Genomic DNA, 72,089 nt, shown 5'->3' on the forward strand with positions numbered 1-72,089 from the left:
TGCTCAAATAGTTTTTGAGCAAAATAGACACAATGTTGTCCAGTGTCCACTGAAATAAAAATATTTGGTAACTAATAGTGCCTCGTACTGTGCTGTGTATATCAGGAAACCTATTGTCACTTTATAGGGAAGACAAGCACATGTGAAAAAAAAAAGTTAATAAAATTCCCACGCAGTTTAAAAAACTACATGTCATAGTTTAGATGTTTGTCTTCTCCAAACCTCATGTTGAAATGTGATCCCCAGTGTTGGAGGCTGGGCCTAATAGGAGGTGCATGGGTCATGGGGCTGGATCCTTCATGATTAGATCAGTGTTTTCCTTGGGGAATATGAATGAGTTCTCACTTTTTTTCTTGAAAGCTGGTTGTTTAAAAAGCCTTGCACCCCAACCCCTCTCTTGCTTTCTCTCTTTCCTTGTGATTTCTGCACATAATGGCTCTGTTTCACCTTCTGCTGAGTGGAAACTCTCTGAGCCCCTCCACAGATATAGATGTTGGTGCCATGCTTTTTGTACAGCCTATAAAACTATGGGGCAAGTAAATACTTTTTTGATGAATTACCCAGCTTTAAGTATTTCTTTATAGCAACACAAAATGGATGAAGATACTGTGTGATCCTGCATGATTTCCATTTGGATTTTAAAGTAGCACTTCTAACCCCTATCCTCAGCTTTGTACAGAAAAATTTTCAAAATAAAAATGACACGAATTAGCATGATTCATGCAAGACAGCACAGCACAAAAGTGCAGACCTCTTTCATTCCAAAACTGTATTTACTTCCTAAACCACAACTTTCTGTTGCTACCTGGATTATTTCCTTCAGATAAGCAGCCCTAAATCTTTACCTATTCATTCATTCAGCATTCTTATAATAAGGAAGCTAATCATATTGTATATAGCTATATAATATTCTTTGCTGGACAAAGGTGTAAAAGTGCAGTAGAAAGGACAGGTACAAACTCTGTGTTCTGAGGTTTAGGATGCCAAGTGATCATAAAATGTATAGTGTACTGGATAAGAGTAGAAGTTTTAAAGTGATAAAATCCAAATTTGAGCTTTTTCCTTCATCCTTTACCAGTTTACTGATCTTAAAAATACATTTCTAAGTCTCATATTCCCACTCCAAAATGCCAACAATATTTCTCTTAAGGTTACTGTCAAGATTAAAATAGGATTAATGCAAATAAAGTTCTTATCTATCATCCTTGAAACAAGTAAACTCTAAATAAATCATTATTTTTATTGCAAACTTAATCTCACTAAGTTTTGTTCACTGGAAGTGCAATTAGAAAACATTGATTAGGCCGGGCACGGTGGCTCACGCCTGTAATCCCAGCACTTTGGGAGGCCGAGGCAGGCAGATCACGAGGTCAGGAGATCGAGACCATCCTGGCTAACACGGTGAAACCCCGTCTCTACTAAAAATACAAAAAATTAGCCGAGCATGGTGGCAGGCGCCTGTAGTCCAAGCTACTCAGGAGGCTGAGACAGGAGAATGGCGCGAACCCAGGAGGCGGAGCTTGCAGTGAGCTGAGATAGCACCACTGCACTCCAGCCTGGGCGACAGAACCAGACTCCATCTCCAAAAAAAAAAAAAAGAAAAGAAAAGAAAAGAAAATAAACGGAAAAAAGTAAAAGTAAACATTGATTAATATGTCCTACAACTATGTACCTTAGAAAAAAAAAGATAAATATCCATTTAAACTAAGAATCTTATTGAATAATAAAATGTTAACATCCAATTAGAAATAAAACTAAGTCATTGCTGGTATAATTTTGCTAACTTCCACACTCAATCTTTAAATTTGGTGCATACTGCAAATTTTTTGTATTATTCTCAACTGTCGATTAAAGTGACACTCATTGTTATTTCTAGTGTGAGTAGTCTGACAACCATTCATTTATTTTGAGACAGATTTCTGACGTTAATTCAAATAGGTCCAATTCTCCATTCAAATGTATGTCTTTATAAACTTATTTATTTGTTATGTGTGGCATACTGAAATATATATTGTACAGTAATTTTTCCCAGTAATTAAAGGTTGCATTTCTTTTCTCAATATACAACTCCTGCTGAAGTGGAACATAGTATATAACAGGTACAATGCTAGACATTGAATTATTTGATTTCAGGAGATTTATATTAATCCTTTAGCTAGTTGTATACTCCTATCAGAAAATTAATAATCCTTTTCAGCAGATGGCAATGGGAATCAAACAAAAATTGCTGTTTCTCATTATCTTTTCAAGGAATAACGTATTAATTCTAGCCACTGCCTGGCATCCCTGTATCATGTCCTCTTTAAAACTAACTTTAGTTAATGCGTTAGATACATTTTGAGTGGTTTAAAAGAAAGTTAGGGCCGGGCACGGTTGCTCGCGCCTGTGATCCCAGCACTTTGGGAGGCCGAGGCAGGCGGATCACAAAGTCAGGAGATCCAGACCATCCTGGCTAACACGGTGAAACCCTGTCTCTACTGAAAATACAAAAAATTAGCCGGGCATGGTGGCGCACGCCTGTAGTCCCAGCTACTCAGGAGGCTGAGGCTGGAGAACGGCGTGAACCCGGGAGGCGGAGCTTTCAGTGAGCTGAGATCTCGCCACTGCACTCCAGCCTGGGCGACAGAGCGAGACTCCGTCTCAAAAAACAAAAAACAAAAAAAAAAAAAAAAAGAAAGAAAGAAAGGTAGAAAGTGTGATTTAAATGTTTAGCTGATTACAGCAAAGAGAAAAGAAACGAAGAACAATGGTATCAAGCCATGGAATAGTGTCCTGTGACTATGAGTTAATTAATTTTGGTCTATTATTTGGCCAGTATTTTTCCAATATACTTACTCTATTAACAGTTCAATATTTGCATAAATTAAATGTTTTGAACGATAATAATCAGCTAATGATTATATTTTTGTTACTGTTCTAAAATTGTGATTTTTAGTTAGCTAGCAAGCTGAGTTTCTAAACATCCCAAATATAGCACTGAGGGGAATAAATAGCATATTCATCATAAATAAATACTTGACTTTTTTGGAATATTATTTTGTGCTTTGTATTGCACTGTGCACTTTACATGGATTATTTTATGTAATCATTATAATAGCATGAGATGAGTGTTGTTATTACCTTATTGTTATAATTATTTATTTTAATAAGAGCAGTTTTAGGTTCCAGGAAAAATAAAATGCAAAGTGCAAAGAGGGCTCACGTGTCTGTTACTCACTAATGCATACAGCCTCACCCAGTATCAACATATCACACCCGGTTGATACATTTGTCACAATTGATGAACCACCCTTAACATCATTCTTACACAAATTCATAGTATAAATTAGGGCTCACTTTTGATATTGTCTAACCTATAGGTTTTGATAAGTGTAAAAAATGCATCCACCGTTGTAGTATTCTGCAGAATACTTTTACTTCCCTAAAAATGCTCTGTGCTCCTCTTATTTCATCCCTCCCGTCCTCAACACTACTGGCAACCACTCATATTTTCACTGCATGCTTCTATCTTTTCCATAATACCATATGGTTGAAATCATATAGTATATAGTCTTTTAAAATTGGCTTCTTTTAGTTAGTAATAGACATTTATATTTTCTTTTTTTGACACTTAATAACTTTTTATTTATTTTTTTGAGATGGAGTTTCACTCTTGGTTTTTTGTTTTGTTTTGTTTTTGTTTTTGTTTTTGTTTTGAGATGGAGTTTCACCCAGTCTGGAGTGCAATGGCGTGATCTCGGCTCACTGCAACCTCTGCCTCCCAGATTCAAGCAATTCTCCTGCCTCAGCCTCCCAAGTAGCTGGGATTACAGGCATGTGCCACCAGGCCTGGCTAATTTTTTGTATTTTTAGCAAAGACAGGGCTTCACCATATCAATCAGGCTGTTCTTGAACCCCTGACCTCAGGTGATCCACCCACCTTGGCCTCCCAAAGTGCTGGTATTGTAGGCATGAGCCACCATGCCTGGCCGACAACTTATTTTTTAAAGCACTGAATAATATTCCATAGTCTAGATTACCATAGTTTATTTATCCATTCACCTGCTAAAGGTTGCTTCCAAGTTTGGACAATTATTAATAAAGCTGCTATTACAAGTTTTTGTGTGGACAAGTTTTCAGCTCATTTGAGTAAATACCAAGGCGCATGATTGCTGTATCATATGGTAAGTATATGTTTAGTTTTATAAGACCTCAACAACCTGTCTTCAAATTGGCTGTACCATTTTGCATTCCTACCAGCAATGAATGGGAGTCCCTGTTGCTCTACGTGCTAATCAACATTTAGTGTTGGCAGTGTTTCGGATTTTGGTTATCCTAGTAAGTGAGTAGGAATATCTCATTGTTGTTTCCATTTGCATTTCCCTGATGACATATGATGTTAAACATCTTTTTATATGCTTACTTGTCATCTGTATATATTATTTGATGAAGTGTCTGTTCAGGTCTTCTGCCCATTTTTCAATCAGGTTGTTTTCTGATTGTTGATAGTAAGAGTTCTTTGTATATTTTTTATGACAATCCTTCATCAGTGGTATCTTTTGAACTATTTTCTTTCAGTCTGCAGTTTGTCTTTTCATTTTCTTGGTGTTGTATTTCTCAGAGAAGAAGTTTTTAATTTTACTGACATCAGCTTATGTATCTCGTCACTGGTGTCTCATCTAAAAAGTCCCCATCATACCCAAGTTAATCTATGTTTTCTCCTATGTTATCTTCTAAGAGTTTTATAGTTTTGCATTTTACATTTAGATCTGTAATCCATTTTGAGTTACGTTTTGTGATGGATGTAATGTCTGCATATAGATACTTTTTTATGCAGATGTCTAGTTGTTCCAGCAGCATTTGTTGAAATGATTTTCTTTACTTCATTGTATTGCCTTTGCTCCTTTATTAAAAATGAGTTGACTATATTTATTATTATTATTACTTAAAATTGAAAATTGTCTTGAAAATTACATGAAGACAGACACAAACACACATTACCTATGTGTTCTGTTTCTCTATATCTCTAATCTGTCTGTTTATTAATTCATCTAGTAGATATTTATTTGTGTTTTTTTAAGGTTGTTAAATGGTTGTACTCTTCTCTTTAGTAAATTTCATTATTTCTTAATCTGGCATGTAAGATATCTTTTCATGTGGTAATAATATTTCCCACCTACTCTGCAAGTACCTTTCTGAACCTTTTCTACTATTTTTATTCCATCCAAATTGGATTTCTCACTATCATAAATCCAGCTCATCCTTTGTTTCTTTTAGCATTTTTATATTATTTTTCTTACAAATAATTCCTTTCTCTATCCCTTCTGCTATCAATATTCTATTTATTTTTTCTGAAGTTCTTTGTAACATACTAATTATATACTACAACTTGCTTCTTAATCTTTTGCTATTATCTTCATTTTCAAACAACTTTTCATTGATCTCAGTTTACAGATTTTACTCAATGATGTAATAATTTATTCCTCATTTGAAAGATAAAAATAGTAAGAATACATGATTTGCCAAAATAATCAGCGAATTCAGTGTCAGTTATGACATCTGTAAACTGAGGAATCTGCAAATTTTTGGTCTTCATTTATTTACCTATAAATATAAAATAATAATATGTTCTCAAATATTTTATGTTTCCTATGATATACCAATTAGATAAATTAATGTAAATATGATATAGGATCTGTAATTCATTGTATGACTGTCAGAAAATATCTGCTTTTGCTCCTGGTCTCTACCTTAAATTAAAAAAGCATAACTGAATGCATTATTTTGAAGTATGCTAGATGTATGTATCTATGTATGCATCTAAAAATTTATAAAAATTATGTTTTCATTAAAATCAAGTACAATATAATGTATGATGCATACGTTTTATAGTGCTATACTAGCTAAATAGTTGTGAAATAGTTGTGAAATGCTTAATGCTTAAAAAGTTACTCTTTTATTGGTTTACTATTTTAATTTAAATGTACCTGTACCAAAAATATACTACTGGCTCATGATTGCATCATGTTTAAAGGTTTTAAATCTTTATTTTCAATAGTAGATTTTCTAGGTGTATATAAATTAGTTTTGTACTGAAAATCAAGATCTTTTAGGAAAATTTACACAAATTCAATATTTTTGGGGAAATAAAAAGATTAAAATCTTCAAAGCTAGAATTCATAAAAATATAATTTATTAATAGAATATTTCTGGTACGTATCAATAGAACATCTCATGAAAACAAGCATGGCATAATGTTGAAAGTGAGAATAATCATATTTGAACTAGAATCATATTTTGTTATAATAATTTATTCAAAAAAATTAAACAAAGATGAAAACGCTTTTCTTTAAATTTAATTAAGATAAATTCAGGAATTCATAAAGATAACTCTAATATGTCTATTTACATGTGTTGAGTATATATCTGTAACCATAATTTAATAACATTTGATTTTTGTGAACTTATGGAATAGATATAATTGCCTTGGAATCATGGTTCATATACCTCACCCCACTCACAAATGTGTGTGTATTATATCCACTTTGATATAAGACAGATTATTTTATTATTATATAAAAATGGTTTTTAATAACAAAGGTAATTCTAAATATCTCTTTTTTCCTAATTATGTTCTTCTGAAATCATACAATGCAATAGATGTTGTGCACCTGATTTATTTTAGCTATCTAGTCCTTTTATTTTCATATAAATCGAGAATATAAGCAAAAGTCCATGTGCATACAAAGAAGAGCTGCATCTTCTTGGCATTTCTATGGTTAGTTTCAGCCTTTTATATTAAACAGTGGTTGAAATCACATTCTTGATGGGAAGTATCTTGGTAGGATGTTAAAAGGCTATATTGTGTTCTTATTTTATTTTTTAAAAATTAGTAGTTTAAACATTGAACAGTCTTTTTCCCTACTTAACATTATTTCAGGCATAAAGTTTCTTCATAGCATAGCTTACAGTAAGCCAAAACAGTAACCATAGCAAATGTTAAAGAATTGGGCTTAAATACTTTTAAGTAGCTACTTTTTTTTCAATTTAAGGTACGAGGTTCATTTCAAATCATGTGAAACATATAAACGATATTATTGCATAGATACCTGATTTAGTTTTCTTTTCTGAAAAGAAAAAACTGCAACTTCATTCAATACCACTGAAAGGACAAATTCCATTCTTATCATTTTAATTAAGCTACAACACTTAAGGAGGCTGGGCTTGTTTTATGTCCGAAATAGTTGTTCATTTCTGTACCTCTATAATAATTTGAGATAGGTTAAAGCAAATAAAGGACTGGGATTCAAGGCTTGGCTAAGTCATTTTATGAGACGTTATTATAAAATCTCTTGGTCACCATGGTTCGTTGAAAACCCAGGCATAGAGAATTTCATCTTTTATATACCATTCATAAATTGGATTTTTTTTAAGGTTTGGGGGTCTGATATCCTTTTATGTCAAATATATTTGTGGTAATTGTATTAGCAAGAAATTTGGAGAAGATATTACTGTCATTAGTAAAGATATAGCCAGTGGCCACGTGCAGTGGCTCACTCCTGTAATCCCAGCACTTTGGGAGGCAAAGACAAGAGGATACCTTGAGCTCAGGAGTTTGATATCAGCCTGGGCAATATGGTGAAACCCTATTTCTACAAAAATTAGAAAAATTAGCCTGGCAAGATGGCATGCACCTGTAGTCCCAGTACTCAGGAGGCTGAGGTAGGAGGATTGCTTGAGTCTGGAAGGCTGCAGTGAGCCATGTTTGCACCACTACAATTAGCCTGGACAACAGAGTGAGATCCTGTCTTAAAAGAATAAGTAAAGATATAACCACAGTGTTGACAACAGTAAATGTCAGTAAATATACCACTGCAAAAAACAATTTAAATAGTATTGCATGGCATATGCATAAACTTTCTAAGCATATGCCATGTGATAATATTTAGGTGAACACGTAAACAAATTTCGTATCTGTGGCACACTGTTTTAAGTGCATTCTTCAATTAACTCTTCATGAGATTGTTTCTTGCTGTTACTTCCTTTACTGAGACCTTGAACCCCTTAAAGTCATCCACGAGGTTTGTAATCAACATATTTCAAATTCCTCTTATTGTTGCTAATTTGACCTCCCATGAATCTAATGGCATCTTAGAAGAGTAATAGCATCTAGAAGAGTAAATCCTTTCCAGAAAGTTTTCAATTTACTTTGCCCAGAACCATCAGAAATATCACTATCTATAACATTACAAAATGTTTCTCTTAAAAGATAATACTTGAAATTCAAAATGACTCCTGGATCCATGAGCTGTTGAAGGGATGTTCTGTTAGCAGGCGTGAAAACATTAATTTTCGTATATATCTCCATTAGATTTCTTGGAGGAAAAGGTGCATTTTCAATGAACAATAATTCTATTTTCTGAGCAGTAGGGCTCAATAGTGGGCTTAAAATATTCAGTAAACAATACTGTACACAAACATGCTGTAATCTAGGCTTTGTTTTTCCATTTCTAGAGTACAGGCAAAGTAGACTTACCGTAATTATTAAAAACCTTAGGATTTTTGAACTGGTAAATGGGTATTGGCTTCAACACACCAGCTGCATTATCCCCTAACAAGAGATTCAGTCTGTCTTTTGAAGCTTTAAAGGCAGTATTGTCTTCTTCTCTCTTGCTATGAAAGTCCTAGATGGCACCTTCTTTCAATATAAGACTGTTTCATCTACATGGAAACTGTTATTTAGTGCAGCCACCTTCATCAATGATGTTAACTAGATCTTCTGAATAACCCACTGCAGCTTCTACATCAGCACTTGCTGCTTCACTTTGCACTTTTATGTTATAGAGGCAGCTTCTCTCTTTAAACCTCATAAGTCAACCTCTGCTAACTTCCAACTTTACTTTTGCAACTTTCTCACCTCCCTCATCCTTCACATAACTAAAGAGAGTTAGGGTCTTGTTCTGAATTAGGCTTTTATTTAAGTGAGTGTTGTGGCCAGTTTGCTCTTCAATCCAGGCCACTAAAGCTTTCTCCATATCAGCAATAACGTTATTTCACTTTCTTATTATTTGTGTGTTCACTGGAATAGCACTTTTAATTTTCTTCAGGAACTTTTCCTTTGCATTCACAAATTGGTTGACTGTTTGGTGCAATGGGCCTAGATTTCAGCCTATTTCAGCTTCCAACATGTCCTCATGACTAAGCTTAATCATTTCTAGCCTTTGATTTAAAGTGAGAGAAATGTGACTTCCTTTCACTGAACTCTTGGAAGCCATTGCAGGCTTATTAATTGGCTTGATTTCAATATTGTTGCATCTCAGAGAATAGGGGGAGAGATGAAGGAATGACCAGTTGATGGAGCAGTTAGAAGACATAAAATGTTTATTGATTATTTGCCATCTTATATGGACCTGGTTAATGGTGCCCCAAAACCATTACAGTGGTAACATCGATGATCAGTCATCACAGATCAACACAACAAATATAATAATGATGAAAATGATTGAAATATTGCAAGGATTACCAAAATATAACACAGAGACATGAAGTGAGCACATGCTGTTTGAAAAATCGTGCCAATAGACTTGCTCAACACAATGTTCCCACAAATCTTCGGTTTATAAAAACACAGTACCTGTGAAGTGCAAAAAAGGGAAGCACAATAAAATGAGGTAAGCCTGTACCTGACAGAACCCTGCATCAACCACAGGGTTGACATCTCTAAGTTTCAAGCCCAGTTGCCTGGGGTCAACCTGTTTTTGCCTCTTACCAATTGTGTGACCTTCAGCCATCCATGAGCATATTAGCATCTGCAAAATGAGAGTAGGTCTGATGATAATACAGTTGTGAAGATTTTCTGTGATGATTACACAAATATTTTAGCAGAATGCCTGCACCATATCACATGCTCAGTCACTATTAGTCATTTTATTCAGTGTTATTATGTAAACTTTCAGGACGTTGTTTGATCACCATCCAGCAGATCATAAGATGAAAAAGTGGGAATAGAATAGAAAGGCAACCTCTAAATCAATTGCTAGAAAAAAAATCGTCAGGTTATTTTCCATTTAATATATCACTGTATTCAAGAATAGGAGTTATTATAAGAGTACCTTTACTATGAACATGCATAGAGCATTTTCATCCTCATTTAGGTTATGATTTATCCAACAAACCAATATATGTCAAAATGTTCCTCTGACTGAACCTAGTTTTTGTTAATTTTTATTTCCAGAGTTCATTTCAGAGTTAATTCATAACCTTCCAGACTAATGCTACTAGAAAAAAGGGCTCCTTCAAATAAAAAAAAGAAAAGAAAAGAAAAAAAATAGAAGCAAATAAGAAAAAAAACAAACAAAATCAGTTACCACAGTTAACTATAATCAACATGTTAGCAAATTGTCTTCTGGAATTTTTTTATGTATGAATACTTTTACACAGTTGAGAGCATCCATTTTATACTACTCTTTATTTTTAACATTAGCTCATAAACATTTTTTCTATCATTAAAACATTTTCAAAAAAGGCTATTTCTTTGAAATTTAAGGTTTGCGTCTCATAAAATACAGGGACCTAGGGGCATGCACAAAGTGTGATAGCATGCCAAATTTAAGCTTATTTCCATGCTTGTCAGAATTTTTTTTTAATTAGAAACATTTAGAAAAATAGCATCACAAAGTGAGGGGAGTACTCTTTTTTTTTCTGGATTCAACAACAGCTTCAAAATACCATCTTATATTTCTATTCCCTCTTATATTTAACAATTTGCCCTTTCTCCATAATTAAGAACACTGGAGAGTTTGATAGTTATGCAAATAAAATCCTGTGATTCATTCTTGGTATATTCAGTGCGTTTGAATGTCTGAAGCCATAAAGTGTAGTGTTTTAGGGTAACAGTAATAGAGGAGTCTTCTTTGCATTGAAGAACTGTCATCAAAAGTTTTTATGTAACTGATTTGTTGCAACTCCAGAAAAAAAAAAATCTTTTCTCAAACCTCTCTCATTTTTGGAAAACTAAGAGATGGAAAAATGAGAAGGAAATGTCAGAATTATTGAAGTGCTAAGAGCTTGATGGCAGTAAATGGCACTGATATTGGCTGACAATTCTGACATTAAAATGGAAGGTCAAGATGTGATTTGGGTCTCTTACATATTACAAAACTTTGATTTACATCTAGGCCTGACTCCAAGTTTTCATCTTCCAAGGATTCAGACCTATCACCAAGCATGATTCACAGACTGATACTTTATTGCCTCCTTTCAGGCAGTGTATTATACATTTACAAAATTCATTAATTTTTCACAGTTAAACAATGAATACAACGTGATTCTGCTTTTCCTACAGCAGACCACAGGCAATGTTTTAGAGAAAGATGACTGCTTCAAATCCTACACAGACTTAAACTCTCAGGTATAACAATCATTTTTCTATTTAATCCTAATGCACAGTGGTTATGCTCCATCCTCTAATATCTGTTCATCAATTCAGAAAACATAAGGACACACCAAAAATGTACCAAAATGCCATGAGTGTAATTACAAACTAAATATTTTCAAAAAATGAATGAAGTTATTTCTCTGAAATCTCTCTTATAGGAAGTATGTATTTAGTTACTTAATTTTTAAAATAATTTGGGGCTCCAACGAGTGACATCACATGACCTGAAATAAGATAATAAGATTTATAAATACATGACTAATAATTATCTTCATCTGTTAAAACTGTGATTCAATATTAGTTCCACAAACTGAACATTGTATTGGGTTATAGATATAGATTAAATAAATATCTTAATTACGCAAAAAGGAAAAGTTTTGACTTTAGCTCTTAAACATGGAATAATTATAGCAGTAGTAATAACTTATATTTTTTTATTAAGACATATTAATAACTTGAGAGTTAAATGTATACTATATAAAACATGTTTCATCTTGACATGTATAGATATTCTATGATTCTCATCAAAAAATGTCACTCTGGGTTTTAAATCTGTTCTTATCACCCAGAAGATCTTATCTGGTCAATATTTGATTAGAGAATCTAGCTACCTAAGACAGGTTTTCTTCATTTGATAGATAATCTGGAGCTTCAAGACTATTGATTGAAGCTGCATTCAAGTAAAAAAAAAGTTAAGAAAAAAAGTGGAAGATAACTTTGATTACACTTCAACCTTCAACTTCTGCTGCCTTGAGTCAAACAGCTAAATATGTCCCTGTCTTATCACCACAGATTTTTTCATATTGACTGAAAAACAAACTTCAAATGCATTTTAGCCTGATTATTTTTTGAAAATACCATTTAAGAGTAAAAGAATCCTTGATCTTCTCTCTTTCTGGTATGTTTATTGAATTAATATAAACTCAATTCATTTGAAAGGGCACTCAGTATACTTTAAGTCTATTGTTATTAAATACAAAATAGAATAAGACCAATGTCTCAAACCATTCAAATAAATCAACAATAGCAAAATATAGACTAATATGAAGTTTTCTTAATAGATTTTTTTTTTTTTTTTTTTTTTGAGACGGAGTCTCACTCTGTTGCCCAGGCTGGAGTGCAGTGGTGCGATCTCGGCTCACTGCAAGCTCCGCCTCCCGGGTTCACGCCATTTTCCTGCCTCAGCCTCCCGAGTAGCTGGGACTACAGGCGCCTGCCACCACGCCTGGCTAATTTTTTTGTATTTTTAGTAGAGACAGGGTTTCACCGTGTTAGCCAGGATGGTTTGGATCTCCTGACCTCGTGATCCACCCGTCTCAGCCTCCCAAAGTGCTGGGATTACAGGCGTGAGCCACCGCGCCCGGCCATGATTTTTAGATCATTCACTGCTTTACCCAACTACTTTATGGATCCTTCCAATGAAACACAGCTGGGATTTAGAAGCTACCAAAGTCAGGCATAATGAGCTTAAATGCATCTGTAAACATTTGAGCACTGCACACTATGCATTTTAGTATAATCATAAGCCAAATAAAAGCATCTGTAATCTCTGTCCCTGACAAACAAAATAGTAAAAATATTACATAGATATTAGACAAAAATTCAGACGTTATAAAGGCTAATTTAAAATCAGAAAACTGCATATTCTCACTTGTAAGTGGAAACTAAATGACAAAAACACATGGATACATGGGGAACAACACACACTGGGGCCTTTCGCAGGGTGGAGGGTAGGGGGAGGGAGGGGATCAGGAAAAATAATTAATGGGTACTAGGCTTAATACCTGGATAGTGAATAATCTGTACAACACACCCCCATTACACAAGTTTGCCTATGTAATAAACCTGCACTTTTACCCTGAACTTAAAATAAAAGTTAAAATAAAATGGCCTGATGTGGTGGCTGACGCCTGTAATCCCAGCACTTTGGGAGGCCGAGGTGGGCGGATCATGAGGTCAGGAGATGGAGACTATCCTGGCTAACACGGTGAAACCTCGTCTCTACTAAAAACACAAAAAATTTGCCAGGCCTTGTGGCACGTGCCTGTAGTCCCAGCTACTTGGAAGGCTGAGGCAGGAGAATCGCTTGAACCCGGGAGGCAGGGGTTGCAGTGAGCTGAGATCGTGTCACTGCACTCCAGCCTGGTGACAGAGCAAGACTCCATCTCAAAAATAAATAAATAAATAAATTAATTAATTAACTAATATCAATTTACATAAAATGAAATGCACACATTATTAGTGTGCAGTTTGATGAAATTTAATAAGGATATACTTTAGTATAATGGACAATCCAATAAAGATTTGAATGTTTTCAGGACTCCAAAAACTTCTGTCCAGGCCAATTCTCTTCAGTCTTGCAGCCAAGGAAACTGTAATGTGCTTTCACTCACTAAGGATTCATTTTCATTTCTAAAATTCAATACAAATGGAAGCATTCAGTATATACTCTTTGGTATCTGTTTTTTTGTCACCCAGCCTATGCTTCCAAGATTTATCTATGTTACAGCATGCATTAGGAGATCCTGCCTTTTTATCTGATAAGCATCCCATCGTGTAGATATCCACCAAATATGTTTATTCATTCAACTGTTGATGGACGTTTGTGTTATTTTCAACTTGGGTTATTATAAATGAAACTGCTGTGGACATTCATGTACATGTATTGATATAGACATATGTTTTTATTTGAGGGGAGGGTAAAAACCTAGGAGTAAAATTGCTGAGTCAGATGAATGTGCCCATTTAAATTCAATAGAAACAGCCCAGCTGTTTTCCTCCATGGCTTTTCTATTTTACTTTCCCAGTAATGGTGTATTGAAGTTCCAGTTGTTTAACATCTTCAAGAATTGTCAGTCTTTTAAATTTTAGCTATTCTAAGGGATGTTATGGAATCTCACTGTGGTTTCAATTTGAATTTTACTGATGACCAATGATGTGAGAAACTTTTCACGTACACATATGAACAGTTGTATTTCTTTTAAAAGTGTCTGTTCAAAGTTTTTACCAATTTTTTATTGGATTATGCATTTTATTGATTTCTTATATATTCTAGACACAAATACTTTTCCCCCCCACCCCGAGACGGCGTCTGCCTTGCTCTGTGGCCCAGGCCGGAGTGCAGTGGTGCAATCTCTGCTCACTGCAACCTCTGCTTCTCGGGTTCAAGCAATTCGCTCGCCTCAACCTCCAAGTAGCTAGGACTCTGTGCGCGCCACCAAGCCCTGGCTAATTTTTGTATTTTTAGTAAAGATGGGGTTTCACCGTGTTGGCCAGGCTGGTCTGGAACTCCAGACCTCAGTTAATCCACCAGTCTCGTCCTCCCAAAGTGCTGGGATTACAGGCCTGAGCCACCACTCCCAGCAAAAAATGCTTTGTTAGGTATATACACTGCAAACATTTTCTTGCAGTGTGTAGTTTGCCTATGTATTTTCTTAATGTTGCCTTTCAGAGTAATTGTTTTTAATATACTGAAATTCAACTTATCACATTTTTTCCTTTATGGTTCATAATTTTGTCTTTTATTTAAAAGAGTTTGCCTACCCCAAGACAGCAAATATTTTCTCCTAAGTTGTCTTCTTTAATTCATAGTATTAAAATTTACATTGAATACTATGATGCAACTAGAGTTAATACTTACGTATAGTGTCAGATAAGTATCCAGGTGAATTATTTTTATATGGATGTCCACTTGTTTCAGGACCAATTGTTGCAAAGTCTTTTATTTTCCTCATGGAATTTACTTGGCATCTTTACTGGAAATCAACAGGTATGACAAATTTCTGGGCCCTCTCTTCTTTGTACTAATCTGTTGTTTATACATCATTATTATATTGTTTCAGTTGCCATATCTTATGGTAAGTACTGCAATCAGGCAGTGTAAGTACTTAAAATTTGGCTTTTTTCACAATTAGTTTGGATATGGTAAGTTGTTTGCACATCTGTATATATTTTGCAATAAGCTTTCCAATTTCTATAAACAAAAAAAAAAACCCAGCTGGGATATTGTTAGGGATTATATTGCAACTCTAAATTCATTTAAAGAGATCGTATTTCTGAAGAATTATGGCTTTTTACATGAACACAGCTTAACTTTCTATATTTAGATATATTTAAATTTGTTTCAGCAGATTTTTGTAGCTCATGAGAATTGTATAGATATTGAGGATATTGTGTGAATATATTCTTAACCATATATTTTATGTTTGGACTCTATTCTAATTTTAATTTTTTAATTGTTCATTGCTTTTATATAAGAAGAGCACTACTTTTTATGGTCTTTATATCCTGGGACCTTGCTAAAAGAATGTATTGCTTCAAGTAGCTTTCTTGTAGATTCCTTAAACTTTGTATAACCAAAATTATGCTACCTATAAATTTAGACGTCTTTCTATTTCTTTCTTCTAATCTGTAAATCTATATGCCTATAGTTCATTTATTTATTACCTTGTGCAGGATCTTCAGTACAGTTTTGAACAGAGATGTTAGTGTGGGCATTCTCACCTCGTTTTCAATCTTAAGACAAAAGTGTTCAATATTTCAACAGCAAGTGTGCAAATTACTCTAGGTTTTCAGTAGACATCCTTTATCCAATTGTGAAAGTTTTCTGCTGTTCCTAGTTTGGTAAGGATTTTGTTTTGCTTTGATTTATTATTTATTTTTAATACAGAATGAATGTTGAATTTTGCCAAATGTGTTTTATTCATCTATTGATACAATCAAATATTTTTTCTTTTTCTTTTGACATGGTGAATTATATTGGTTGATTTTTCAAATGTTAAAGAAACCTGCTATTCCTGAGATGACTCCAATTTAGTCATGATATGTAATACTTTTAAAATATTATTGATAGTATTTGCTAATATGTGAAAGGGAGAGAGTAAATGAGGAGTTATTGCTAATGGTCACAGAGTTTCTGTAGGGTAATGGAAAAAGTTTTGGAAACAGGGATGATAGTTGGTAAATGTAATGAATGCCACTGATTTGAACACTAAATGTTTAAAATAGCAAATTTTATCTTACATATGTTTTACCACAATATTTTAAAAAAAGATACATGTGAAAGTTTTTCAAACTTGTGATAGCTTTAGCAATGCAATTACCTGAAAAGTTCAGTAAACTGCCAATATACTTGATGTCTTAAAGCTCTCTGGGTTAGTATCAACATATTCATGCCCTTTGGGTATGTACTATGCCTTGGTATTTCTGATTCTTAGCCAAATTCTTAACAACACATATCTCAGCCATGTGGCCCCATTTTGTTCTCTGTTTTTAACAAAGGGTAATGAATGAGACAAGGTTAATTTCTCACTTGCTTCAGAGTGCACAAGTGTAATCATTACTAATTTCAGGCATAGTTTTCATAGACGAGATTACCCCAAATTTCAAAGGAATTAGACTCTTACAGTTATTGGTTCCCACCAACTGCTGATTCTAAATGTCATGAAGCTTTGCTCTCTTTAATATTACCTTTGTGCAAGAAACTTGAGTTGTGTAATCTCACAAAAAAAAGACAATTATATAAATTTTTGCATATGGTTTTACAGATAAAATGTAAGAGTGTCTTTTTGCAGGTTGTCACCTCTTGCCCATGTGATTTCCATTGGGCCAGTTTAGACTAAATTTGATATGCTTGGTGGTGATGCTGCTTATTATAATTTTTGTGATTGGTTTTAGTAATTTGTGGAAACTTACAGAAAGTCACAAGAAGTAACGACAAAATCTAATATCCTGACATTTTACCATTTACATTTCAAGAATGGAACATAGAATATATAAAGTATAATAAAATGTACATATTTATCAAATGCTTCACTACCATATGACCGTAACCATCAACTTCCAATTTAATCATTTATCATTTGCAATACCTTACATGCAGATATTGTTTTCTGTACTAGTCACAGCACATTTGGACATAAGGCACAAAAACCCAAATTAAACTATGTTAAGTTGTAATGAGATGGAATGCATTGACCTACATAACAACTACTCAGGAGAAGACAGACTTATAGCATAGCTCAATCTAGGAATTCAAACATGAAATAAAGAAAGCAATTCTCTCTCTTCAAGATTGGAAGGCTCTTGTTCACAAATTAAGCAAAAATGCCTCTGGCAACATAATTCTTATAGTTTATGATGCTTGAGCCTCAGGAGTTTAAGACCAGCCTGGGCGACATAATAAGACCTTGTCTCAAAAAAATAATAATAATTCTCCCGAAAAGTTGTAACTGAAAAGGCCAGAAAAATCATGTGGTTAATGTGAACATTTATTTTGGCCAGAGGATGAGACAGTATAATGAGCAGTTTTATTGTTTCTATTCGAGCCCTGTACCCTAAAGAAGATGAGTTGAAATGGTTAACCAGCGTCAGTTAAATTGAACATGAATTCCTCAGAAAAGAGAGCTTGGCAACCAGAAAGTAGACATATTCTGTTAATCCCAAAGCAAAGGTACATATCTGCAGTTATATTTAAAACTGGATTATAAAGTATTATGTCAATGATAATTAAATATTGGAGAAAATAATAGGGATGCCTTGAAAATTACTTTCACAAAATAGATAATCAAGGGATAAAATTTGTTTACCTCTTCTCATTTCTCTCAACAGAAGAAAGTTAAATTTAGGAGATTATAAGTATATTTTACAGAAACTATAAAATATGGAAGCTAATAAAATCAGGTTTTGGGAAAAGATTTTTAGATTCTTTTTTTAAATTTTATTTTATTATTATTATACTTTAAGTTTTAGGTTACATGTGCACAATGTGCGGGTTTGTTACATATATATACATGTGCCATGTTGGTGTGCTGCACCCATTAACTCCTCATTTAGCATTAGGTATATCTCCTAATGCTGTTCCTCCCCCTCACCCCACCCCACAACAGTGCCCGGAGTGTGATGTTCCCCTTCCTGTGTCCACGTGTTCTCATTGTTCAATTCCCACCTATGAGTGAGAACATGCAGTGTTTGGTTTTTTGTCCTGGTGATAGTTTGCTCAGAATGATGGTCTCCAGTTTCATCCATGTCCCTACAAAGGACATGAACTCTTCATTTTGTATGGCTGCATAGTATTCCATGGTGTATATGTGCCACATTTTCTTAATCCAGTCTATAGTTGCTGGACATTTGGGTTGGTTCCAAGTCTTTGCTATTGTGAATAGTGCCACAATAAACATACGTGTGCATGTGTCTTTATAGCAGCATGATTTATAATCCTTTGGGTATATACCCAGTAATGGGATGGCTGGGTCAAATGGTATTTCTAGTTCTACATCCCTGAGGAATCGCCACACTGACTTCCACAATGGTTGAACTACTTTACAGTCCCACCAACAGTGTAAAAGTGTTCCTATTTCTCCACATCCTCTCCAGCACCTGTTGTTTCCTGACTTTTTAATGATTGCCATTCTAACTGGTGTGAGATGGTATCTCATTGTGGTTTTGATTTGCATTTCTCTGATGGCCAGTGATGATGAGCATTTTTTCATGTGTTTTTTGGCTGCATAAATGTCTTCTTTTGAGAAGTGTCTGTTATATCCTTCGCCCACTTTTTAATGGGGTTGTTTTTTTTTTCTTGTAAATTTGTTTGAGTTCATTATAGATTCTGGATATTAGCCCTCTGTCAGATGAGTAGGTGTGAAAATTTTCTCCCATTTTGTAGGTTGCCTGTTCACTCTGATGGTAGTTTCTTTTGCCGTGCAGAAGCTCTTTAGTTTAATTAGATCCCATTTGTCAATTTTGGCTTTTGTTGCCATTGCTTTTGGTGTTTTAGAGATGATTTTTAGATTCTTTGTTGATAACTGATGCTAGACATTTGTCACCCGTGTGAGAGCATTGTGTAAGTTATGACATAGCACATACATGAATAGGTCATGCATTGTCCAGTGTGATAACAGAGGAATTTGTTTTTAACATCAAATTACATTCACATATGTACAACATATGTAGATGATTAAATTTTAAACTATCGAAATTTACAGTTACCCTAGTATAACAATAACTCAATCTCAAGGAAGAAAAATATCGACAAGCAGAAAAATGTTTAAGAAATGAAATAATTGATCCATTAGGAATAGAGTAATAAATATGCCTTTCTAAGTTCAAAGGGGAGAAATGACTAATACCACAAAAGCAAGCTAATATAAAAGTCTGCTTAAGAGAAATACTTCAACCAAAACAATATGTAAGAAACAGTTATTATGTTAAAACTATTAAAGTGTGGGGAATACTTCATCAATTAGTCTAAGTATTAATATAGAAATTTCTAAAGGTACAAAAGTATGTTATATGAAGTAATGAAAGTGCAAAAACCTAGTACATATAAAACTATATATATGAGAAAGTAAAAATGTTCATTTTGTGCCATGGAAAAGAATGCCAACAAATGTACTAATAAAATATTAAGATAAATCATTTTGTAATTATAATATATGAATTTTATATTTATAAAGAAAAATAGGTAATTTATAACAGTCATTAGAATTTATTTGGCTTGTACAGAACAGGCCAAATAAAAATTAAAAATTATTAAAATGTAACAATTAAAACAGTGTAATTTCAATGGAACAAAATAGAAAGAATAACAATAACCCCAATCACTTATGAGACTGTTATGCATAGTAAAGCTGACTTCTCAAAACAATGTCAGAAATGTATTATATTTAATAAATGTGGTTGTAATTATTAAGTATCTGATGAAAAAATGCACTTGGATCTTTATGTATCATCTAACATTAAAGTTATAGGCATATCAAATATTTAAAAGTAAGAATAAAGCTACAATGTTCAAAGAAAATACAGTGGAAGCCTTTTTATGATATGTTTCTTATTGATTCATAATTATTTGTACATTATTTATGGGGTACATGTAATATTTCATTACATGCATAGAATGTGTAAGATAAGTCAGGGTATTTAGGATATCCATCATCTCTAGTATTTATCATTTCTATCTGTTGGGAACATTTCAAATCCTCTCTTCTAGCTATTTTCAAATATACAATGCATTGTTGTTGACTATAGTCACTCTACTGTTAAACATTAGAACTTATTCCTTCTATCTAACTGTGTGTTTCTACTCATTAGCCAACCTCTCTTCATCCCTCCCAACTCCAATCCACATACCCTTTCCAGTCTCTGGCATCTATCTGACATCTATCATTCTACTCTCTAATTCCATGAGATCATTTTTTTTTAGTTCTCACATATAACTGAGAAATCAGTGTATCAAAACTATGCACTGGAAGAACTTCTACAACGACACAGAGGTCACATGTTTTAATATCTAAAAATAAAATAATATCAAAGGCAAGTGAACAATTAGTTTAAGAAAATAAAACACATCAGATAGGATTAGTTTCCTTAATTTTTAAAAAGTTCCTGAAAATCAATATTTCTAAAGTTTAGTAAAAAGAGGGCAGTTTCAATTGAGAAAAAGAAATGCAAATTACTCTTGTTTACATATTTTAAATGCTTAATTGCACTGCTGGTAAGAGAAAAGCAACTCAAAACTACTTGGAGATACCAGCCTTTACACCACCTTGATTAACACCAAAAAGGTTTGATAACAATATTTTAATGAGTGGATAAGAAAAAAAATTCCCTGTTGAAGGAAATTTCATAATATCTATACAAATTAACATATATAATGTTTGATTCAGCAGTGACACTTTAGTAATTTATCTACTGGGCGTGTTTGGCCATATGAGAGTAATATGTACATGAGTTTTTTAATTTAAAAAAATTATTTTTAATAGCAACATCCAAGAGAAAGAAAGCAGGACAGAAACAGAGAGAAAAGACCAGATGTTTACTTAATTAATATGCTACAATACAGCTAGTAAAAAGAATGAGACAACTTTATAGACACTGGTATAGAAAAATGGTATATTATTGAATTAAAACAAACTATAAAGAAGATACCTTCATTCATGTATGATCTAAAAGTGGATGTGTACATATATGTGTGTACATATATACATGTCTCAGAAAGAATAAGTTATATATAATTATTAATTGTATATTATAATTATCATATAATTATACGTACACATACACAAATGGGTAATACATTTCTGAGGGACTAGCATGGGATGGCGATATATTATCTTTCCACTCTTTGTATCAAATTATTGCATTTACATATTCAAAAATGAATGCAAACTTATATTAGGTTGGTGCAAAACTAATGGCAAAGACCCCAATTACTTTTGTACCACCCTAATAGAACATAATATTGCTTCTGTTTTGGGGATGTCTTTCATATTGGAAGACGAGACTCAAATGCTATTTAGAAATCAAGCAAAAAAAACCCGTGGTCAAAGAAATTGAGAGAAATAACAAGGAACACTAGCTGCAGATTGTGTAAAGAATTTCAGGGACTGTAGAAGGTGCAGGGTATGATATAGGAGCCATTTATATGGGGTAGCTTTGGGGTTTAGGTGTGGTTGCATTTATTTAAATGCATGCTGAATGGCATTTGGTGTAGATATTTGAATTCCATTTAACACATTCCATTGTGTTTGTTGGGTTTTTTCACTATTTTATTTTTCCTTGGAAGATATTAATCTCGGTGAATCAGAAAAAGGACTGCATTTCTCTACATTTAGAGACATACAGTTTACTGAAGTACTATACAAGTGAGACAAAGTTTGCTTTGGTATTTTATTAATAGAGAATAACAGTAGAGAGGTCAGAAATTCAATTAGGGTGGGGGTAGTTTACAGAAAATAGATATTGATAGAAATAATGTAGATATAAATAAAGATGTAAATGCATAGATGTAGATAAAGATTTAGATTGAGATACAGATACAGATACAGGCAGGTATATTTAGACAATTATTACCAGTAGACAGGAAAGTAAGTAGAGTGGGAAGTTACAGTTTGAGGCTTTAAAGAAGAAACCAAAATATTTGAAAAGTAAAAATAGATGAAATTCAGGACACAGTTTAAATTTAGAGAAAACATTTAAGTGCTTAAGCTTCGGAGAAAAGATGGAAAGGAAAGAGGATGAAATTGATTAAAGAAGTATTTAAAGTTCTAGAAAGGAATCTCTAGAAGCTGTCTTCATGGCAATTAATGACTAAACAATTATATGTGGTTTTTAAAATCAGCCTTGGGAAATTCCTTTAGATACAAGCAGCTTTTCCGTAAACATTAAAATCTTTTGAGTGTAAACTCCCAAACAAGTTTTTCCATGTTTGCCTAAAAGTGGATATAAAGGATTGGCCTTCCTAGAATGAGGGTAGATTTTCCTGAAATCATGGTAATAAAGGCAGCTTTATAGAGTATAGTATGAAGTATAGAGTATATACTTTATATTTCTATAGGCAGGATAAGACTACCTGGGTCCTGAATTTACCCTTGAAACTACCCGTGGGAAGTGAAACTTTTTAAGCCTCACTATTTTTTCAGTAACACGAGATGTTTGCTAGATTATCTCTATGTCCACCTCCTAAAAACTGTATCAAATGATAAGATGAACTTTACAAATTTCTTCCAGCACCAGGGTCTGTAACTTTATAATATTTCTGTGCACTAGCATGGGAAAAAATAAATTATTGTTTATGTCTATTTCCTACCATCTGAGGATCTTATTTCTGAAGCAGTCATAAGAGAATGTTTGCTTATAAATTATTCCCAGGGATTTTTTTGCACTCTTAGTTTCGGAACTGCCTCTGCATAATATGAAATGCATTGTTTCACTGCCAAAGCTGAGGTTGACAGCCTAGGGCTTGCAGGAGAATATTTTTGCAGATAATAACTCCTTCTTGCATGTAATAGAATTCATGATTCCATACATCTTCTCCCAATTTTACATACAGCCATACACACATAGAATGTAGCTATTTAAGAGTTAATGACAAATAAATCAATAATCATTCTCCGCATTGCAGAATAAGATGATGAGTCTAGTTTCATGAGTGATTTCAGATCTGGGAGGCAGAAGACAATTGAAAAATAGGGTGGTCTGAGATATAGATTTCATTCAGAATTCGAGTAGCTAAATATAACCACGGATAACACACATGTGCAAATCACACACAAAAATACACTGCTTCAGGGTGACAAAAATAAATTAATATTGTATATGAAATGATTAGGCTATTATTAGAATATAAAATATTTTGATGAAATTTACATATAAGCTCTTCGGCTGTAAAAATGAGTGCATTGTGTAAAATGATTTTTAAGACCTTACTTTTTTAGAAATATCTACATATCATCTATAGAGTAGTAATAGGGTTTTTGGGTTTTCTACACATGAACTAAAGAACATAAACAAGGATAATTTACTCTTTTGACTACTATGAATCACCTTTAAATAAAATATTAAATTAATTAAATATTGGTCACTTTTTTGTTTTATTGCTAAATTTTAAAGGGTTTATTTTGTTTTGCCTACCTTTGCACTTTTTTTTAAATCAGAGGCTCATTTTCTGATACTGTTCTTGATACAGTAAAATCACTGGTCTGTCAATACTTCTCTTTGTTTATTCTTTTTTATCTTCATGTAACTTTCATGACTTTCTCCAGAAAGCTATGTTTTTAATAAATACCACTTGACTTGTATGTTATTGTTAAATGTATGTTTGGTTTTGGAATGCTCATTTTGTAATAAATTTTGTTGATGTTTAATATGCATTGAAAGGCACAAATTGTAAGAGTTTACCTAAGTTTTTCTCATGTTAACATATGTGATTTATCTACGCAAGATAAAGACATGGAATATTACTAGGCCTGCACAGATGCCCCATCTCCCTTTCCAGTTACTTCCTTCATCAAGAGCAATGCTTACACTGAAAAACTGAAGTCTCTTGTTTCAGAGTTTTATGTAAATAGAATCAAACACTATGCACTCTTTTTGTTTCTGAGTTCTTATAGTCGATGTTATTTTTTATCAGATTTATCTATGTTGCTTTGTGAAGGTCATCTTAATCTGCTCTCATAATTCTATAACAGACTTCCTCAAACATTTTACCCTGGATGGATTCTTGATCAAGTTTCAGGTGTCAGAGAAACTCTAAATAAAATTTATAATATCTACCTTTCGAAGTTAACATATTCAGTGGTTTATCTACCACAGTTGATAGGATTTGGCTGTGCCCCCATCCAAATCTTAACTTGAATTGTATCTCCAAGAATTCCCAAGTGTTGTGGGAGGGACCCAGTGGGAGGTAATTGAATCATGGGGGCCGGTCTTTCCCATGCTATTCTGGTGATATTGAAATAGTCTCATGAGATCTGATGGGTTTATCAGGGGTTTCCGCTTTTCCTTCTTCCTCATTTTCTCTTGCTGCCACAGTGTAAGAAGCTCCTTTCACCTTTGACCTCCCGCCATGATTCTGAGGCCTCCCCAGCCATGCGGAACTGTAAGTCCAATTAAACCTCTTTTTCTTCCCAGTCTCGGGTATGTCTTTATCAGCAGTGTGAAAATGGACTAATACAACAATCTAACAATAAGTTGTCAATGATCTTTTGAGTAGCAAAAGATATTTCTGTAGATATGCTTATTTTTAGCTTCTTATTCACCTCTTTATGTGGTTTTCCTTTCCAACAGTGGATATTAATTCTAATCAGATAAATATTGTAGGTACAGAACATTTTTATTTTTTAAATTCCTACTTGATTTTTTAACTTTACTGAAAAAATCCTAAAATCCTAATCACAAATTTCTTCTATACTGTGTGCTAATGATTAATGAGCTGCGATAGGTGAAATGTCATGTGAGGTTTTTCTTTTTGATTTAAAATAAAAAACTGTCTTTTAACCACAATTTATTGGCAAAAGTAAACAAAATAAAACATCAGCAACAAAAGCCAGGTTAAGCTTAACTAATCTTTCTTGAAAGTAATTTCTTTTTCACAAATGTTTAAAACATCAGGCAAGTATTTTCAGACAAATAACTGTTGTAACCAAATGATATTTAATTTTCTAAAGGTGAGCTTGGTAGAATCAATTTAGTGGATATAAAATTGCTTTTAAGTCAGATTATTTATAACATGAAAATTTATTGACATGTTGAAAATAAACGTAGTAATAATATAATTATTTAAATAAAATATGAATAAAATATAGCTTTAAAACAACTTTATAAAAAACTTTGATAAGAAAACATTTCTCACTGAGTGGTGTGATCAAGTCTAAATACAGGGCTAGAAGTTACAAATTTATTTTACATATGTACTAGTTTATTGATCTTTTTAGGCTTAACAAATAACTTTGGTTAACCTTGAGAATAGGAACACAGTGATTTTATATGAACTAAAATGAGATTATTTAAGTCTTTGCACTTTTTTTTTTAATAGCAGTGTGGTCACACATTGATGAGGATGAAAACTACATTAAAATTTTTATTAATTTTCTATAAATAGCAGTACAGTCTTCTTTTACAGAACCCAGAACCTGCTTAGGGAAAATCAGCTAATCTTAACTTGATCATACGATCAGCCTGCATTTTGTAAAGTTATTATTCTTTGCTGGGTATCAAGTTCTCAGATTGAGCAGAATTTCAGAAAAAAAAGGGCCCTCACTTGTTCAAGTGTGAGTGTTCAAAGAGGGGAAATGCAACTTAATTGTTGGCTACATTTCTCTCAGATGGGTTTTTATAAAATGTGAGATGTTCTGATATTCTTCACAGCTTTCAAACCAAAGCTGTAGTGAAAACTTTTCAATGTTTTATTTTACAACATTTTCAGTGTTCTTAAATCCAAGGATTTCGTCACTTGAAGTCAAAACATTTTCTCAGTTTCATTGCAGAGATGTGTTCATCTAATTTTAAAATGTTTAAGAAGAGTCATTCTGCAGATAATCTTCATTTCTGTAGCACTCAATAAGTAAAATCTGGCCAATGATTTTTTTGAAATATTCTTGCAATTGACCTTTCAGATCAAACATTTTATTAAAAACTCCTCATCTGCTAGACTGCCTTATTACTATACATAGCAGGAGATTTACTTGTGCTTTATCTAGATTTTCACAAGTTTATAAAATATTCTGGATTAAACAAGTCTTTGTTACATGAAAGTAGTCGTTTTTGAAGTTACAACTAATAAATGCATAAGTAGCTTCTAGACATTTTTCACTTCCTTTTTTTAAAATCACCTTCACAGTTCTTTCTCCAAGGTGCTAATCAGCACCTTGTCAAATGGCAAAAGTTTCTAGTTGGTTCTTTTCCAAATTGCTGTTGCTATTGCCATATTTATAGCAATATAAATAAAAATTTAAATAAGCTTTACATTTATATAAATGTTCTATTTAATAAATTTATATTCACTTATGTAAATGCAAATGTATATTTCTATTTGGTTACAAATGATACACAATGGAACAGGATGACTCATATTACCAGTCCACATGAAACCTATTGATAGTAGCTCTTGTTATAGTAACCAACTTGGAGATCCTTGTCGAATTAAGACAATAAATGACTCAGAAAATTATAATGCATCATCAGAATTATTCATACTCCTATACGTGGAATCTTATTATTTTGACACCACTTCTTAAAAATACCCATAGTACATTGACAGATATACTGTAAATAATAAAGTCTAATAAGATAAGAAATAGAAGTAAAAACTAAATGAAAAAACGCAAAAACAAAATTATCACAATGCAAGATACCTCTAACTTACACAATCCGTGTTTTTCTTCTTTCTTTCTTTCATAATATGTTTTCTAATGTTTATCACAGCAGCAGAGCAAGGTGCACAACAGAGTGCAAACATTTGCATAAAAATGTTTCTTAAAATGAACATTTTATCTCCAATTTTCTATTATAAGAGTAGACTTTGGGCCGGGCACGGTGGCTTACACCTGTAATCCCAGCACTTTGGGAGGCCAAGGCGGGCGGATCACGAGGTCAGGAGATCTAGACCATCCTGGCTAACATGGTGAAACCCCGTCTCTACTAAAAATACAAAAAATTAGCCGGGCGCGGTGGTGGGCGCTTGTAGTCCCAGCTACTCAGGAGGCTGAGGCAGGAGAATGGCTTGAACCTGGGAGGCAGAGCTTGCAGTGAGCCGAGATAGCACCACTGTAGTCCGGCCTGGGCAAGAGAGCGAGACTCCGTCTCAATTAAAAAAAAAAAAAAAGAGTAGACTTTGTTCAATCCCTTAAGCAGGTCAGCGATGTACAAGAGGAGTTTGAGAGCAATAATTGGGGAGGGAGATGCTGATGTCATCAGTCAACTATTTCCACTCTGAACAATACCATACACATCAGTGATCAGTGGTCTCCCTTATAATGGAAGAAAGCCTATGGCTACATAATTTAACTCTCCAATGATATATGACCATCTTAAAAGGCAGTAAGTACTTGCAAGTACTTGCTCTCTCAGCACAATGTATAAAGCTTCCTTTATCACCACATCTACACAAACACCTGCATTCCTCAGCTTTCTAAACCTGCCGTTGAAGTGCTTTGCTGGAGTTTCCTGTGTATTCCAGATGCCAAATACTTAGAAGTTATGGACATTGTAAATACCTCCACAGATTCTGTCAACTATCTGTGAAGTCTGTCAAGATGTCATCCATTAAAAAGAAAGCCTTATCTTTGATGAAATAAAATTCAGCAGTATTTTAGCTTATGGATTGTTATTGTGAAATTTTGATTACCAATTTTTGGCAACATTGTTCATCAACATGTATTGATAGCATTGGTTTTATAAGTTAACCTATAACCTTTATCTCTTTATCTACCTGCAATCACTTTGTAAATGCATTCTTTGGTAGAAATAGCATATTATTTCCTTCCATATAGTTACCTGGCATCCTAATCTTAACATTAAACAATTCAGGTTGCAACCTGACACATTGAGTTTCTGAATACACTTGGATTTGTCTCTGAATCTCAATTTTTTTTTTTTGTATGGCTGTTTGTCTGATTTTCAAAAATGCTACTCTGCATGAGAACTGTGGTTCTGTAGGATTATGGTTCTGTAGGATGTTATGTATCTCTTAGGGTAATTTCTTCTATGGTACTCCTATATTACTCTTCTTTTTGAAGATAACCTAGCTATTTCTGGGACTTTATTCCACAGTATAAATTTTCCATATCTCTATGTTTTATAATTTTTATCATAAAATATAATATGGTAAATGTCAAATTTAATGAGATTTAAAGTGAGAAAATAACATATAGTGAACAACCACGTAAACTGCATCACGGAAGGGTCATTTTAAATATTACCACTACATACATTTATAACCCCATCAAACAATGATATAATTTGCTTTTAAAAGCAAAGATAATTTTAAAACTCAAGATAAAAATAGTTTATTCCATTCACAAAGGTGTTTGCTCTTTTCCTCTTTTTTCTTTCTTTTTTTCTCTGTTCCCTTTTGTTATTTCCTTTATCATACTAAAGTATTTTCTTTAGTAATACTATCAGAGCAGTTCTGGTGGCAACAAATTTACTTTGCTTTCCTTCACCTGAGATTACTATTATTTCAATTTTATTTTTACTGGACACAGAATTCTGTATTGAGAGTTCTTTAATTTTAGCACTTCTTTTGTCCCTGTGATCTACTATTCAACCCAGTGTGTATTTTTTTAAAGAAAAATTGGTTCTTTTAATATGTTTTCTTTATTTGCTAAGGCTTTATAATTTTAAAGTTATTTAAGAGTGTCCATGATTGATTATTGGAGCATTGTTGCAAATAGTGATTTAAAAATATATTCAGATAATTGTAACAATTATGTCATTTAGGCATTTGCCATCAATTGATTATTTTCTCATTCAAGTTGAAATTTTCCTGATTCCTGGTATGTCAAAAAATTTTGGATTATATCCTAAAGATTTTGAGTATTATGTTATAAGACTGTTTCCTATTTAATGGATGATCTTCCATCATTGAAACACACTTTTATGTAGAGAGCACACATTGGCCCACTTTTGTGGGCTGTGGCTTAAATACTCATTTAATTTTGAAAATCTTTGTTGGGCTATTCTAACCGATTGGGTTTGTGCACTACCAAAAGATCATTCTGAAACTTTTCAGGTATTTTACACCGAAGTTATATTCTCAAGGCATTTACCATTTGATTCTGATAGGTTTCACAAATAGGCAACTTGAGATGGGCTGAGGAATTTATACACAATTTTAAATGATTGTTTTATCTAACTCTTTTCCCTTTGTGATTGTACCTTTGTACTCTAGTTGGAATAAGAATGGTGTCACTTCTGCTTGAGTTTTCATACTGTACATTACAGACAGTGGATAGGGCTCCACTCTGCTCTGTCAGCGGCAGCCATTCTGGCTTGAAGGAAGAGGATAACCACATCTTTGCTTGTTTTTACCTAATACAAGGAAAGTCCATCCACAGGGCACAATTTATAAGTGTCTTTGTTAGCAGCTCCCAGTGAGAATGGATAAGAACACTATTTTTTGCTACTGTTTGCTACTAAGTGTTAATTGAGGCTAGTCTACGGGGCTCTGTCTCACTGTCCCCTTAGCATCAGTAGCTCCTGGAGAGGTGGAAAGACACCACCTTTCTGTTATGTACTTCTGGTAGCAAATAGGGTTAGTCATTGGAAAACTGGCCCATAATTGCCTGCCAACAAAAGACAGTGGTAAAGAGGGCCACTGCCTATATGCTGATTGTAGGCAACCACCCGTACCCTGCCCCCACAATCTCATTGGTGACAAATCTCAGTTAAGAGGAGAAGGAGTTGTTAAAAGGAGAAGGTAATTGTTGCCTGTTTGCAGCAACTACCAAAGTAAGGAGGGAGGGATAGTCCTCTGTTAGTGGCCATAGCAGGTGGAATATAATCAAAAGTGTCCAGGAAGCAAGATTGCAGGATAAAAGATCAATATACAAAAATCAACCGCATCTCTATATATGATACAATAAATCCAAAAATAAAAATAAGAATACAGTTACATTCACAACAGCATCAAAAAAGAATAAAATAGGATAATTTAACAAAAGAATTTCAAGTTGTGTAGACTAAAAATAACAACATTTTGCTGAAGAAAATTAAAGAATATTTAAATATTTAAGAGATATCTCATGTACATGAATTAAAAAATTCTTTCCAAATAGGTCTTTCCAAATTAATCTAGAGCATCAACACAATTCCTCTCAAAATCCCAACAGGCTATTTTGTGGAATTTGATATGCTATTTCTAAAATTTATGTGAAAATGCACAATACTATAATAAAAAGAACAATTTGGAAAAAAAACAAACAGCTTTGGAGAATAGTCATAAATTTAAATAATTATTACAAAAACTATAGCTTTGAGAGTATGGTGTTAACTAAGGAAAAACATAAAGATATTTAAAAATAAATAAGAATGCTGACATAAATTCTTATATTTCTTGTCAATTCATTATCATGAAGGCACTAAAGCAATTAATTGTCAAAGTATGGTCTGTGATTTGTGCTGTAAATGTTGCTGTAACAATTGCCTAACCACATAAAGTGAACTGAGACCCTTAATACCTTATACAGAGAAATTAACACAAAACCTAACATAATTAAATGCAAAAGTAAAAGAAAAATTTTAGAAAAGAAAATAGAAGAAAATTATTGAGACCTTATGTTAGGCAAAGACTTTTTGTAGATATAATACCAAATCACAGTTCATTAAAAATAGGTAAATACACACCTCAACCAAATTCAAAACATTTTTACTTCAAAAGACACCAAAGATTATAATACAGGCAACAAACAGTGAAAAAAAATGTTTACACAACAAATATTTGATAAAGGGCTTGTATATAAAATTTATAAGAACACTTACAACTCAATACTAAGAAGGGATACAACACAATTTAAAAAATGAGAAAAAAATACGATGAGATATTTAATAAGCAGAGAAGACAAATGAATGGCTACCACACACATGAGAAAATGCTCAATATCATTAGTCATTAGGGAAATAAAAATTGAATCACAATGAGATACCGTTTCGCCCCCACTAAAATGCCTGTAATTAATAAGACAGATAAATAAATGTTGACAAGAATCTGGATAAACATTTGAAGCCCTCGTACATTGCTGGAAGGAATGTAAAATGGTGCAAAATCACTAACAAAATGGCAGTTTCTTTAAAAGTTAAACATAAAGTTACTCTATGCCCCAGCAATTCCACTCCTGGGAATCCTGGCAGATTCCCAGGAAACATGCCTACACAAAGTCTTGTATGCAGATAGTCATAGTAACATTATACATAATGGCCAAAAACTGGAATCAATATACATATCTTTCCATCTGCTGGTGAATATATACATAACATGCTTTACCTTTAAATAACGGAATACTATTTAACAATAAGATGAAGTAAACTACTGATGCACTATTATACGGATAACCTCATAACGCTGTGCTAACAGAAAGTGGTCTGACATAACAGACCACATTATATATGATTCCACTTATATGGAATGGCCAGAAAAGGTAAATTTATGGAGATAGAAAATATAGCAGTGGAGCTTTGGGATAGGAGTTAGGAACAGGAAATATAAATGAGCATCAGGATCTTACTGTGGTGATGAAGATTCTCTGAAACTGATTTATATTTATGATGGTAGAAATTGATAAATTTGATAGAAATAGTTGATATGTAGACTTGAAATGAGAGTAGGTCATAATGTATAAATTTTAGCTCAATAAAGCTGTTAAATAGAAGGATATATATTCTGTCCCTCAAGTCCTCTCTCCTGGTCCTATGATTACAAACAATGGGCTTTTCTAGATGATTTTCTTTCTTTTTATATCTATATTGGTTGGTATTTCTGAGTTGCTTACTGCACTTGCATCCAAGTTGGGATAAATAGAATGCAAATATCTCAGGCTTCTCAGAATTGTGTCTTCTCTATGGTGTCGAGGTTTCTAAATATTATGCCTTCCCTTCTATACATTTCAGAATCTTGTGATAGCTGTTTTTCTATTATGACTAGGGTTTTGGGTTGCAATTTGCTGGAGAGGTAGGGTCTGATGTACTTTACCTTTACTCCCTACTTTCATTTTATGTGTTCAATATTTTAATTAATAATTAATGAATTATAAATATGGGTTATTATATAAACATATTTATCTTCTATTTACTTTTAAGTGCTTTAGTTTTTTTTTTCCTAATTTTTGGTTAATAATAGTTCTTCTTAAATTGATACATTTTATTTTATTCTAAATATGATTGCAGTTGTCTTAGACTGTTTTTATAATTTTATGTTAATTTGCTCTAAGTGATTTCCTAAACATTTTAAAAGTGTATATATTCTCCTAAGGAAAAATCCACTTATTCTGCTCTTTTATTCTGATTTACTGCCTTCAGCTAGCTAAAATACTGCTTCTGCTATTATTTGTTATGTGAACAATCCCTATTTGCATATTCCCAATAACGACTTGCAAATATTTTTACTCCAAATTTAATACTCAACTGACAACCTATTATGATTAATTTGCCTGTGGGTACTAGCAAAACATTCACATTGCACGCAATTAGGTGAGAGATTGTAGAGTCTTGTCATAGCTATTATCTCAAAAACACTTATTTCTACATCAATTTGTTTATATGCTTTGGGCATCATTACTACTATTTTCAACACCTTATTAACTGACAATTTCTTCTAAGGTAGTAGAAAAGTCTTTGAAGAATGTAGTTGATTCTAATAGACCCATAATGATTCCATACAGAAGAAAAAAAATTGTAGCGATATGGGTTATTAAAGCGAGTGCCCAATTATTGGGTGAGATGTTTAAGAAAATACCACAATGCACATCAAATGGACTATGCAAGGACCTTGTCTAGGAATTTTATGTTATTTCCAACAAATACAGGAAGTGATCAAAACAACATTAAAATTATGGGACTGAGAGACAAGAAGGCAGGAGGTCAGAGAAAAATTCCTGCCCCTAAGGTCTTCATTTTGGGGTATTATTTCTTGAGTCCCAGTACAGGTCAGGCCAACTAATACACTAGGCAAAACTATCTTTTAATATGTATTCCAATCTTTAAAAGCAGGTATTCTGGGTAAACAATCTCCTTTGTTCATTTAACTGCACTTGTTGCATTTTTCCTTCCATTTTGTCTACACCAGTAGGAAATATTCACTAAGTAGACTACCAACACTCATTTGCATTATATTGCTTTAGTGAAAAAGTGTTTTAATGTTATTTGAGCAAATATCCTCTTTCATTGAATAAACATTCAGAATATTCTCATTAGACATAATTTTGAAACAGAGATATCAATAGCTAAGGATAGAATGTAATGTAACACGCGTTCAACAGATCGCCAAGACTGTCTATTAGAAAAGTTTTAATCAGCTTAAATGAATATATTATCTTCCTTGGATAATATAACTGTTATTTACAATTACTGAATAACACAATTTTGCATACATTCACCAAGGATCATATGATAGAAGTTCATATTATTTAAATACTCATTTATTAAGAAGGGTTTGTAATTAAGAATTTGGAAATTGTGAATAAAGGAGATCTTAAATCACATAGGAACACATCCTTGAGTCTTATTTTCTTGGAAAATGTATTTGATGTAGAAAATAGCCCATACTGTTTTTAACATTTTAAAATCACATCAAGTTATAACTGTCTATGTCTCAGACATAATTACAATTATATGGTTAAAATATTGAAATATAAAAATATAAATATAAAAATATAACAAAATTTAACAGTATGCTTTGTTTCCACATTGGAAGAGAAAATAAAATCATGACAAAAGCATGCAGGCTACATAGGCAGTTCTTCTAAAAAAGCCAGTATTGAATTTTTATGGTCTTAAAATTTTAGCATTGAGCTTTATAAACTTTTAAAAGAATCTTAAAGTTTAAAAGGACATTAGATAGCATCTCATATGACTATCATATTTTCTAGATTGAGACTGATAAGAGAAACAGTATTTGCCTCAAGCCAAAATGCAAAACAAGTGGACCTGCAACCTAAGTCTGCTGACTCATATTTTGGCATTTTGTTGATAATATAATATATTCTTTTTTTCCACATGCTTGTCTTCCTTTTTAACAAACCCCTTCAGCGTAACAGCCATTTGGCAAATTCTAATGATACTTAGACCAGATAGGGTCCTCTGGTTTCTATTTTACTTATTTGAATGATCTAAAGCAAAAAGACAATCCATACATTCTAATTATTTTGCAAATAAGAAAATGGTTATTAGCACTAAAAATATGGTATATTTAATAAACATTGTCCCATTGAAGAATATACTGAAGAGTAAATACATGAATGTATTTACAAATTACTGAATAGTAAATCTCCAAAATGGAAACCCTATAATAGCATCCATTGAAGTATTTTCCATCTTTAGAAATTTAACATTGACATGGTTACTCATACTCATACATGCAACTATATGATTTTTACTGCAAAATTACTATATTATATACATAGAGTGTTATATTTTGAAATGTATACACAGGATAACAGCATAGGCATTTTGTCATGGCATCAATACATTTAAAGACTGCACCTTAAATATATTCATACTTTCCCAAAGTTCAGACCTAAAATATGTTAACAATTTATGGTTAAATATGTGATGCTTTTTCACCATTTTTTTATATTACAAAGTTTTAGCTTAGCATTTAATAAATATAAACATTCAGAAAACTATTATATACTTCTAGGGTACTGGGAAATAACAGGCCTATTTATATTATGCTCACTTCTCCAATTACTTCACCTGGTGGGGATGTATATATTTTCTTTGCTTGGTAATATTGCCAAACTCCTTTCCAGGAAGGCAATATCAATATAGTCCTCTGCTATAAGTACAAATGAGTATTAGGCTCAACACAAACTTACCAGCTTGGGGACTGTTTACAAAAACAAGCCAAAAAAAAACAGAAACAGATTATGGTTTCAAGTTGATATTAGTTTTAATGATTTTCAATGTTCTTCTAGTTCTTCTTTAGTCATATTTCACTTTATCATATGAACATTTTTATGAAAAAATGTTTATTTTTGTTATTTATTTACACTTTACTTATGTATAGAATCTATGTCTTCTCACATACTGTTGAAGGTGTCACAGAATTATTCCCTAGAATGTTCTTATGGTCCCTATGATGTGAAATTTTTCTCCATACGTCTTGCATCGGAATCTTCAGAATTAGGAGCCATTTACTGTCATTTTTTTTCTGATAGAGCAAACAGCTATTTCTTTTTTATTGTATTGGAATCAATAAGATCAATCAATTCCCCAATTCAAAAACATATGGATTTGATCTCATTTACTAGCTAATTTCATTTTAGACATTGTAGTTCTTGCCTCTGCTGATAGAGGAGGGATGGACTTGTAAAATTCATAGGTTAATTGCTAGAAATTTTGCTTGTTGTTCTCCTATTGTCACTGTGTTTCCAGAAAAGTTATCAAATTTACTATCTTGAAAACCTGCAATAACTTCATAAGAAGCAAGGAAATATTTGTACCTATTGGCTGTGTGTATATATGTTTGCATTTATTTTTTATTTTTATTTTTTGAGATGGGGTCTCACTCTCTTGCCCAGGCTGGAGTGCAGTGACGTGATCTTGGCTCACAGCAACCTCTGCCTCCCAGGTTTATGCGAACCTCCTGCCTCAGCCTGCCGAGTAGTAGAGATTACAGGTGCCCACCACCACACCTGGCCAATTTTTGTATTTTTACTAGAGACAGGTTTTTGCCATGTTGGCCAGGCTGGTCTCCAACTCCCGGCCTCAAGTGATCTGCCAGTCTCGGCCTCCCAAAGTGCTGGAATTACAGGCATGAGCCACTGCACTTGGCCTATATTCCTCGTAATTATTTTTCTTATTATAGTCAATCATTTATATTAATTATTACCTTTAAGCCAAGTAATAACCTTATTTTCTCACGAGTTATGAGAGAAAACTGGAGTACAATTTAGCTTTTTTTACTATAAATATTTATTTCAAATTATTTTTTAAAGTTTGAGGTAGCAAAATAAACAAATTTTACGTGTATAGATGCATTATTTAATATGCAATGTAGTTTGCATATTAAATATATTATTTTGCATATTAAATTATAAGAAATAAGAATATATTAAAATTGTGTTTAGTGGCCAGTGTTTTGTATGAGCTTCTTACTTAGAAATCATCCAGGTATGTAAAAATTATTTCATAATTAAGTAAATCTTTTGTCTAAGTTCTTAAAGTTCCTTAAAAATGTGGAAATGATAGTTTTAGCAAACATGTTATACTTCTATTATTTGTAGCATTGTAAGAATTAAGCCCTGTTCTTGTGCAAATCAAAATATTATGATGACATTATTTTTATATGGTAAACTACATTTTAAAGAACCTAATTTATGTCATAAATTAAAAAGAACATCATGCTCCTTTTTAAAAAAAAAAATCTTGTTACCAAGGCTTTTCCTCTTTACCTTGTAACTATAGAAACAAAGGCTATTATGTAAATACTATTTTCACTACCCACAAGAGAAACACAAACCTTTGAATATATTTTCTTTCTTTTATTTTGACATTATGAATGATTATCTTGATAAACTTGATAATCTTCATTATCTTGATAATCTTGATACCTAGAGTGCTCAAGTAATGACGGAAGTCATTTTTTTTCTGGTTAATTCATCTTTAAGGTTTACTAATAGAAGGAGAATACAAAATAGAGATGAGAAAAAAGGAACATAAGTGAGATATGGTAAGCTTCAAACAAATACGAATATTACTGTAAGAGACAAATTATATTTCCTCTGCAAGTTGAAGGTAGAAACTTTAGATTAAAAAAATAATCTGGATATATACATTAATGGATGAGAGGCATTACAGTTGTTTTAAATAGTAATTCAATTTTTTGACAATTTCATCAAACCATCACTTAATTCCTGAAGTATGGAATCAAAGAGCAGGAGTGTCTCTTATGTTAAACCAATGAACTCTTTCATTTGAACAGAAAAGACATTCTTCTCTGGAGGATGTCTTATCTTTTAGTCAAAGGGCATCTCTCAAAGTTGTTTTTTATATCAAAATGTTCTCAAAATGCCACTACATATCTAAACTCTCAGTGTTTAATATGGCTTGGCTCTGTCCCCAAATTTCATCTCAAGTTGTAATCCCCACGTATTGAGGGAGGGACATGATTAGATTATGGGGCAATTTCCTCCATGCTGTTCTCATGACGGTAGTGAATACTCACAAGATCTGATGTGTGTGTGTGCTTTTTTTTTTTTTTTTTTTGAGAGGGAGTCTTGCTCTGTTGCCCAGGCTGGAGTGCAGTTGCACTATCTCGGTTCACTGCAACCTGTGCCTCCTGGGTTCAAGTGATTCTCTCACCTCAGCCTCCCCAGTAGCTGGGACTATGGGGGTGCACCACCACGCCTGGTTAATTTTTGTATTTTTAGTAGAGACAGGGTTTTGCTACGTTGTCCAGGCTGGTCTCAAACTCCTAACCTCAGTTGATCCACCCCCCTCGGCCTCCCAAAGTGCTGGGATTGCAGGTGTGAGCTGCTGTGCCTGGCCCAGACCTGATGGTTTTATAAGAGGTTCTTCCCACTTTGCTCCTCATACTCCGTCCTTTGCTGCCAGGTAAGAAGGTCCAAGCTTTCTTCCCCTTCTCCTTTTGATAGTAAGTTTTCTGAGGCCTCCCAGCCATGCAGAACTGTGAGTCAATCAAACCTCTTTCCTTTATAAACTACCCAGTCTTGGACAGTTCTTTATAGCAGTGTAAGAATGGACTAATGGAGTAAATTGATATTAGGAGTAGGGCACTGCTATGAAGATACCAGAAAATGTGGAAGTGACTTTGGAACTGGGTAATGGGCAGAGTTTGGAACAGTTTGGAGCACTCAGAAGACAGGAAGATGTGGGAAAGTTTGGAACTTTCTAGAGACTTGGTGAATGGTTTTGACCAAAATGCTGATAGTGATATGGGCAATGAAATCCAGGCTGAGGTGGTCTCAGATGGACATGACAAACTTATTGGAAACTAGAGCAAAGGTCACTCTTGCTATGCTTTACCAAAGAGACTGGTGGCATTTTGCCCCTGCTCTAGAGATCTCTGGAACTTCAAACTTGAGATACATTATCTGAAATTGGAACTTATGTTTAAAAGGGAAGCAGAGCATAAAAGTTTGGAAAATTTACAGCCTGATGATGGGATAGAAAAGAAAAACACATTTTCTGGGGAGATAGACAAGCCTGTTGCAGAAATTTGCATAAGTAATGAGGAGCCAAATGCTCATCATCAAGACAATGGAGAAAATGTCTCCAGGACATTTCAGAGGTCTTCACAGCAGCCCCTCCTATCACAGGCCCAAGAGGAAAACAAGGTTTCAGGTGCTGAGCCCAGGGCCTTGCTGCTTTGTGCAGTCTTGAGACTTGGTGCCCTGAATCCTAGCTATGATTAAAAGGGGCCAACATACCACTCAGGCCATTGCTTGAGGCAAGGTTCTGGTTATTAGAGCTACTTTTTACTTTCTCTAGAATAAATGATTTAGAGACGAAGTCTGCCCCTAGGAGTACTTGCTATGCGATATAAAGATGGCTACCCAGTTTTCTGTGGCAGAGTATTTATCTCTAATATAAGAAATACATAATGTAAGGCAGACCAAATATCTTTCTACCTGCCCTCTCTCCATCATCATCTTCTTCTTTTCTTTAAATTAATTAATTTTTTTTTTGAGATGGAATTTTCCTCTTGTTGCCTAGGCTGGAGTGCAATGGCGTGATCTTGGCTCACTGCAACCTCCGCCTCCTGGGTTCAAGCATATCTCTTGCCTCAGCTTCCCGAGTAGGTGGGATTACAGGCCACCAAGCCCAGCTAATTTCTTGTATTTTTAGTAGAGATGGGCTTCCACCATGTTCTCCAGGCTGGTCTTGAACTCCTGACTTGAGGTGATTAACCCATAATAGTAATTATAATAATCAAATCATGAACCTACTTTTCTATTTCACAATATGTTTGCATTAATTTTTTTAGAAATTCGAAGTAAATTATTACTAAAGTTAGAAAATTTAATCTAGAATTTTTTGCTGTTTGTGAATTATTTTCTTTCTATTTTTTTTCTTCTGCTGTGTATCCCTCCTCCAGAGTAATTTAACTCTAATTTTAGGGAAGTTTCATCAAGGAGTGATATAAGGTGCTATTTTAAACCTAAAGATTATGCCCTCCTTTTCCCATATACTTCGTAAAATATTCTAAAGATATTCGTGGCTAAAAAGCTATTTCAAGGTAGAAAAATAAACTAGAGAATAATTTAAAAGCTGATTATAGGCCGGGCACAGTGGTTCATGCCTATAATCCCAGCACTTTGGAATGCCGAGGACGGTGGACCACCTGAGGTCAGGAGTTCAAGACCAGCCTGGCCAACATGGCGAAACAGAGCAAGATTCTGCCTCAAAAACAAACAAACAAACAAAACAAAAAACAAAAAATGCAAAAACACTGATTGTAGAAATGGAATCTAAAGAAAGAAAGAAAGGAAGAAGAACAAAACAGGGACAGAGGTTTAAAATCTTTTGAGTTGCACTTATACATTCATTTCCTTTACAACTTTATTTATATAGTTAAATGGATCCTCTGCCTCCTTGTTGAATCACCTGGGTCCTTAGGAAGACTTGAAACTAGCAGTAAGGATAGAATGTTTTCAAGAAACAAGTATTACATTTATTTACGATAAAGAGATGTCATAAAACGCAGAGATCTTTTAACAGACATATTTTTTTTTAATTACAAGTAACTAAACGCCAACCTACAGAATGTCTACTCTTTGCTGCACCAGTAGATGAAGGATCCTCTGAAATTCACTCAGATTCACTGGTAAATAATTTTCCTTTCCTGGAGAGATGCAATTGAACAGAAATATGCACAATAAAAAATAACCCTACCTGTCTTTAGCATTCATATTGAAAATATGCTAGCTATTTACAGTGACTTTTTAAAAATCTGACTAAGTAGTGCATTGTGTCTGATACCCTTCATTAAAACCAACTTCCAATAAGTGGAAAACTTTTAGCTGTAAAAATGTCATTATCTTTACCCACTACCCAACCAAAATGGTGTTTACAATCAGATTTCTGATGAATGTAAAACATCAGAACTTTTCTGTTTAGAATGCCATTATACAGATTTTTTGGCTCTCAATGGAGACCAATTAGTTCTATCCCTCTACGTTCCTGAGTAAATAGAATTTCTTTATCAGTGCTTTTCCTTCACCTGCATTTTGCAGTTTGTTGATTCTAAAGTGTATTTTCTGTAGTTATTTGTGATATGACTTGGTTGCTACACAGCAGTTCTCAGTGGTTGTAAATCAATTCCTTAAAGCAATTAATTAAAAAATTTAAAGCAGTTAATCCAGCTGAAGGCCTCCAGACTCATGGATCACCAGCTGGGTTTATGGAAGCCATCTGGTATATACTTATTTTTCTTTTTTCTTTTTTTCTTAGTTTGCAGATATATTGTTCAGTCAAGGTCTTTCCTTGAATGATTCAGAATGTAGCATCTTCCTCCAAATCCATCTGAATATAGGTAAGTATAGATATGTATTAAAAAATGGAGATAATAAATATCATTTGGTGAATCATTTTATTAAAATTATTATTCATTAATTTTCCTTTAGCTTTTCCTATAACTGCCTACTCATTTTTCTAAGTCTCAGAAAAATGCAAATTTTAATTAAGAAATTCTCAAACCCAAAGAAGACTTAGCAACATTTTTTACTAACAATCATTTTATAACATTGTTTCCTGTCTTAAAATGAAATTCACATATTCCATAGCTTACCTACATAAGTAACATAAACCAAAATAATGGCATAAATATAAGGGCATATATGCCCAAAAATATATAATCGTGATCAGTGTAAACATGAGACATAATTACATTAAAGGTTATATTGAAGTGGTGAGATGCCTACAATTTGAAATAGAATTACTGTAAGTGGTGCAAATACTGAAAGATACTATAATAAAATGAAGATTCCATATCCGATGTGAGAAATTTGACAGCTTTCAAATTGCTACCCCTCTCCTTTCCCCATATTTGGGTAATCTAATAAAATCCCTCACCCCCATTCACACCCCTCACCCCTGGAACAAACCCTCTGCCCCATGTCATAGGTCAAAATTCAAATAACAGCAGAGAACCTCCATCTGGGCTCCATTCTCTAACTGGAATAAAAACTCCAAGCCATTTATCTCTTTTGCTATTGTTTCTCTTCAGACTCAGTCTATCTCGTTGGACTCATTTCCTTTTTACTATGTGTGCAGTAAACATTAGATCCTGGCACTCATATGTCATTACACTCAACATTCATAAATCTCTGGGGTGGGTGGCAGAGGAGGCATTCTCTTCATTCAGCAGAGATTGCCAAATAACAAAAAGGTACCCTTATTTACTGTTGGTGATTTAAACACTAAAAGCGACTGTTGTATCCTTGTAGGTATGTCTATTTTATGTAGTATATATAAAGATTAATAAAGTTTGGAAAAAAGTACAATTTTCCCCTGATTTATGTGTTATTTCCCTGTTACAAAATGTTAAAAAATAGCCAAGGCTTACAGAACGCTTATTGTCTGAAAAGCACTATTTTAGGTTCTTTACATTTTCTCTTCACATCAACCTGATGGCGTCATTTATCATCACAGTCTTACAAATAGGAAAACCAATGCAGAGAGAAGATAGGAATCTTGTCCATGGTTACACAGCTAGTGACAAATTCAGATTTTAAATCCTAATAATCTAGTTCTGAAATCTTTGCTCTTAACACTCTAAAATTCTTAGATATTTTTCATTTACATGCAAAACAAAGTTAGATGCCAGTCTTAGATAATCAATCATAAAGCAGTTTTCCCTCCATATCTTTCTGCCAGGACACTCAACACTCACACAACATACAATAGGATGATGACTACTTCACATGTTGGAGGAAAGGGCCAGTCGACTGCCCATTGAGCCTCACTCACCTAAGATACACCATCCTGTATCTACTGTCCTGTGAAATAAAAATACCATCAAGAATTTACAAAATGCCCAAAGGTGGGGGTAGTCTCTCTGACACTGTTGCTTTATGTTTGATGTGAAAATGAAAATGTGTGCTTTCATTTTGCAAATTTCCCACTTACATGATGTTGGAATTAAGAATCTACTTGTAGCATAGACCAGGAAAAGAAGGAGGTAAGTGGGACCTCGAATAAGTCACACAAACCCACAGGCCAGCATTCCATGTTGATATGGTAGCCTTTTTACATTTTTAATTGTCTACATTTGGGGCATCTAAAGCTTAGAAAACAGGTGGTATTTTGAGAACTAGATATTGTTTTTGTTATTTGGTTTTCCACTTAGCAGCATCTCTAGCCCATCATTAAGAAATGTGGGTCTAGTTTATAGAATTATTCTTAATCTCTTTGTTCTCACATTTCTACTCTTTCAAGTAAGAAAGCTTTAGACACAAGCCTTAGGGAATGATAAGGCAACTTAATATGCTTTATTTTCCATTTATTTAGGCTGATGATCAAAGGATCTATATTTAAAATTTCCAAGGCAATTAATCTCAAATAGCTTCAGAGATTTTTTTACTTCAGAATTTTTCCAAGATTGCTTTTGTCTAAAGTCATAGAAATGAGACCAAGACAGAGTCAAGTTTATCAAAACATGTATGTAAAGTGTGTATTTCTCTATGCAATTTTGCCATACAGGACAAAGTGTGTTAACAGCCTGCAAAATAGTTAAGTTATGACAGAAGGGAACATTAGATTTTTTAACAGGTTTATTGAGTTTTTTAATGTTAATGTTAATATTTTCTCATTTTTTAATTTGTTTTTTTCCCATAGGATTTTGCATTTTGTAAAAAAGTTAAACTATTTTTTATATTTTTGATATTAAATTTAACATGGCAAAGTCTGATTTGTTCTTATGCCTTACAAGACATTTTTGAAAGTCTTATACTAACTTCCTTCCATCAGCATATTTGACCTTTGAAGGAATAGCATTTTACTTTGGTTTTTGAATAAATTTGGAGGTGAGTCTCTGCATTCTAATGCAATCACTGAATCACCAAAGAGATACTAAAGAAACCAGGGAATGCATCAAGAATTATTTATAAGCAATTCTAAAGCTCATAGATACACAGTTGCAAAGTTCGGAGAAATAAATGTGGCATTTATCAGTAACATTTTCATGCCAATGGGATAGAAATTATTGAGTAAAATCCCATTGCAAACATCAGTCCTTAGCTGTCATTAGGAAAATGCTGAGAATCACATTTCCCAGCTATAGTCAATTTTAACGATATTTCCAGGATCAATTTCCTGTCAGAAGATGCTATTGAAAAAGCAAGACAACAAAGACAAACTCTTCTCAATGGGAAATTATCTTCAGACAAAGAGACATTCTGTGAACTCAACGATTAATAACCTTTAACTTTGCAATGTTTGACTTTGAAGTAGTGATGAACAGCATACAGAAATGAAAAAGCAGAAACAATGATTTCTCCTACCCAAGTGTCTTTTTCATTTTAAATAATTTGTATTTAAAATCAACTTTCTTTCCTTGACTCAGCAACTTAAAATGTAAAGAGTTGCACAGTTTAGCAGGAATATGTTGAACTAGAACTCAAGAGCACTGGGCTTCAATTTCAGGATTATTAGGAAGTCTGACAACTATTTTACCTATTAAGAGGTACATGTGGATGGCTATATGACAAATGAAGTTGCTTTAAATAAGGTTGTTTGGTTTTTTATTTGTTTTTTGAGATGGAGTCTCACTCTATCACCAAGGCTGGAGTGCAGTGGCACAATCTTGGCTCACTGCAACCTCCCCCTCCCAGGTTCAAGTGATTCTCCTACATCAGCCACCTGAGTAGCTGGGATTACAGGTGTCCAACACCACACCTAGCTAAGTTTTTTTTTTTGTATTTTTAATAGAGATGGGGTTTCACCATGTTGGCCAGGCTGGTTTCAAACTCCTGATCTCAAGTGATCCTCTCACCTCAGCCTCCCAAAGTGCTAGGATTACAGGTGTAAGCCACTGCACCTGACCTTAAAAAAGGTTTTTGATCTGTTCTTGGTGGAATTCCTGGATGAGACACGGTGGGGGTGGGAAGTAAGAGTGTAGGGGGTTGGGTAGCATGATTATTAGCTTTTAACCTTGGATTCAAACAGAATAGATTTGCATTTACCTATTTTATATGTTGAGCTGCTGCATAAGCTTTCATGTAAAACAAGTTTTGATAATGTACTTCTCTTTTACCCCAGAAGTTTGTAGATAATTTTTCTATAACAATTCCTGAAAATGGGAATAATAATTCTGAATCCCTTTTACAGATGCAAAAGGGTCTTATTAATAAAAAACAAGGGCACAATTTTAAAAATTGGCTGATATTACTTTGTAAAGACTTTTCGTGGCTCTGTGGTTGATACACTTCAATGTTTTGTTAGTAGATATGAAAGTTTTGAGTGTTATTTGCTCTTTGGGTGATGGTAGATGCTGCTATAAACAGCCAGCCAATTCAGCTCTGACTACAACTGCTGTTCTCACTAGACTCCAGGCACACATTTTAGGAGAAGTAAATTATTGAAAGCTTGTGTGACTAGGTGACTGCCAATATATTATCCCAAACCAACACCCCCAATTCTGCATTGCACTTAGTCTTTTTTTAGTATGATGTTTCTACTTTGAGATTCAAAATAATAATAACTGTTCTTATTACAGCATTTTCCTCTTTTCACCAAAAGGAATTTGATTTTTATCAAAATCAAGGGCAGCATTAGAGATCGAGCTACTTGGCCATAGATAACAGCATGTAGGGATATGAAAAGATACTAAAGGAAAGATAATATGAGTCACTAGAAGCCTTTCCTATTTGCTCAGAGTATCTCAGGTACAAAGAGAACTAGTGATTCCAATGGAAAAGGAAAAATAAGATATTGGCCATGAACACACTTCACATACTGCCCAGAGCCTGATGACCAGCCTATTCAGTGCCCCCCATCACTGGCAACCCCAACACCTCAAATGAAGGACTGCTGTACACCATGCATGCCCCTCACAGACTGGAAACCAGCCTGCCTGCTGCTAGCCATTACCATAGAAGTTGCTTGATAGAGTTTGGGTAATTGTTCCCTCGAAATCTCATGTTGAAATTTTATCCCCAATGTTGGAAGTGGGGCCTAGTAGGAGGTGTTTGTATTATAGAGGAAAATATTTCAAAACCAGCTTGGGGCCACTGTCATAGTATGAGTGAGTTTTCACTTTATTAGTTCCCATGAGATCTGTTTGTTAGAAAGTGCCTGGCACCTCCCTTCCTTTCCTCTTTCTCCCTCATCATGTGATGCCTGCTTCCCTTTGCCTTCCATAATGAGTAGAAGCACCTTGAAGCCCTCACCAGAAACAGATACAAGCACCATGCTTTTAATATAGCCTGCAGAAATGTGAGCCATATAAGCCTCTTTTCTTTATAAATTATCCATCCTCAGGTCTTCCTCTGTGGTAATGCCAAGCAGACCAAGACACTGTTTCTGTGACCAGCAGAGCCAACATGTCTGGCACAAACCTCTCCAGAGCCTGAGAACCAGCCCATCTGGCATCCTATGCCCCCAGCAAAGCTATGCCACTGCCTTCGAAAAAAAAAAGGAACAAAACAGAACAGAAAAGAAAATGGCAGTCTATGCAGCTGGGGCATTTGCAGATATTGCTGGCATAGACTATAGCCAAAGTATCACAGGAGACTGCATAACTGCATGCACCTAGAACCATACCCAAACCACCCTACCCAACACTATGGAATATATCTAGAGGAAAAAGTCTCCCTTAGGAATGCTAGCTCATAAAATTGAATGAGGCAACTGTTTTTACCAGATGTGCAGATAACAATGTAGGGTGACAAGAAACATGAAAAAGCTAGGATACATGACATTTTCAAGGAAAGACAACAGTTCTTTAGTAACAGTCCCCAAGGTAAAGGAAATCTATAAAATGCCTAAAAGTGTTTTAAAATAATTTTGAAATACTTTTTAATTTTTAATTTTTAAAGAAACTCAGTGAGATAAAAGGAAATACATATAGATGAATCAATAAAATCAGGAAAAGAATAATGATCTGAATAAGATATTCAACAGATAAATATCATAAAAAGAACCAAACAAATATATCAGAGCTGAAGAATTCAATAAATGATGAAAAAATTCAGTTGAGAGCTTCAGCAACAGACCAGATCAAGCAGAGCAAAGACATTCTGAACTTCAATACAAATCTTTTGAAATCACTCGGTCCAACGAAAGAAGAAGTGAAAGAGTAAGAGGAGAAGAAGGAGGATGACAAAAAGGAAGAAGAGGAAAAAAAGAAGAGGAGGAAGAAATGTTTTTAAATGAAGAAAGCTTACAAAATTTCTGGGACACCATTAAGTAAACAAGTATTCACATTAAGGGAATTCCAGTAGGAGAGAAAGATGGAAAAATAAAATAGAAAATTTATTTAATAAAATAATACCTGAAAATTTCCCAAATTTGGGGGGAGATATAGACATGCAGATTTGTGAAGCTCAAAGAATCCAAAATTGAATCAACCCAAAAAAGTTATCTCCAAAGAAAATTATAGTCAAACTGTCAAAAGTCAAAAACAAGAAAAGAATTCTAAAACAAACAAAAATTTAGCAAGCCCCATAAAAGAGAAACTCCATTAGAATGAGAGCAGATTTTCCAGAGGAAACCATATAGGCCAGAAGAGAATGGGGTGTTATATTCAAAGAGCTAAAAGGAAAAACATGGTAACCAAGAATACTATACTCTTCAAAGTTCTTCTTCAGATATGTAGGGGAAATAAAATCTTTCATAGAAAAGCTAAATTGGAGGAAATTCATTACCACTAGGCAAGCCTCACAAGAAATTTCTTAAGGAAACCATACATCTAGAAATCAAGTACAATAATTACCATCATGAAAACACAGTGAAGTATAAAATTCATTGGTAGAGCAGGTACACAAATGAGAAAGAAATCAAACCCTATAAGTACAAAAAAAAACCCTCCCACCAACCTGCAAAGATAAGGGATAAGAAAGAAAGAATAAAAAAAAAGGTATACAAAAAAGCTCAGAAAACAATTAACAAAATGACAAAAGCAAATTCTCACATATAAATAATAATATTGAATGCAAATAGATTAATTCTTCTAATTTAAAAATATAGACTAGCTGAATGGATTAAAAAAACAAATCCCAACTATATGTGGCCTGCCATAAACTCACCTCATCTGTAAAGACACAAATAGACTAAAAGTGAAGAGACGGAAAATGTTAGTCTATGCAAACAAAAACTAAAAGTAAAAAAAAAAGGAGTTATAATTATATCAAATAGTATTTAAATCAAAATGGTAAAATAAACAAGTAAGTTCATTTTATAACAATAAAGAAATCAACTCAGCAAGAGGATGTAGAGATTATAAATATATATGCACCTAACACTGGAGCACTCAGACATATAGAGCAAATATTACTAGAGCTAAGAAGAGAGACTCCAACACAATCATAGTTGGAGAGTTCAACACCCTACTGTCAACACTAGATAGACCATTTAGCTAAAAAATAAAGAAATATAGGACATAAACTGCATTTTAGAGGATAGGGACCCAACATACATTTAAAGGACATTTCATCCATCAGCTACAGTATACTCATTCTTGTCATCAGCATATGGAATATTTTCCAGGAATCAAGAAACCATATGTGAGGTCAACCATATGTGAGGTCACAAAATAATTCTCAACAAATTTTCAAAAACCAAATCCTATCAAGTTTATTCCCAGACTACAATTGAATAAAATTAGAAATCAATAATAAAAGGAATGCTGAAACTATACAACTACATGAAAATTCAACAACATGCTCCTGAATGACCAATGGATCATTCAGGATCCATTGAATTTAAGAAATTAAGAAATTAAGAAAAAAAGAAATTAAGAAGGATATTAAAAAATTTATTGAATCAAATGAAAATAGAAACAAAGCGTGCTAAAACCTCTGGGTTACAAGTTTTGTATCATAATGCTGCTTTTGTAAGATTAAGCAGCATTACCAAGTTTATAATAAATGCCTACAACAAAAAGGTAGAAAGATTTTCAATAAACAACCTAACAGTATACTTCATGAAACTAAAAAAGAAAGAACAAACCAAACCCTAAATTAGTAGGAGGAAATAAGAAATAAACATGAGAGCAGAAATAAATGGAGACTAAAAAAATACAAAAGATCATCAAAACAAAGTTATTTTTTGAAAAGATAAAATAAACACATTATTAAACTAATAAAAAGACTCAAGTAATTAAAATCAGAAGGGGAAAAAAAAGACATTACAACTGACACCACAGAAATACAAAGACCATTAGAGACCAATAAAAACAACCATAAACCAACAAACTGAAAAACCTAGAGGAAATGGATAAATTCCTGGACACATAAAATAAACCAAAATTAAAATAGGAAGAAATAAGAAGCCTGAACAAACCAATAAATAGTAATGAGATTGAACCAGTAATTAAAAAGACTTCCAAAAAAGAAAAGCTCAGGAACACAAGAATTTATTTTTGAATTCTACCAAATTTTAAAAAAAGAACTAAAACCAATTCTATCCCAAAAAACTTGAAGAGAAGGAACTCACTCCTAACTCATTCTACAAGTCCAGCATTACCCTAATGCCAAATCATACAAGACGACAATAAAAAAAGAAAACCAAAAGCCAATATGCCTGATGAACATATATGGAAAATTTCTCAACAAAATATTATAGAACTGAATCCAGTAGCATCTCAAAAAGATAATATGTCATAATCAAGTGGGACTTATTTTAGGGATATAAGGAGGAATCAACACATGTCAATCAATAAATGTAATACATCACATTAACTGAATTAAAGACAAAAATGAAATGATCATCTTAATAGATGCAGAAAATTTGATAAAATTCAACATTCCTTCATGATAAAAATGTTTAAGAAGTTAGGTATAGGAAAAAAATACCTCAACACAATAAAGATCATATATGACAAACTCACACCTAAAATATACTAAATAATTATAAGTGTATTAGTCCATTCTCACGTTGCTATAAATAAATATCCAATACTGGGTAATTTACAAAGAAAAGAGGTTTAATTGGCTTACAGTTCTGCAGGCTGCATAGGAAGCATAGCAGCTTCTGCTACTGGGAATGCTTTAGGAAACTTACTACCATTGTGGAAGATGAAGGGGCAGCAGGCATGTCTTACATGGCTGGAGCGTGAGGTAGAGAGGAGGGGAGGTACTACAATATCTCACAAGATATAAGGAAGATCATGTTAAATCATTAGAAACTGTCCCCATGATTCAATCACTTCCCATCAAGCCCCTCCTCCAGCATTAGAGATTACATTTCAACATGAGATTTTGGTGGTGACATAGATCTAAACCATAACGAGTATGAACTGGAACAAGACAATGGTGTCCACTTTACCCTCTATTATTCAAACTAGTATTTGGGAAGACCTAGCCTTAGTCAAGAGAGAAAAAAAAAAGAATATCCAAATTAGAAAAGAGAAAATCAAATTGTTTCTGCTGGCAAATGAAATTACCTTATATATAGACAAATCTTATGACTCTACCAAACACAAACAAACAAAAAACTTCTGAAAGCTAATGAACAAATTCAAACTTGCAGGACACAAAATTATCATACACAAATTAGCACCATTTGTATACACCAATGAGAAACTAGTTGAAAATGTAATCACTAAAATAACCTTATTTAGCGTAGCTACAAGAAAGAAATAAAGTACCTAGGAATACATTTAATTAAGGAAATAAAATATCTCTACAATGAAAACTACAAAACTGATGAAAAGAATTGAAGGACACAAGCAAATGAAAAGGCATCCTATGGCCATGGATTAAAAAAAATGACTACTATAAAGATAATCATACTGTCCAAAGTGATCTACACACTCAATGCTATCCCTATCAAAGTACTAATGCCATGTTTCACAAAAATAGAAAAACAATTCTAAAATTCACGTGGAACCAAAAAGGGGCCCAAATAGCCAAAGCAATCCTGATTTAAAAGAACAAACCGGGAGGCAACTTACTACCTGAATTCAAATTATACTGTAAACCTACAGTAAGCAAAACATTATGGCATTGTTAAAAAAGATACATTAACCAATGGATCCAAATACATAATCCAGGAATAAACTCATGTATTTACGGCCAACTGATTTTTAACAAAGGTGTAAAGAACATACAAAAAGGGAAAAACATTCTCCTAAATAAGTCGAGAAAACTGGATATCCATAAGCAGAAGAATGAAACTAGACCTCTACCTCTCACCATACACAAAAAGCAACTCCAAATATATTCAATATTTAAGTATAAGACTAAAAATTATAAAATTATCAAAAGAAAACATAGGGGAAATGCTTGAGAACATTGGTAAGCAAAAATTTTATGAGTAAGACTTCAAAAGCACAGATAATAAAAATGAAACTAGACAAATGAGATTGTGCCAAACTAAAAAACTTTTGCACAACAAAGGAAACCATGAATGGAGTGAAGATATGACCAATTGTATGGGAGAAAATATATGCAAACTATTCATCTAACAAATGATAAATATCTAGAATATACAAGGAACTCAAACAATTCAACTTCAAAAAAATCCAATTAAAAATTGGCTAAGAATCTGAGTAAATGTTTCTCAAAAGAAGAGATACAAATGATCAACAAATATGAGAAGAAATGCTTGACCTCATTAATCGTCAGGGAATTGCAGATCAAAACCATGAAAAATATCATCTCACCCCAGTTAGAATGGCTATTATCAAAAAGGCAGATAACTAATATTGGCAAAGATGCAGAGTAAGAAGAATCTTTTATACACTGTTGGTGAAAATGTAAATTAATACAGCCATTATGTAAAACATAATGGAGGTTTCTCCAAAAACTCAAAATACTAGCACTTTGGGAGGCCACGGAGGGTGGATCACGAGGTCAGGAGATCAAGACCATCCTGGCCAACATGGTGAAACCCCATATCTACTATAAATACAAAAATTAGCTGGGCATGGTGGCACTTGCCTGTAATCCCAGCTACTCAGGAGGCTGAGGCAGGAGAATTACTTGAACCAGGGAGTCGGAGGTTGCAGTGACCCGAGATTGCACCACTGCACTCCAGCCTGGGCAACAGAGCAAAATTCCGTCTCAAAAAATAAAACAAAACAAAACAAAAAACAAAACTGAAAATACAACTATCAAATGATTCAGCAATCTCACTGCTGCATAGTTAGCCAAAGAAAAGAAATTAGTATATCAAAGAGATAACATGCCTTCCCATGTTTATTGCACTACTATTCACTATAGCCTAAATATGGAATCAATCCAAATGTTTATCAGTGGATGAATGGATACAGAAAATATGGTATATATACAGAATGATATACTCTTCATACATCAACAGGAATAAAATTGTGTCCTTTGTGGTAACATATATAAGCTCAGAGGACATCATGTTAAGTGAAATAATCCAGGCATAGAAATACAAATACTGCATGTATTCATTAATGTGTGGGATCTAAACAAAAGTTGATGTCATAAAAGTAGAGAACAGCGTTGTTGTCTTTAGAAGATGAGAGGGCTGGAGGAGAGGAGATTATGGAGAGACCAGTTACTGGATACAAAATTATAGTTAGATAGGAACAATAAGCTCTAGTATTTGAAAGCACTATAAGGTTAATAAATTTAACAATAATTTAATATATTTTTTAAAAAGCTAGAAGAGAGGATTTTAAATGTTCTCAACCTATAAAAAAATAAATATTTGATGTAATAGAGATGCGAAGTAGCCTGATTTGATTACCACTCAAGTATACATGTGTTGAAGTATCACTCTATATCCCATAAATCTGTGTCAATTATTGTCAACTAAAAATGAAAAGTAGGTGAAAAAGAAGACAGAAAAGACAATGGGAGACATATGAAACATAAGAGGAAATACTGTGATCAGGTTTTCAATAAGTACCTCAAAAGTCAGATTTATTGTATAAGGATCTCCTGTCCAAAACAACCACACATACCTTAAGTGCCTCCTGTATATAATCCAAAGGTAAATGGCATGCTATCTTCGTTCTCTTGATGAAGTTACCACTCTAGTATAGAAAGTGACTACTTTTATTAACCACAATCTGAACTTTTTCTCTAAGAAGCAATCACATTAATTTTATGGATAGGCTTTTATTAGTTGAAGAGGGAAATGTAGGATTTGACATAGGATATGTAAGATTTTTCTAGGAAGCCTTTATGTTTACTGCCTGATTTGAATAAAAAGGTATTTTACCTCTTGCCCTCCTTTACAATTGTCAGCAAAATGAATGAATTTCAACACATCTAGATAATTTGGTTTTAGGGAGTAAGACAATTAACTCATTTTTTCACATTTTGTTGCTGTCTATAAAGGATGGCCTTTTTTAAAACTTTTCAGCTACTTCATAGAAAATCAACTTAAATAAGTCTTTACTTTTTAAAGTTAGTCGTATATAGAGCAATTGCAAAATAATACAGTTAACTCCCACACACTCCTCACCCAGCTTTCCCCACTGCTAACATCTCATATAGCCATAATACAATTATCAAAGTTAAGAAATTAACCTTAGTGAAACACCGCTAGTTAAATTACAGACCTTCCTCAGATTTCATCAGTTTCACCACAAATATCTGTTTTCTGCTCCAAAACTCAGTCTTGGAACTCACATTGTATTTAGTGGCCCTGTTTCCTTAAATTTCCTCCAATCTGTTCCTTGGTGTTACCAGTTGAATTGCCTGCCTCCACTGGCCCTGAGGCAACCCATTCATATATTGAAGTCCTAAATTCCAGAACTTCAGAATGTGACCTTATTGGGAGATAGGGTTTTTATAAATGTAATCAAGTTAAAATGAGGTCATTAGAGTAGACCTTGAATCAATAAGACTGGTGTCCTCATAAGAAGGACAAATTTGGACAGAGACATGTAGAGGGAAAATGATGTGAAGACACAAGGAGATGAGGGACATCTACAAGCCGGGAAGAGAGAGGCCTGGTACAGATCCTTCCCTCACAGCTCTCAGAAAGAAGCAGCCCTGATAGCCTCTTGATTTGGGACTCCTACACTCCAGAAATTTGAGACAGTATATTTCTGTTGTTTAAGTCAAGAAAAGAAAAGTTAACTTTATATCTATATTCTATTATTAGGCCTGCAATTCAAAACATGCAAATGTCTTTTCTGATTAATTGCAAAGCTTGGTTTCCTAGATCAATGCTCTACATGAGGAGCAGATTACTTTTAAACATTGTTAATTCACTATTGATCACTGTTAAACTCTGTGGCACCTAGTGGAGAAACTCCGGTAGAATAATTTATCAGTGTTTCTGTCTTTTATAAAGTTTTTAAAAGTCTCTATTTTGCAACTGCTGTGTTTGAGTTGCTTATGTTCAATATATCCTCCACTTCACCCTGTTACTGATACCTTGATACAACTTGGATTTTACTGAACCTGTTAACAGTAATTTTAAGTGGCATTATTATGAGTTTTTTATGTGAGGCTTTTTCTTTTTTCATGTGTATTTTAGAGGTCTATTCTATTCATGGATGAGTTTTTCATCTGCCCCCAACTCTGTACCCTCTGCAGTAGAAAATAGCAATGAAGGATTATTTTCTACATGAAGAAGACTTAATTGGTATTACCCCAAACATAGAATGTCATTGTTATGTAGCTAACTTGGCCTTTCCTTCAACCATAGGCAATAATTATCTGAGTATACTTCATTTGAGTCTCTGACATAAAAAGATGGCCTAAGAAAATAAATCTTCCCCCCAAAATGAAAATTCACCAATGCAATAACACTTACAAAATTATTCCCACTGAAACATCCTCCTACATTTTACTCATGATTATTCTTAAAAGATATAGTGGACATATAAAAATTCAAAGCAAATTAATATTAAATTAGAAATCCTAAAAACATATTGGATTTTATTAGGTAAATAATTATGTAAATTAATGTAAAATTAAAGGATTTTAAGGGACTCTAAAAATGTGATGAACCACTGAAACATTTTACAAAATGCTCTGATTTCTTTCACTATAATATTTTTATCACAAAACTAACACATACATTATGACCCACTTTAACACTTGTTATCATTAATGTAATAATCAATTACTGACTCCCCCAAATAAAAAACCTGACAAGCCTTCTTTTGAAAATGTACTTTATTCTCCATATTTGGTCACTTTTCACGTTTATTACCTCTGATTTTTTACCTCTAATTTTTTCACTTTTTACTTTCACCACTGATAGTATTCCTGGTCAGAAACTAATAGACTACAGCCACATCTGTGAAAGTATTTGCTAGCCTTCCTCAACATTCTCAAAGAATCCTTCTATATACCTCAAATGTAGATTTTTATCATGTTGTATGAAAAGTGTTTACAATTCTCCCTCACTAAATTATGCTTTCTTGAATTGTACAAACCACATTTTGTTTATAAAACTATTCTAGTGCCTATGAACATTTGTCTTTCAAAGAAATGGTTGTCAAAATATGTTAAAATAACAATTTAGGTTAGAATAGATACGAAAGAAAAATAACTTCCATATTAATAAAGTGGGAAACTGTGTTAATTTCCAACATAAAGTTCATTTAAAAAAATATTTTGGTTTTTGAGTCTGACTTTATTTACTTTAGCTGTAGAAAGACTTACTAGATCCAAGTGGATTTAGAAGTAAATTATTTCACTGGGGATGTGTAAGCTGTGAGTGACTGCTGTTAGCAGTTTGGATTGAACACGAAAGACATAAATATAGTAATAACTTGATTAGGAGGTAAGCAGAAGAGAAAATAGAAGTTTGTTTTGTATTTTTGTGTGTTTTTACTATTATGTATAAAATTCTTACCATTCAAAAAAAAATCACAAAACTTCGTTCAACTGTAGATTCCTGCTGAAATTCTAGAGTAAGTAATGGGCCTTTCATTATGATTTCTTCCCTCAAACCAGTTTCCTGTGTATTTTGTAATTGTGATAAGTTTCATGTCTCTCTCAACTACTACTGCTTTCACCAGTGTTATCAAAAAAAAATTGTGTGGTATATAAATTCTTATGGAAATGTAGTACTGAAAAACCAATGAACTTTTTTACTATGGGAAATCATCCTACATAGGATTTTCAGAATCTTATTAGCTAGATATATCAACCCTGGTAAATGATTAATCCAGTATATGGGGAGCCATATAACTAAACTCTCAAAATGCAAGATACATAGAATTTAGGAAATGTATGTCTCTATGCTTAAGGCAACTTCATTTACTAACTTTTCAAATTTGTCCTAGTTTTTACTTGAACAATGCTCAAACATTAAATGTGTCCCCAACTCAAATACATACACTAGCAGGAGGATTTAGCCTTAGAGTGCCAGATGTCTTAGCTGATTCTGGACCTATTTATAAGTCATAAAACTATAGAACTTCTAGAAGAAAATCTAGGAGAAAAATTTTTAACTATTGGATTAGGCAAATGTTTTCGAGGTACACAAAATCACCAACTATAGAAGAAAATCAGTGATAAATAAATTAATTCAAAATTAGTAATTATTATTCCTTGAAAGATAAACAAATGAAAAGGAAGCCACAGGCTGAGAGAAAGTATTTTCAAAACACATATCAGTTAAACAACTTACATCCAGAATATATTATGTACTCTTCCAACTCAGTAAGAAGACAAATGATTCAATATTAAATGAATAAAAGATCTGAAAAAAATACTTCACTAAAGTAGATAAATGGATGGCTAATAAGCCCTTGGAAACATGCTCACCATCATTAGCCATGAAATACAAATTGAATTAAAATACAAATCACATGCAAATTAAAACCACAATTAAATATCACTATGTACCTATTAAAGTATCCTAAATTTAAAAGTATAGCTATAGTAAGCAATGCAAATTCTCATATATCATTGAGATTTAGAAAAAAGATACAGCCTACTTAGATAACAGTTGAACAGTGTATTACACAGTTAAACATACAATCACCATGTGATTCATTGATTCCTATTTTTGATATACATACCCAAGATTAATTAAAACATGTCCACACAAATACTTATAATCAAATTTTTATATAATTCCATTCACAATCACTGCAAAATAAAAAGTTTAATGTCCATCGTCAATTCATGAATGGATAAAAAATGTGGTATATCCATCAATGGAATACAATTCATCAAAAAATTAAAAAAAAACTGATACACAAGTGACATAGGTGAAACTCAAAATTACTTTGCTTTTTGAAGAAAAAAGATGACAAAGAGTATATACTTTATAATTGCTATAGTTTCTTTACATGGAATTCAAGAAAAATCATTACTACAGTAAAAAAAAAAAGTGGATTAGTAGTTTCTAGGTAGACGGGGTGCATACATTTAGTGATCTTGGCTACACAGTAACAGTTACCTGAAAATATATTTGTCAATAGCATTTGAATTATAAGCTTAGAAAAGCGTATTTCCTTTTATGTAATTAAAGCTCAGATCTAAAAATACTTTAACAATATATAAAACAGAGTTGGTAAGCAGGAATACAAACATAGAAGAATCAAATTATTCATTTGGGTATAATTTAGTTGTGTATTTTATTTATCATGTCTAACTTGTGAAATAAAAACTAAATTACATGACAAAATAGCTCACAGGGTAATAAAATGGTATAATTTTATTTGTTATTTATCATTTAGGAGATGGATTAATATGTTGCTTATTGGCTTCGATAAGTTAAATACTCATGATAAAATTTCTAAGACAAATACTAAATAATAAAAAATAATTACATAATTACTACCACCTAAAATGGGCACATGAGTAGAAAAATATAGAAAAACCAAAAACAGAAAATGATATTTTAAGAGAATCTACATAGTTTCATTATCAGAGTGAATTTAAATAGACTAATTGTGTCACATGAACAAAAATAATTATCAGATTGCATATTAAAATCTAATTATATGCTATTTATAAGATATACACTAAAATCATGAGACTATAGAAAGTTTGAAAATAAAGGCATGAAAAAATATGAGAACACAAAACAAAGCAAAACAAAAAATTGGGGGCTGTTACTCTAAGATAAAGCATTCAATTAACAAATTAAGAAAATGATAAAATAGTCTAAACAATATGAATCGACAATAAATACAACAGTAGAGAAAAATAACAAATTTGTCATTATGTAGCAGGATGAGCTGCAGACAAAACCCCTTAGACACCGAGTTGAGGAAGGAAAGGGCTTTATTTGGCTAGGAGCATAGGCAGACTTACGTCTCAAAAAAACCGAGCTCCCAGCTGAGTGAGCAATTCCTGTCCCTTTTAAGGGCTTACAACTCTAAGGGGGTCCGTGCGAGAGGGTCGTGATCTATTGAGCAAGCAGGGGGTATGTGACTGGGAGCTGCATGCACCGGTAATCAGAACTGAACAGAACAGGACAGGGATTTTCACGATGCTTTTCCATACAATGTGTGGAATCCATAGATAACATAAGCAGTTAGGTCAGGGGTTGATTTTTAACTACCAGGCCCAGGGCGTGGCGCTGGCCTGTGGATTTCATTTCTACCTTCTAGCTTTTACTTCTTCTTTCTTTGGAGGCAGAAATTGAGCATAAGACAGTATGAGGGGTGGTCTCCTCCCTTAATTATGGTATGCTATTGCATCACAGTTCTTCCAATTTTGATGTTGCTGTGGTTTGAATTTTTCCGTCAAAGTTCATGTGTTAAAACCTAATCCCCAACACAACTTTAAGAGGCGCTTAAGTCATGAGGACTTCAGCCAGATGAACTGATTAATGTTGTTTTTGTGGGAGTGGGATAAAATAATGAGTTTGGCCCCCTTCGCACAAGTTCTCTAATTCTTACCTTCTTTTGCCCTTCCTCCTTTCACAATGAAATGAAGCAGCAAGAAGATCCTTGCCAGATACGTGGGCCTCTCAACCTTGGACTTCCCAGCCTGCAGAATGGTAAGAAATAAATGTCTTTCTTCCGGATCAAACCAATCCCCTGAGCCCTATGCAAATCAGACACCACCTCCTCCAGCCTCCTCATATAACTGGCTAATTTCCGCTGCACTCAGGGTTTTCTCTTTATTCGAATCCCTCTTCCCTCTGCCTCTGTATGGGGGAGCTGTTTTCTTCTTCCTTCCTTCTTTCTTGCCTGTTAAACTTTTTGCTCCTTAAAACCAAAACCAAACAAACAAAAAGAAATAAATGTCTTTTCTTTGTAGATTACCTAGTCTATAGCATTGTGTTATTACAACATGAAATGGACTAAGAAAGATGTTTTACAGACAAAAATTCAATAAAAACATAAAGTTCTGAATGACACAATAATGACTTTCATTTATTGAGATCATGTAGAACTATAAACAAAATAATGTGTGAATTGCTTGAGCACATATAGAACATTTGCAAACAACTGGCCACATTCTAAAATAAAAATCTATTTTCAGTAACTATTACATGTTAACAATGATATAAAACTCATCATGTAATGATAATACAAGTAAATTTAAGTCAATCAAAATAGAAAACAAAAATTATATAAATTGAATGTTTCCAAAGCACACTGATAAAAATCTCATAGTTCAAAGAAATATTAGTTCTATGAGAAAAATCTCATAGTTCAAAGAGATGTAATTTATAAAGCAATTAGAATTTTTATATATGCATATCGATAAATGTAATAGTGACAAGGGTACTCAAAAGATGATTATTTTAATAAATGCTTACCATAAAATAATGTGAATGTTAATAATTATTTAAACTTAATATATAAGCAAAATAACAAGAAAAATGATTATATTGCAAAAGAAATAATACAGAAAACAAAAACATAATAGAAGATGTTGGCAAAGCCAAAGCTGATTATTTGATATGACTAATTAAGTTATAATACCTTTTCTTGAAGATAATTGAGAAAAATGAGAAGGTAAAAATGAAGGTAATGATTTAAAAGACAAAACATTGGTATAGGTCTAACAAAGGTTTAAAAATATAACACTAAGAAAATTGGTATGGTAATAAATTTATAACTTAGAAGAAATGGATAACTTTCTAGGAAAAATTCTTTAAATGCCTGATTGTAATCATTAAATTAATTAAATCATTTTAAAACATATTTCTTGAAACACCAACTGATATGATATTTCACATGAATTTTGTCAAAATGTCAAGAAACAGGTAATTCTTCCTTCAAATAAATAAGTTTCTTTGTCACAGAATATCAAGAAAAGAAACTATTCCTAGCTTTCTTTCCAGAAACTGAAAGCTATCTTAATATATAGCAGTTTCTATAGCTGACCACGTAGGCAACTCTGTAACTTTCTACATATATATCGAATGTTATTTTATTCCAAAGCAGTATTTATCAATATACATTCACAATAACTAATTATACAAGATCTTATTTCATATTCTCTCCCAAATTGGGTATTAACACATATCTTAGTTGTAGCCAAACTAGTGGGCATAAAATTCTATCTTATGGTGATCTCCTTTATCATTTCATTGATTACAAATGAAGTTAAGAACATATTTTCATGTGTTTATTCATCCTTTTACTCTTATTTTAAATTATAAGTCCTTTCTTTTGCTTGTTTGTACTTTGTTATTTTTCTTTTATTTGATCCACAGGAATTCTTTCTATATATTGGATCCTAAGTGTTTGTTGGTTTTAGATATAACAAGTATCTTCTTTTAGTTTATATCTTACAACTGTGACAGGTCAGAGATTTTACTCAAGTTGTGAGGTCACATGTTAGCTTGCCACAGTGTCCTAGATGTTGAAGAAGACAAAAGATTCCTAAGAGTAATGAGACGTTATCACTCACAGCACAGCAAATGGCATGAATATCAGTATATTTGCCCTCAAATTCTAAGAGAGTGAAGAGATGGGTCAAGGTACATACCATTTGCAGAGTGGGTATGATTCACAGCTGAAGTACCCAGGTTAAGGATCCATTACCTATTGACCAAAGAGTGAACATTGCAGACAAGTTTACTGCTGTCTACAGTGTTCACTCTTTGGTCAATAGGTACTGGGCCCTTAGCCCTGTTAATACCCAGTTTGGGGGAGAATATGAAATAAGATCTTGTATAATTTGTTGTTGTGAATGTATGTTGATAAATACTGCTTTGGAATACAATAACATTCAATACACTCTAATCCTGCAATATTGTTTTACAGTCTTGGAAGCATGCAGTAGGGGACATAAGATAGATTATTAATGCAACGCCATTCATAAGGGAGTACACTGAATATAACTCAATATCCATTAACAGAAGGGAGTATGGATACTGCACTAAATAAATATTTTACAGCTATGATATTGAACAAACTACAGCAACATTCAATAACATGAATGAATCTTTAGAAAAATAAATTTTATAGAGTAGTATGCTTCTATAAAGTCCAAAGCTAGCAAATTTTAAAAATAAAAATATGTGATAAATTATTAAGTTCATGCCGTAGTTCCAAAATTCAATATAGTTGTTTGGCAACAGTGCAGAGAGATAACATTTGCAGCTGTATACATATATAGCCAAATTTATTGGTAAGATTCCATTTAGGTATGGTAATGTGGTCATGGTTATTTATTTGTGTTATGTTTTGTAATATATAAATATACATTATTCTTAATCAAATATTGCATATTGAAACTTTAAACTGCATATGATAAATCAAAATGTAAGTATTTGTAGTACAAATTGAGGGAAAAAAACAAGTTCATAATTTAGGTATTAAAAGCAGTTTCTGAAAATTCAAAGTTGGATAACTATACAAATAATTTCACTCAGCTCTTGAATTTTCTAACAATATATTTAGTTTTCAAATTCCAGGATACTTTTTTGCTCAGTCCTGTCAAGTCCACAGCTTTTGTTTAATCATATAAAATATAGAAAATCTTCTCCTGTTCCAAAAATTATTTAGGTCCTACTTTGAGCAGTGAACTCTAATTGTTTAAGTATTTTAAATATATTTTGGATATGCTGTGAAGTCCAGGCTGAAGCTGTGTTTTACTCTGAAAGGAAGTACTAGATTCACTCTCTCTACAAGCTTTTTTTATTAATAAAATATTTACCAATTTTAGATTCATGTTTTCTTAGACAAAATACAGAAACAGTAGTGTACATGTCTCTAATAAAAATTGTAAATGTAAGTTATAAAATCCTATTACTTTTTAATATTATCTTCCTGAAAAGAGTATGATTTATTTCCCCATAAACCATCCATATTTATTGTCTTTGTATTGTGTCCAGTCTTGCAGACCAGAATAGAGTGAGGAAATGCATTCATTAAACTCATCCTGAGTTCATAGAAATAAGAGTTGTCAGTAATTCCACCCATTGACCTAGACGTGAGTTAAGTTTCTTTCACAGAATGAATATATATGAAGTCATATGTCATTTAATGATAGGGTAGGGATATGATCTGAAAAATGCTTTCTTAGGTGATTTTGTATGAACATCATAGAGTATACCTACATAAACCTAGATGGCATAGCCTACCATACACCTAGGCTCTATGTTATAGCCTATTGCTCCTAGACTACAGACCTGTACAGCATGTTACTGCACTGAATACTGTAGACAACTGTAACACTATGGTAAGTATTTGTGTATCTAAATATATAAATATTAAAATGGTACAAGCCAGATGTGGTGACTCTAGTTTGTATTCCCAGTGTTTGGAAAGCCAAAGTGGGAGGATCTTTTGAGGCAAGGGGTGTGAGACAAGTCTTGGCAACATTGTGAGACTCCTTCATCTCTACAAAAAAAAAAAAAGAGAGAGAGAAGAAAGAAAAAACTAATTGATAGAGTGTGGTGGTGTGTTCCTGTAGTCTCAGCTTTTGGGTAGGCTGAGGCAGGAAAATCTCTTTAGCCAAGAAGTTTCAAGCTGCAGTTAGCTGTGATCACGCCACTGCATTCTAGCCTGGGTGACAGAGTGAGACCACATTTCTTAAAATAAATAAATAAATAAAAAGGTACAGTAAAAAATAATACATTTTTAATATACCAGTGGTCCTGGTGGCATGGGACCAGTATTATATATGGGGTCCATCATAGACTGAAATTTTATTATGTAGCACATGACTATATATATTCTTCCCTAATTCTACCTTCTATGCCTTATGATTCACAAGGAAAAAAAAGAGCAATAAGTTAGCATTGTTCTCAAAATACTGGTTTCTCTTTCAATATGTTTCAACAAATCAGCTATAATCAGCTGTAAGTCAAGCATGGCAAGTCGTTAATTCTTGTTAATTTTCCCTCAGATTAAGGTAAAATACAAATTTCCCAACTTCAGGAATTTGGCCCAACCACAAGATAATAACAAAAACATTAAAAATGCATATTTTATGTTGCTAAGAAAAAATACCTATGTCACAAACTTTGTATACAAGAAATCTTCCCAGAGGAGAGTTTTGTGAGGATTTTCTTACCTATAATTTTCTTTCTATTTCAAATAATCTGTGTTTGTTATTTTGTGTCATGCATAGTGAGCATAGGAACTGGAAAACTCATATTTTTTGTTTGTTTTTTGAAAGTAAGTCTTTATTAGCCTGCTGTGGGAAACACATTACATTCTACATTCTTTTTTTTTCTTTTTTTTTGCTACAAGGTCTCATACTGTTGCCCAGGCTGGAGTGCAGTGGTATGATCTAGGCTCACTGCAACCTCAGCTTCCTAGGCTTAAGCAAGCATCCAGCCTCAGCCTCCCAAGTAGCTGGGACTACAGGCATGCAGCACCACACATGGCTAATTTTTTATTTTTTTTTGTAGAGAGGGGGTTTTGTCATGTTGCCCAGGCTGGTCTTGAACTCCTGAGCTCAAAGCAATCCACCCGCCTCGGCTGCCAAAAATGCTGGGGTTACAGGTGTGAGCCACCATGCCTGGCCTTCTATGTTTCTTTATCTCTCTACTTACCTTCAATATTTCTTTGCTTGTTGAGTGTAATGGGCATGCAGCTCTTTTAGAGATTAACTGCTGGAGTGGATAAGTGTTCTTTGCAAACCAATGAATTCTGGGCAGGTTTCTTTTTACTCAGCTGTTTACATGAGTTTGATTGCTAATTTTTGGTGTCAAGCTGACTGAATTAAGGACTACCTAGATAGCTGATAAAGCACGATTCTTGAGTGTCTCTCTGAGGGTGAGGGTGTTTCCAGAGGAGACTGGTGTGTGAGTTAAAGGACTGAATGGGGGAGATCAGCCCTTAATGTGAGCGGGCTCCATCCAGTTGCCTGGGGACCAGATGGAACAGAAAGGCAGAGGAAGGACAAATTTCTGTTCTGTGTCCAGAAGCCAGGACACTCTCCTTCCTCTGCCCTTGGACACCAGTACTGAAGGTCTCTGACCACTGAACTCTGGATTTGCACCAGTGGTCCTCTGGGTTCTCAAGCCTTTAGGCTGTGACCGAGAGTTACACCACAGCTTTCAGACTTGGACTGAGCCACATTACTCACTTTCTTAGGACTCCAGCTTGCAGATGGCCTATTGTGAGACTTCTCAGTCTCTATAATTGTGTAAGCTAACTCACCTAATAAGGCCCCTCTTATCTATTATCTATCTATCTATCTATCTATCATCTATCTATCTATCTATTATATCCTATTGGTTCTGTCTTTCTGGAGAGCTCAGGCTAAAACAATTAGTCAAATACTTCTCTTCAAGACAAAGTGGTACATTTACTATGAATCTATAATGTAGGTCTAGGATGGTAATTTTTAAATGTGTGCAAATCCCTCAAGGGGTATTATGAAAGAAATATTCTCTTTATTTTCCATTTATTCTCCATCCCTCTGAGGATCCACATTGACTTAAACGTATTTGCAATAGCGGGAATAAAGAAGTGTGCCTGTGGTAATTCCGGGTGGGGAACTCTTCCTGTCAGGCTTCCCTGTGATAACTTTTGCATTTCTGGTGAACCTCATGCTAGGTTATTGCTCATCTGTGTAAATGTTTCCCAGTTTGCCTGAAAAGTTATGTAAGTTGCCTCCTAATCTTCAAGATGGTTAAAATAGTTACAGAAGTTTAGATTTACCTTATAATGGTAATTCTTTTTTTACTATATAGAATTAAATATATATATGTATATACATATATTTGCAAAAGCTGATTTACTTTAGTGTGCCATTTATAATAGAACATAGTAATTTTCAATGGTTTTATCTTTTCAGTTTTGGTTACATAAGAGAGGAAAACTAGACTATGACCTTCATCTTTAGTGTTAACTACAGATTCCCTAACCACTCTTACAAAGGGAGTTCAGTCAAATTGCCTAGTTTACAAATAAATCCATGAAGGCGTTTTTAAACTGCGTTAAACACTTTGAATAAAAGTATGATTATGGAGGGTTGTTTACAGAAAAACTCTGTGAAACTGTGTTTTCACAGTTTCCTCACACCACAACAAGGAGGAAGTTTCCTCCTTCCTCACACCACAACAATCGTCAACACAGAAGATTTTTATGAGCAAATGTATTGGGGTTTCCCCCCACCACCAAACAGTGGACACCAACTGGGTGTCTTCCAGTTCAACTCTGACACTATCTACATGGAAATATCGTCAGATCCCACAGGATGAGGGCTCAGTCCCCAAGACTACCTCCCCACAGACATCATCACAAGTCTGGGCCTCTGAAACTTCTGACTGACTGGCTTCAAGTTGGGGTTCCTACAATACCCTCTTTGGGTTTGATTAATTTGATGGAGCAGCTCACATTACTAAGGGAAACACTTATGTTTACTGGTTTATTATAAAGGATATTACAGAGGATACAGATGAAGAGACATAGGAAGTGGTATGGGGAAAGGGGTGCACAGCTTGCATTGGCCCCCCTGGGGCACCACCCTCCAGGAACTTAAACATTTAGTCAAAGCTCCCCAAACCCTGTCCTCTAGGGCTTTTATGAGAGCTTCACTACGTAGGCATGACTAATAACCATATACAAATGTGATTAGACAAAAAAAAACGCAGGATCTAGACCTAGCGAGGCCTGTCTGTTCTGACTTTTCTTGGCCTCTCTGTGTAGCATTCCTTCTCTAGGGTATGGGGCATGACTCTCCCTAGAATGGGGGGTTTTTGACCCACAATCAGATTACAGTCCTGAGGTGAAAGAGAACAGGAGGTCAGAAACAGAGATTCTATTTCCTGTGGCCTAAAGTGCCTCAACATTATAACAAAAACTGTGGGAGTTAGAAGCCAGGAAGGATGAAAAACTATAAATAAATAAATATTTTTATATCTGTATCTATATCTAATAGCACCACAAGGGGAGAGAGAGAGAAAGAGAGAGAGAAATTTTAACAAACTAGCTAAACTTTCTTAGAATTCCATAGGAAAAAATATCAAATTTTCCTTTGTAATAAAAATGACAATACTATATTAGAGTATGAGCATAACATCTAAATTATACAGACAAGCACCATAAAATACCTATACAAAGGAAAAACAAAAGAACCACACAGAGTCATAGATTTGTTTCAAAACTATGTTTAGTGTCAAGGATACAGATTGCTTTTTAGCATTTTGGAGGTAACTTCTTGAGTTCTGTGAGTTTTTTAAAAAAACATGATGTTATGTTGTAGCCTATGACTATGGTTCCAAGCAAGGATCCTGGTCTAATTAGCAAAAAAAAAAAAAAAAAAAAAAAATGGACCGGCCGAAGCAATCAGGCCCACTCCTGAGGAATGTTCCCTCGACACTCCTTCAGCAATCTTTTGCAATATGATATAGCAGTAAAAGCCAACATGGAGTAGAGAGGACAGAATTACCCTTGCGTTTGAAACAGCAAACAGTCCCAAACAAAACACATAAAACAACAAATTTCAAAACACTAGACATCAATCAATGAAGAATAGTAATTCCTGAGAGATGGCACACACACACACACAAATGGTGAGCCCGACAATTGCTGCAGTGTGTTGCATTGAGAGAATGTTCGCCCACAGTGCAGAGAAGGAAAACTTAAGGGGAAACTAGAAATCTCTCATCTTATGTTGAGAAGATGGAGTTGAGAGTTCAGGGCAATCAAGGCACTTGATCTCATAAGACAGTGTACCAGAGAAAAGAGAACTGCACATAGAGAGAATCCCAGAGATCTGCAGATAGTCCTCCTTGAGTATTTAACAGAGTACTGATCAGCTTACATGTGTGAGCAAACTACCCTAGGATAAGAGAGATCATCCAAAATGATTACAGAAAACAATGTTGGGGACTCGCGCAGGGCCAATGACAGTACCTGTTCTATCCTGGCCACATTGGATTGAAAAAAATCATCAATTTATAGGATTTTGCATAGAGTATTTAGGAAAAGTCCTTCTTCAGTACTGAGGAATAATTAACCCCACACTGAGCATTGCTTCAGAACGCTTTAATAAGGAATACAAACAATCCCCGAAAAGATTAAACTGTTTACAAATAGCATCTCAAAACAAAGCTCAAGAAAATGTATGGGCATACAAAATATCTAGCACTACCAAGTTAAATTCACAAGGTCTGGCATTTAATCAGAGATTACCAGGCATCTTATTAGAAAAGTAAAAGCAACACATAATAACGAGAATAATAAATCAATCAAAACTGATGCAGAACTAACACAGATACTAGAATTAGCAGAGAAGGATATTAAAGCATTTATTTTAGCTATACTCCATAGGTTGAAAAAGTTAGAGACAAAGAAGATATAAAAGAGAATTAAATTGAAATTATAGAGACTACAATGTCAAGATAAAATATAACTGGATGAGACTGACCACAGATTAGATTTTGTAAAAGAAAATATAAATGAAATTTAAGGCCTAGCAACAGAAACTATCAAAAATGAAACACAGAGGGGGAAAAGGAGAATCTACAACAAGGAAAAGACTACAGGCTCTGGAACAACTTCAAGCAGCCTGATTTATGAGTAATTGTATCCCCAACAAAGAGGGGGAAAAGATGAACTTAAAAGATATTTGAAGAAATAATGGCTGAACATTTCCAAGCTTGATAAAAACTATAAGCAAATAGATCTAACATACTCAGTGTCTTAGTCCAGTTTTCTGTTGTTTATTACAGAACACCTAAAACTGGGTAATTTATAAAGAAAAAGGCATTTATTTCTTACAATTCTGGAGGCATCTGGTGAGGGCCTTCTTGTTGGTGGGGTCTGTACAGAGTTTAGAGGTGATGCAGAGCATGCCATGACAAGAGGGCTGAGCGTGCTAATGTGCTTACTTTGTTCTCTCTTCCTCTTCTTAAAAAGCCACAGGTTCCACTCCCATGATGACCAATCTATCCATTAATCTATGAATGGGTTAATCCATTCGTAATGTCAGAGCCCTTATGATCCAATCATTAGGTGATCCAATCACCTCTTAAAGGCCCCAGCTTTTTTTAATTTTTTTTTGAAACAGGATCTTGCTCTGTCACCCAGGCTGGAGTGCACTGAATCCTCAAACTCCTGCACTCAAGTGATTCTCCTACCTTAGCCTCATCAGTAGCTGGGACTATAGGTGCATACCACCACACCTGGCTATTAAAGACCACAGCTTTAATACTGACACATTGGGGATTAAGTTTCCAACACATAGAATTTCAGAAACACAGTCAAATCATAATATTTAGTAAAACTCAAGGAAATATGAAGAAAACTAAGCGATGATACATCATGATAACATTTCTTAATATAATTAATAAAAATAAATTATTAAAAGCAGCCATAGGAAAAATATTACATTTAGAGGAACAAAAATGGAAATGACAGCAGATTTCTTGCTGTAAACTGTGCAAGCAAGGAGTTGGTAGAGCAATACCTTTAAAGAAAATTTTTTTTAAACTATGAACCTAGAATTTTATAACTGGAAGACACATCTTTCAAAAATGAAGGTGTAATAAAGACATTTTCAGATATATAAAAATTGAAAAAATTTATCACCAACAGTCTCACACTAGAAGAAATGTTAAAGGAAGTCTTTCTGATAGAAGGAAAATGTTAACAGATAAATATCTGATCTATCCAAAGAAATGAAGAGCACTAGAAATGTTACAATATGGGTACATGTAAAGGTTGTTTTTCCTTATTATGTAAGTCTCTATGAAAGAAAAAGAGACTGTTTATCTGGCTGTTTCCACAAAATAATAGCATATTCTTATTCAATAATAATGTACATAGCATATATAATTACATGCATAATAATACATATATAATTAAAGATATGATAATGCATATATTACGTGTGTAATTATAATAACAAGGTATTTCATGGCGTACAACATACATAAAGTTAAAATGCATGCGGGAGCTACGGTCATTAAAGCATCATGTTATTGTCACAAAGATGGACAAATAAGAACAGAATAAAAAATCTAGAAATAAACCCACACGTATGTAGAAAACTAATTTTTACAAAGGCACAAAGGTAATGGAGACATTATAGGCTTTCCAGTAAATTGTGCTGGGACAATCAGATATTCATACGCAAAAAAATATATTTTAAAATAATTAATTTTAAAATTAATTTTTTAAACATTAATTAAAATAGATAATACACCTAAATTTAAAACGTTAAGTTATAAAACTTCCAGAAGAAAGCTTAGGAGAAAATTTCACATGCTTAGCTTAGGCAAAGATATCTTGGAAACAACACCACAACACCAAAAGCACAATCTATAAAATAACAAATTGCTCCCTAAGCTTTTAGGTATTTTAACAGGCCTTTGGCTCAGTAGAACTCTGTCTCACAAATATCTCCATGCCTACCTCCTTCATCTCTAAAATTCTTCTCAACCACATGTTTTCCAGTGAGGCCTGCCCTGAATATGTTGTTTTAAATTACATACCATCCTCTATCCCACAGCACTTTTAATAACTGTACCTGCTCTGTTGCTCTGTTTTTCCCATGGTACTTTACCCTCTAACCTATTATCTAATTTGCCTATTAACTGTGCGCGTCATTATTATTTACTACTCAATTAAACTGTGTGGTGCACAGTAGATACTTAAGAAATATCTGTTAACAAAATTAAGAGAACCAATGGTCCAAAAAACACCCCAAATGTTAATTGGTTGCCCCAGGGGAGCAGGAACTGGAGACAGAAATGGGAAGGTAGAATACTGTATAAGTATTTATAAATGACTTGATGATTAAATTAGATACATTATTATGATTATTTAAAACTTATTTTTAATGAAATAATGATGACTTATTATTGCTTTTAATCAAAGCAACATGCATCCCAAATTTGTTGTTTTCTGCTTTCTTGTCTAAGCGTTGCTGCGGTAGAACAATACTTTCTTAGAAAACATTTCACTGTGGTCATCCTGTTATTTATCACCCAAACTGGGAGCTTTGGAGATTTCCAGATGACAAACTGGATGGTACTCTCAGATCCAGGCACCAAGTGGGATTCTGCTCTGTAAAACTGCATGCCAATGATCCACAGGAAATGTTGAGATTCTGTGTACTTGTAGTTGAGTATAGATTTCAAACAGATGAATTTTTGAATGAGAAGAAACAGAAACACTTTATATAGGTTCAAATCTTTTACCAGCAATTCTGAAGTCAGAAAAGAAGCTCTGAAAACTGAGAAGGCTTTAAGTCTGTATTATGGCAAAACCAAAAAAGACCTGAGCACATTTGTTGCCAAAACCCTTGAAGTCTTTAGTCAGTCCACTTAGTATGAATGTTCATAAATTTTACTGCAGAAACATTAATGCACATGAATATTGTTTTCTGCCCAGGCAAAATATTATGTAATATACATTCTAACCAATTAATTATCTTTTTAAAATTAGAAAAATTCAAAATTCTGAAACAAATCTGATCCCATATATTTCAGTTAAGAAATTGTGAACTTACATATATTTTTCCTAATTATCCTTTTACTTTAGGATTTTGTGGGTTAAAATGGAAGGCAACATTTTTAGGAGGAAATGGGGCATCATTTAGGTCAAGTAAGCTTTTCATTGATGGTTGAGACATGGAGAAGAGAAGATGCTATTATTTAGCACTTGATCTGGAAGCGAGTGGAAGCCACCAGATCCCCATTGCAGGGAGAGTATGGCAACACTGGAACTTCAGAGCCAACAGTGCTTTATTTAGGAAGCTTTATATTTTACAAACTTTTATTTTTTAATGTTCTCAACCTTTTTTTCTCATATAGACGTTCAAAAACAATTCCTGTAGCATCAACCTGAAAAATATATCTAGTATAATAAATAAAAAGATTCTAGAAAAAATGAGTAACTTACTCATGTATAGGAATAATAATGTCTTTCTTAACTTGGCAGCATGATTCAGTGAGGATGAAACTTCCTTTATATGTTGTTGTTCTCTGAATTTGTGATATTTTCATGTCACTTCAATTCTCTCTAGGGCCCGTTACTGTCAGATTCCGGCAGTTGACCCTGGTGATTTCACAGCAGCAAGCACTGCAGGCGTTCCCAACACACAAGGCAAACTCTGTATATGGGCTCACCACCCACAGATCCAGCTGTCTGTCATGTCGTTCCCATATTGAAGGAACATAACCTGTTATTAAGCCAATTCAGCCCTGGAAGAAGGAACAAGTTTCCAAAATGCAATCTTTGAGTTTGGAAAATGGCATTTGAGAGGTATAAATAAAGCTAAATTCTTATAGAATTTAAACAGCATTGTGGTTATCATGTATTTTTTAAAGAAACATTTTTTCTTTGAATTTTTTTTTTAATGTTTACAGCAAAGTTGCAAAGATAGTATATAGTGTTTCCTAATACCCCTACTAAGTTTTAGTTTCCCCTTCTGATGTTGACTTATGTTACCACAGGACAAGTGTCAAGGTAAATAAACCAATATTATTAGTACATTACTGTTAACTAAACTTCAGACTTTCTTCATTCTCACCAGTTTTTCTATCAATGTCCCTTTTCTGTTCTTGGATCCTGTTCAGGGTAGCACATTGCATTTAGTTATCCTGTCTCCTAACTCTCACCTGGTCTGTGAGCATTTCTTAGTCTCTCTGTGTTTTTCATGACCTAGCCAGTTTTAAGAGGTACTGGTCAGGTATTTTGCAGAATGTCTCTCAAATTGGGGTGTCTTATTTTTTTCTCATAGTTAGACTGGAGTTAATGGGGTTTTCAGAAAGAATAACACTGAGGCAATGTGTCTTCTTCATTACATCATATCGGGGGAAATGTGGTATCTTCTGGTGATGTTAACCTTGTTCAGTTGGTTAAAGTACTGTGTGCCATGTTTCTCCACTGCGAAATTTCTCTTTTCCCTTGCTATATTCTATTCTTTTAAAATGAGTCATAAATACAGTCCATTCTCTAAAGAACGTGGGAACTAAGGTCCATCTCCTGAAAAAGGAATTACTACATATACAGTTTAGAATATTTTGCACAGATTTGTCTATTGCCCCATTTATATTTATCTAATATCAATATGGACACATTTGTATTTATTTCATATTTTGGGTTACAATTCAATATTCTGTTTTTTTTGTTGTTGATGCTCACATTTTCTTTGTTTTGACCATTGGAAGTTCCTCTAATTCAGCTTCTCTGTCTCTTTGACGTGCCCTCATCCTGTTGTTTTCTTGAACATTTCCTTTTGTTATGGTACTAAAAGCTGCTCCAGGTTCATTTTGTATCAGCTCTAGA

This window comes from Pan paniscus, chromosome 3 (assembly GCF_029289425.2).
Source record: "Pan paniscus chromosome 3, NHGRI_mPanPan1-v2.0_pri, whole genome shotgun sequence".
NCBI lineage: Eukaryota > Metazoa > Chordata > Mammalia > Primates > Hominidae > Pan > Pan paniscus.